The 60,948-nt window shown below is 31.1% G+C and overlaps 3 long non-coding RNA genes across 6 annotated transcripts; all 3 read left to right on the forward strand.

The window, feature by feature from the left end:
• Positions 1 to 23,976: 23,976 nt before the first annotated feature.
• On the forward strand, positions 23,977 to 40,245 carry LOC139487270 (uncharacterized). 2 transcript variants are annotated; one of them, XR_011655816.1, is made up of 19 exons: positions 25,749 to 25,887; positions 26,238 to 26,316; positions 26,881 to 26,971; positions 28,011 to 28,089; positions 28,654 to 28,744; positions 29,784 to 29,862; positions 30,427 to 30,517; positions 31,557 to 31,635; positions 32,200 to 32,290; positions 33,330 to 33,408; positions 33,973 to 34,063; positions 35,103 to 35,181; positions 35,746 to 35,836; positions 36,407 to 36,485; positions 37,050 to 37,140; positions 38,180 to 38,258; positions 38,823 to 39,341; positions 39,484 to 39,562; positions 40,127 to 40,245. It is a non-coding gene; the product is annotated as an uncharacterized lncRNA (long non-coding RNA). The 2 variants fall into 2 exon arrangements; XR_011655817.1 differs by lacking the exons at positions 25,749 to 25,887; positions 33,973 to 34,063; positions 35,103 to 35,181; ... (5 more) ...; positions 39,484 to 39,562; positions 40,127 to 40,245 and adding exons at positions 23,977 to 24,114; positions 24,465 to 24,543; positions 25,108 to 25,198.
• Positions 40,246 to 40,921: 676 nt separating this feature from the next.
• LOC139487286 (uncharacterized) lies at positions 40,922 to 52,558 on the forward strand. 3 transcript variants are annotated; one of them, XR_011655819.1, is made up of 17 exons: positions 40,922 to 41,114; positions 41,257 to 41,335; positions 41,900 to 41,990; positions 42,561 to 42,639; positions 43,204 to 43,294; positions 44,339 to 44,417; positions 44,982 to 45,072; positions 45,643 to 45,721; positions 46,286 to 46,376; positions 47,416 to 47,494; positions 48,059 to 48,149; positions 48,720 to 48,798; positions 49,363 to 49,453; positions 50,024 to 50,102; positions 50,667 to 50,757; positions 51,797 to 51,875; positions 52,440 to 52,558. It is a non-coding gene; the product is annotated as an uncharacterized lncRNA (long non-coding RNA). The 3 variants fall into 3 exon arrangements; XR_011655820.1 differs by lacking the exons at positions 40,922 to 41,114; positions 41,257 to 41,335; positions 41,900 to 41,990; ... (6 more) ...; positions 51,797 to 51,875; positions 52,440 to 52,558 and adding an exon at positions 46,927 to 47,065 and having other exon boundaries at positions 48,059 to 48,577; positions 49,363 to 49,881; positions 50,667 to 50,785; XR_011655818.1 differs by lacking the exons at positions 40,922 to 41,114; positions 41,257 to 41,335; positions 41,900 to 41,990; ... (6 more) ...; positions 51,797 to 51,875; positions 52,440 to 52,558 and adding an exon at positions 47,081 to 47,273 and having other exon boundaries at positions 48,059 to 48,577; positions 49,363 to 49,881; positions 50,667 to 50,785.
• A 676-nt stretch (positions 52,559 to 53,234) lies between these two features.
• LOC139487307 (uncharacterized) lies at positions 53,235 to 54,331 on the forward strand. The gene is made up of 3 exons (XR_011655821.1): positions 53,235 to 53,427; positions 53,570 to 53,648; positions 54,213 to 54,331. It is a non-coding gene; the product is annotated as an uncharacterized lncRNA (long non-coding RNA).
• Positions 54,332 to 60,948: the final 6,617 nt, after the last annotated feature.

Raw genomic sequence — 60,948 nt, forward strand, 5'->3', positions numbered from 1 at the left:
TGTTAAAGGGTCAAAGTAAATACTTTAACAAAATTTTATGAAAATTAAACGAGCCAAATTAAATTTTAGTGAAAGTGTTGGGTACCACCTTAAGAGTTATTTTCCAATTTTTTTTTGTGACAAGATGTGGAAGATACCTAAGATATTGTTTTCTGTTTGGTATCAAATCAATAAGTAAGAAATCATTTTCTTACATCTGGTGATTCGTTTATTTGGCAATCGCCATGGCAGTCAGCAGGGTTAAGAAAATTCGTTATATATATATAAGTATATACTAGTATTTAAATTTATAAGATAAATAATCAAATAAGTAAACGAGTTTTAATATTTCAATCGATTTCATCCTTCCACTGGAACTTTTTAGAATAACTGAATTAGCGTCGTTCATAAAGAACAAGTAAAACACCTAAAATATAGAAACTCGCCAATTAGTGGCCATCTTGACAATTGTTGTAAAATCTTTCAAATAATGCATATTTTTGAATGTAGACGAGATGAAGCATACTGAAAGGAGATTGAACATATTTTCATAAGAACGTTCCGATCAAGATTAAATTCAGAGAACTTTTAATTACGAACAATGTCGGAACGTGTCATACCTCCGTAACGATGCTTTCCATGACAACGTTAATTCAGTTATCCTGATGGAATGGAAGAATGAAATCGATTGAACTGTTAACTTTTTTTACTTATTTTACTATTTATTTTATGAATATATAAATCTGCACATGTGACTTAGTCTAAAATGGCTGCATTTTTACCTCAAAACAAACAAATCTGTGCATTTTGACAAGTTTTAAGACAAAGCATGCTCTAGATAAATAAAATTCAAATATATTTTATGTTTTTGAACATTAAAAGCTTTACTGGATTTTACAGTGTACCGTTTGCATCGTTTCCAGATGATGCATATATAAACTAAGTTGGGTAAGAGTTTTTTTTATTTTTGTTCATACTATTTACAAGAACATTTTTCCATGAACCTCAAAAGGAGGCAAACACTGCAGTGATTACAGGTGAGGTAATAATTTGTCACTAGATTTTCCACTGATATAAGAATTTTTCCACATAATATAAGTATGCTTGCACATAATATTAGTATATTTGCACGTGCCATATGTACATTTGCAAATCATATAAGTACAGTATGTTTGCACATCAAAAAAGTATATTTGCACATCAAATAAGTATATTTGCACATAATATTATTACATTTTCACACAATAGAATATATTTTTATACCATATAAGTTTATTTGCACATCATATAAGTATAAGGATATTTGCATATTATGTCAAGGTGTCTGCACATCATATAATAACAAGTGCATATCATATAATGGTAAGTGCACATCATATAAAGGTAAATGCAAATCTAATAATGAAAATGGGCATAACTAGACAGTGTTTGCGTTAGATAAAATGACCATAAACTCATTCAAGGAATATAAACGACATAAACTTATGAAGGCAAAAAACATTACATGTATACAGTTAACTAATTAAAAGTTAAGTTATAATAGTTATAATAGTATAGCGTCACTGTGCAGCTAAGCCAGTGAAATAAACATGATTTTAATACTTAAACTATGAGCACCATCAGAGAGCCACAAAAAAAATCCCTCTTATGGTGCAGCTATTTATGTGAATGATTAATGAGTTGAAATATATTTGTCTGTTCATGGATCATGCAGTCCTGAAAAATACGACATACAGTGTTGCTTTTGTTTCAATGCAATTGACATTCTCGAATTGATTGTTTCTTTTATTCCTCCATTCATGATAATTTAATTCAGTTTCAACGCAAAATATATCTTGGGATTTGTGAAAATCAAGGATTTTGCGCCATTTCTGTGGAGCATAGGCAGCCACGATACCACGCCTTTAATAAATGTGCAGCTATAACCTCAATAACTAACACAAATTTAGTACTATGAACGGATGGATAAAATCATTACTTCCACGAATTATTTTTCCTCCATATCTTTTTTAAATGAGATAAGATAATGAACAAAAATAACCAAAACTTACCAAAACTGAACACATGATAACAATACGCCATTGTGTGTTACTTTTCTGGATTAAATTACATATTACTGTACAGACGATAATTTTTTGTTATGTGTTAGTCAACCAATCAGAAAGTTGCAAAATTCTGTAAATACAGAAATTTATGAGTGCACTTAATATTACGATTTTGTCATTTTAGGGAACATTCATTATTTATCAGCTGAGGGGGTCGGTGCATTTTATGGGGGTCATTGGCAAAAATATCATACCACTAGGGGGGTTACCATCAAAAAATATTTTTTTATGGTGGGGGTCACACAATTCAAGTTTTTATGTCTGACTAGTATATAAATTGTTTAGGATATTGAAGTGAGTGTGCATTCTGTGAAATAATGTCTGTCATTATTAAATCTTTGATAGTGTAACGCAACAGCAGGATGCCTAATCTCTCAAGGTAGCAAATCTGATCACTCCTTTACATGTATATCACAGGCATCTGTTATGGTTCATTATCCATAGGATGTGTTAATTAACAATCAAAAGAGCAAGAGCTGTATGAAACATTTTGACCTAGTTTTGACCACTGGAAACAATGAGTTGGAATAGTTTCTGAACATGCATATTCAACTTTCTATAGTGTTTAAATCATTTTGATGCAATTTTGGAGATAGAAGAAGTGTGTATATTCTTAAATCATTTGGTATTTTCTTAAATCATTTGGTAATTAATAATAGATATATTGTTATGCCTTTTTTGTGTGTATGGCTCTGATATGGCTGTGGTATAACATCTAAGAATTGAAATAGTTAAATTCATATTTATGATTTATGTCAACATCATTGTATCAATTATAAAAAATCATTGTAATAAATTACTTTGCTCTTCATGGGCCCTTTAATTGGAATAAAACAAATATCTTATAATTATTTGATGAAATTATTATCATTGCCTTTTTCTCTTTTCTTTATAATTCTCTATTCTTTATTTTTTTCCTATTTTTTCTATTCTTTATTTTTTCCATTTTCTGTTAATTTAACCCTTCTTCTTTAATCCTTAAACCCCTTCAAGACCCTCATAAGAATACTTAATGGGCACCATGGCATTCACACATACAAAACAATACACTTTATGATTTTGAAAAACAATTCCAAATGAAATAAAAATTAATGATATTTGCAATGTGTTATTCCAGTTTTCCTTTATACCTAAGTAAATTAAGGTATAAACTTAAGGTAAAAAAGAATTCAGAGACAAATGCCTGTGATTGGGATTGCAATACAAATAACTATACAATGAGAAAATTTTAAATCCAAGAAATGTTTCCTCATTTTTTTTTTTAAATATTTCTATCTTGTTCATTTACAAATAATTTTGTGACAGCAAATGTACATTTATTCATTGTAGAGAATAAAAAATCACTATTGAAAGTTTATCTATACAAAATTTGTAGAATTATTAGTTGTAGGAAAATAAATTGGATTAATGAATTTTCTGTGTTTTTTTTTTTCTTTTTTCGTCATCCCATTAATTTTAATTAGCACATGCTCATCATATATAAACATATTATGCCTTTGATAGCTTTACTATTTAAGGGTTAGCATTTTCAAAGTTAGGATAACAATATATATAGACTATGACTTCATTTTGTACATGAATGTTCAAGTTAAATAACAATACATTTTTTCTCATTTAAATGCTTATTTTGTCAATTTTCAAGTCCTACATACACATGTCAGATATTCTTTATTTTAGAAAAAAATCAAGAAGAAAAACTCTTTGTTATACTCTGGGTTTCTCAAAGCCTGTTACGAGGAAGCTGGTAGTCATCACCTTCTCACAACTGTTAACTGATTGGATTTTTTTTCGAGGAGGTCAAACTTTTCAAACTCTGTTCTTGGGGGGGGGGGGTCATTATGTGGTTTTTAAGAATGATGGGGGTTGCCAACTCTAGGGAAGCTAGCTCACATTTTCTGGGTAGGCTGAGGCACATATAAAAACAAACGTTTCTCATCAACATTCTATTCTAATCTCTAAATTCTAATTACAAAACAATATACGGACCATAATATTGAAGAAACTATACAAAGAACGATAACTCTATGAAAACTAACTGACCATGGCAATCTACATTCTAACATCCCCGCCCAACAAAAAACAAATCCATTTTGTTTCAGATGGTCAGTGAGATTTCATAACATTAAAAAACATTATTCAAACAGATCAATCATCATCAAATACTACTACTTTCGAAGACTCAAACTCAATGCTATAATATCATTTGCGTGGTATATTTAGACTCACAGTAAATATTTATCAACAATGTGAATAACCTAACACTGTAACATATGCATGTATGTATACCCTTAGAAAATGAACAACACTGCAAACTTAGCATGTTTTCAACGGTATTAATGAAAATTCATAAAAATACGGATGATTTTACGAGAGAACTGTTTATTAATAGGTATTCCATTTTTGGTTTACACTTGAAACCGGAATTAACCACATAGTTCATTGACCTCTCAAAATATTTTATGACATCCGATAACAATGTGTACCATTTGTTTTCATCTCATTGAACCCTAAATTCGTTATCTCAAGGGAAATTTGTCATAATTCTACATGTGTAAAACAGTCATCAATAATCAAAAATACAATATCAGTTGTACACAATAAATTGAAAAAAAAACTTCATAACAAATACACAGCAAAAAAAAAAAAAAAAAAAAAAAAAAACTTCAGACTTTATATTTTTCTATTGTTATCTTTTTTTTTCTTTTTCTTATAATTATAACTAGCTACTTTACGAAAAAGCAAATTAACGACTAAGAAAAATTTAACTAATGCTAAAACACAAAACTAACTACAAAAACTTGTCAAATTAATAACTATAGTCTATGATATGGAAATGCAATCATGTCTATTAAATTGTCAACATATCAATTAACGAAGTAATTTCAAATGGTATTTAAAGTCCATGAAAAGAATGTAACATCACTCTTTACGTCTTATTCTATAACTGGAGGTGGTCTTTTTATTACAGATTGTTTTGCGGCTTCATTTAACTGGTTCTCCACAGTCCATATCGCATTTTGTGCAGGTTCACCTTTATATTGCACTAAATATTCATAACACTCGTTCCGTTTTCGTTGAGCCAAAATGCGTTTGACTTTGTAAAAAGTATTGTCAGTCTGTTCAGATGATGAAGTATCGGCTACTGTACTTTCACTTATATTGTCTAGTTCTGATCGATACCGCACTGGCTTACGAATTTGTCTCACGGGTCTTGTTCGTAAATTATTGTTAACTGAGGGTTCACTATTTGGTTCGTCAGAGACGACATTACTATTAGGTTCGGAATTAGTGATAGCTCCTTTTTCTATTTCATTCAAAGTTTGCTCATTTTTCACTGATATTGGAATAAAATAATTGGTCGGATTCGGAGCGCGAACAAACGCTATTTTAAGACGGTCCAAATGCACTGGATTCTTAAACAATTTACCACTGTCCTTTTCTCGGAGTTTAACTAAATGTGGCGATAAAATTTCATGAACAACATATGGTCCCGCGTATTTTGGTTGAAGCTTTTTTCCTGGTCCAACTACTTCTTTCAACATATATACAAAATCACCAATGTTAAGTTTAAGCGGATTTGTCTTTTTATTTTCGCGTTCCTTCATAATTTCACTTGCTTTTTGTGCATTAACAACTGCTTCTTCTCGGATTAGTTTCAGTTTGTCTATTTGTTGGTTCATATAACTATGATAATCACTATGAAGCGAATTAAGGTCTATTCCAAGTTTCGAAACGGAAAGAGGAAATTTCGGACGAAATCCGTAAACCACTTCGTACGGCGAATATTTAGTTGAGTCACTTGGCGAGATATTAAAAGAAAATGTTATCGCAGGTAACATATTGTCCCACTGTATTCCCTTTTTAGTATAAGGTGTTAAACGTTCTGCAACAGTCCTATGTGTACGTTCGCACAATCCCAAGCAATGGTGTATAAAACTTGGGGTAAAGTTTTGATTTACTTCTAAAATTTTGCAAAGCTGATCAGTGCATTGGGAAATAAATTCACTACCTTTGTCACTTATAACGCAATCACACACGCCAAAAGTACATACTAATTGAAAAAGTGCATGTGACACTGTAACTGAGTCTGAACTGAGTAACGGAACACAAAATAATAGTTTGGAAAACATATCAACTGCTGTGAAAACATATGCGTTCCCTTTTTGTGTTATTGGCAATGGTCCAAACAAGTCTACCTGCCAAGTTTGAAAAGGTTCTGTAGGCGTTCGAAAAGAAATTATTTCGGACTTCGTATGAGCTTTTGTCATCTTTCGTTCCTGACAGTCGTGACAAGAACGAACATAACTTGACACTGTTGATGGCAAGTTTTGAAAATAAAATTGTTCTGAAATATTGTCCACTGTTTGTTGTATACCCATATGGCCTGCTAAAGGTGTTTGGTGGTAAGTTTCTAAAACTTTAGGTATCAATTGTTTAGGAATAACTAACTGAAATTCTCCCATTCTTTGGGTGCGTTTCGACTTTGCAACCCGCGAGTGAAATAATAAGTCATCGATCATGCTGTAATCAGGTGCTTTTAATAACAAACGACGAGCTTCCTTCTGAAGTTTCGGTAATGTTCCATTTTCTAAGTAAAGAATAACTGGAAGTAATGTTTCGTCTAGTCTTTGTAAATGTTTAATATTTTCTCTGTTAAAATCAGTTGGCTGATCACGTGTCTTATCAGCTGTGCCAACAAATTTTATATCCTGTACTGTTGTGAATTCAGTACCAAATCCAGAGTTATGTACATGTAAATATAAACTATCACCAGTTTGATCACATTCAGGTCCACAAGAATCAATAAAATCAATAGGATGCCGTTGTAAAATAGGAGTTAAATCATCAATGTGTAAGTTATCAGTCTCATTTTCATATTTATTTACAAACAAAGTGTCACAAGCACAGTCAGAAACGCATTCATTTCCACATACATCGAATAAATCCGTCGGGTGCCTCTGTAAAAAAGAATTGTTTTCGGAACTATCTACGTCACATGAGTGACTATCGATAAAAAGTGAATCGTTTTCATTAGTAGTTCGGTTATCATCAGGGTAATTCGAAGTAATCCCACTATCGGCTAAAGTCACTGAATTGCACGGTAAAGACGAATGTCCATCAATACTTTCTTGTTTGAATGTCAATTTACTCGACTCCTCCTCGGTATCTGCTGTATAACCCGTTTCGATTTCGTCAGTACTGAGTTTTGCAAAATTAACAAATGAAATTTTTCCAACTTCTTCGACTTCATACGGAAAATGGGGGTCATTTTCATTAAGTGATTCTTCCGCATTAACGTCCAGTAGTGGCGCATTTTCGACTCTTGAAAGTGCATCGGGAACTTGCATATCGGCGGCAGGCTTGTATTTGATATCAAAATTAAATTGTTGTAACACAGCTAACCATCGGTCGTAAATGGCTCCTTTAAACTGATTTTGAAATAACGATCGCAACGCCTGATGGTCACATTCTACGGTGAATCTGTCTCCGCGTAAATAACTAGCACAGTCAACTATACTTGTAACAACTCCTAGTAATTCCAATTTGGTTGGTCCGTATGATTTCTGCCATGAGTTCAATGATTTAGACCCAAACCGTACCACTCGGATTTGTTCACCTGTATCACTTGGGTGTTTTTGATAAAGCATGTAGCCTATACCTGTCGCTGAACTATCTACTGCTAGGAAAAATTGTAAATCAAATCTAGGAAATGCCAAAACTGCGGATGTTAGCAATAAATGTTTGATTCTTGTAAATGATGTTTCCTGTTCCTGTGACCACACAAATTTAGCAGATTTCTTTAATAATCGAGTAAGCGGTTCGGCCGCTGAGCTGTAGTTTGGAATAAATTTCCGAAACCAATTAAACATACCTAACGCACGACGTAGCTGTTTAACATTCTGTGGAGGAGGAAATTCATTCAAAGCCCTGACACGGTCGGGAGGTGGTCGGATGCCTTCTTTTGAAATATGGTGTCCTAAAAATATTGCTGACGAATTTGCAAAAGTACATTTCTGTGGATTAAGTTTAAGCCCTGCATTACGGAAACGATCAAAAACTTCTTGAAGATCAGACATATGTTGTTCGAAAGTTTCGGAGCAAATGAGAACGTCGTCTAGATAACATAAGCAAGATTTAAATGTCAAACCTCGTAAAATCTTGTCCATTAACAACTGAAATGAGTTGGGAGCTGTGTGTAAACCCATTGGTACTCGCAAAAACTTGTAAGTCCCGAAACATGTATTAAATGCGGTATATTTCGAACTATTTGGTGACAACTTCATTTGAAAAAATCCACTACTCATGTCTATTGACGCTATATAATTTGGAATTCGTTCCGTAAAGGATTCTGTTAGCTCTTGTATATCCGGAATAAATGATTTAAGAGGCTCCGTTTGGGTATTTAAATAACGAAAGTCGACACAAAATCTAAATTGTCTTAAACTAGTAGTTTTTTCACTTATTTGTTCAGAAGACGGTTTCGAACGTTTTGCCACTAAAACAACTGGGCTCGTAATCGGTACCTCTTCAGTTGCGTTGAGTTCACAAATAACACCTTGTTGTAGAAGCTCATCAAGATGGTGTCTTAATACCTCCTTTTTGTGAGGAGTTAATCTATACGGTTTTTGATGTAAAGGTCTCATATCTGGTTTAAGTATGATATGGTGTTGAGCAATATCAGTGCAGCCAAGATTCGGACTATCCGTTGTTACAAATACCTCCTTATTGTCACATAATAAATGATTTAATGCAATCTTTTGATCGTCCTTTAGATTCGGATTAATTTCAAAATTTTCTAGAAATTCGCAATTTATGCTGTCACCTTGTTCAGCTGGACATTGTTTCACTAAATTAATATTTTGTACAACAGGAACATTGTTCTTGCAATTAACATGTCGGACCTGGTACTCCTCAGTCAATTGACTAAATTTGGCAATGATTTTACCTTTCGGAATAACAACAGAATTACTGCCGGGATTCAAAATTTTAACGGGTACGGTTCTGTCTTGTGATACAGTAACTACGGCTTTACTAGAAATTAAACCATGTGACAATATCTGAGTACTACTTTCACACATTCCTTGATAACCGAAGTGAATATTTCTCGGTAGTCTACCCCATATTATAATTTCGCTGTGTGGATCTAGAGTAATGCGTTTTCGACACCTTATGTTTGCATGTTTTTGAACAACTTCGGACTCTCCAAAATCAATAGTAATTTTATTGTCTTTTAAATACGATGTACCCAAAATAAATGAATGGGACGTTTGCTCCAGTATATACACTTGTAAACAATGTTTATCACCCTTATAGTACATTTTCACTGTAGCAGTACCTTTTACCTGCACATTTTGGTCATTAGCTAACTTTATATTGTCACCATTATTTACATCAATCATCGATTTACACGCTTGTGGAATAGAATTGTATAAACTTGTGGACATAATATTGATTGAACTTCCCGAATCAAGGAGTGCTGCAACTTGTACAGAATGAAATTTAACATGTAAATAGATAAACTTAGAGTCTGTTCGTGCAATCGAAAAATTTTCGTTGTCAGAGTAAAACTCGGATGTATCATTGTCACTATAACCACTAAAGCTAGGTACATTATTAGTATTAGTCAAAGTATTTACAATCCCTGAATGACGAAAAGGAGCAGGCTCTCGATATTCGGCACCATTTACCTTCCTGAGGGGCCGTGCCTGGTGTCCCCCAGGAAATTCTGGTTTCCCTGTTGAGCGAATTGATTGTGATAGCATTCAGATGCTGTATGGTTTGGTTTAGAACATATCTGACAAACAACACGATTCCTATTATAGTTATCAGTTTTTGCTTTGAATTTTAGGCATTGACCTGCACCATGTCCTGACTGATTACATAGCTGACAAGAAATGTCAGCCGATATCGTTCCACTTCCATTCCAATTGCAATACCTTTTAGCGTGTCCGGTACAACTACAATTAAAACAACCTGATGACTGTCGTTGGTCATTTTGTTGAAATGTCTTATCAGGGGTCAGTCTCTTCATCATGTTAGTCAACTCAGAAATTTGCGATTTCATCTCCGATATATCATCGGAATGTGGAGCATTTCGGAATGAGGGACCTTTTCCAACAGCGGCGCATTGTTCGTGAATTCGATATTTATATGCCTCGCCTGCTTTGGCAAATGATAACGCTTCTGATTGAGTTTTTGGATGACTAGTCCTAACATAAAACGCTAGTTTCTCAGGTAGACCATTGATGAAACGAAACATAATTTCATGTTCAGGTTTAGCTAATATTTGCCCCTTTTCTTGAACTTGACAAGAAAAATCTTCAATTTCCTGTGTTGGACCCAATTGCATATTGTGAAAAGTTTCACTTTCTATAACTACCGAAGGATGCTGCCAACCAATCTGAACATATTTGTCAGTAAATAGTCTCTTTACAGTGGTCCATGAAAGATCCGGGCTAAGACCGTTAAACCAAGTGAGGGCGGGTCCCTCTAAATGAAGATGAAAAGCAGCAACTGTCTTTTCATTTAAAATGTCTAGTTCGTGAAGCTTACAGAATGACTCAAATTCTCGTAGAAATTTTGTTCCATTGTCTTTAGGATAACCCGCAAATTTTCGGCATGTACCCAATTTTTCCATTATTGCAATGCTCCTGTATTTTGAACTTGAATTTATGATTGAGGGGGTACTTGTACTAAATGTTACTTTCTTCAAATTTTCGGAATTGCATTTTATATTTTGTCTAGCGGAAACTAATTGTTCATCAATATCAGCAGGTGTTAATACAGTTTTTGTGAAGTATGGCTGAATTGGGTCTATTTCAGGTGTTTCGGGAGTTTGTACCATTAAATATTTTTCAGCAAAACTAGAGTCAGAATCAGACCTTGAAATTGGTGTATATGTTTCGCCCAAACAATTTTTGCTAAGGAAAGTGTCACTTAAAACGGATTTGTCTGAAATGTTATTAAATGACAGAAATGTTGGGTTGAGGTAAAAATTTTCATCGTCACTGCCACCTTGATTCATGAGTGTTCGAGGGAAATGCAATCCAACATAGTAAGTTCAGAATAAAACGCTCGACAGTAAGTTCATAATAAAACGCAAAGACATAAACAAATTGTTTTTCTTGTTTATCGTGGTCAAGTGCGAAAACGAGGTGCCATGTGGCGATGATGTGCTGATGCTGAGTGTCAAATTTTCAATGTTTATGTAGGAAAATCTTACTTTGTGTTCATACACTATTATAACGATGATGTATTAAAATTATTACGAAATTCGGGTACCTCCACCATCTAGGGAAGCTAGCTCACATTTTCTGGGTAGGCTGAGGCACATATAAAAACAAACGTTTCTCATCAACATTCTATTCTAATCTCTAAATTCTAATTACAAAACAATATACGGACCATAATATTGAAGAAACTATACAAAGAACGATAACTCTATGAAAACTAACTGACCATGGCAATCTACATTCTAACACAACAAAAAAAAGTATGTGAAAAATTTGAACCGACCCCCTCAGCTGATGAATAATGACCATTTTCCTTAGACTTAAAGGCGACATTATTTTTTTTAAGATTTTGAGACAAATCCTGTATGATTCATAAAAAATATTTCAAAATGCGAGTTTAAAGAATGGCGTTTACAACTCTTTTTGCATTTTTCGCAATAATAAAAACCTTGCAGTAACTGACACACAGTACAGTATATCAAAATTATGTATTCAATTGGAATAAAAGTGAGTTAATTAATTAGGATAAAAACTATTATCATTCACTTATACTGTTGTTATCTTAAAAGAGATAAACGTAGTATATTAGTAAACACTAATATGAACAATAAAACGTTGAGTATCTACTTGAATCTATTTGTAGGAAAAATTTAAGATTAAGATTCATCAATAATGTGGACTGACAAACCGAGTTTTAATACATGATATGACTGGAACAAGACATTTTTTAGAACGATCAATGCATTTGAATGGGGATATAAAGTTGGAACTTGCCCTATCTTCCTGGGTTGGGATCCCCCCTCTCCCCCCAAAAAAATCAAAACAAAACACACACACACTTTAAAAATTGCTGGATCCGCCACTGCAAGACATAAAAAAGATGTATGCATTTTATATTTCACAAAATTATAAACTTACCTGGATTTTGGTTTGCCTTTTTCTAGTCTGCAGAAAGTAGTAAAATGAACAAAGTCAAAGTAACACCCGAGTTCATTTGATCAACCTCGATCTCAGTTAAAGAGTTTAATAACCAAGTGTGTCTTTTTCTGGTCTACAGAAGATAGTAAAATTAACACACGAGTTCATTCATTTAAAATATCAAATCACCTATTGTAGTGCAGATATATTTACTTCCACTATTATTGTAGATGTAAATAACTATTTATATGTTCTATTCTTATCATAGGTCCTTTTACAGGTTGGTACACAATGTCATTTTTATTCATGGAACATGCAGTTGTAAGTGTTTAAATGAAAGTTTGTAGAATTGATGAGACATCTACATCAATAATAAACGAGTTAGGTCTTTTTTTTACAAAAAAAACTACTTGATATATTTAGGTAGTTAATGTGCGATCCATTATCAGGGTAACTCATTCCCAATGTTGTTGTTTTTCTATTTTCTGAATGCTTTGAAATCTGTAAAATGTGGACTATATAAGACTTTTTGTAATAATTTTAACTCTAATACTAAAGGCAAATCACAGTTTCTTTATTCTAAGCAACATTTTCTGTCGTTTATGTACATGAAGTGAATACATACTCAGTTATCCGATACCATATCAAAGAGGTGCAAAGGATACCAAAAAGACATTGACACTTATAAGTCGAAAACACTGACAATTGATTTCCAAAAGGAAAGCTGAACCTTGATTCAGATTCACTAAGAACAACCACTTTCAGAAATACACAAAGATATACTCTCACATACATACATAATTAGAGACAATAAATATTATTTAGATCTAAAAGAAATTTAAATTTGAATATTTCCAAATCTTTTTGTAAAATGTATGCTACCTTTACGCAATGAACAGTTTGTAAGTCGTATCCGCTCAAGACTGACCCTAATCGGGACATATATACATGATTTAGTGAAGGTCGTTAAACATACCCGTAGTAGATTTACCTGTTTGTACCTGGGTGATTAGATATTTATAAGGGGCGTAACTGATTAAATGTACCTGTTAAACGGACGTCCATTACAGGTAGAATTATCAAGTTAAATATAGCCCAAACAATTACAATGACTTGGTTTAAATCATATTCATGAATAAAACGAAAATAAATGAACACAATTAGTAACGGTTTTAAATATTTGTTTATTTGTGACAATGACAAACACGGTAGTCTGAATCCAGAATACTGAATTTTATCTGAGGCTGCCATAAAAAGCATACTTATAATCATAATAACGAATAGATAGATCAAATCAATATTAGGATTTTTCCATGGCACTTGTCATGTATAACTACAAGAATAAATGTTCGGAAGCCGAATTAGGCTAGTCAACACGAGTTAGCAAAGTCGGTATAGAGAGTTACCTAAAAGACGGGCGAAAGATACCAGAGGGACAGTCAAACTCATAGATTGCAAATAAACTGACAACGCCATGGCTAAAAAATAAAAAAGACAAACAGGCAAATACACTTGCAGTAATAGTACAGAAGACACAACATAGAAAACTAAAGACTAAGCAACACGAACTCAGGTTCTCCAGAAGGATAAGCAGATCCTGCTCCACATGTGGCACTCGTCGTGTTGCTTATGTTATTACAAATCCGGTTAATAGTCTAATTCGGTAGGTAACGTTCGTGAAAAGAAAGAGTATAGTAGTTACGACATAAGGAACATATCCGATATCATCTGTGAAACGGTTAGGTAGCACTCCACAGTTATAGAATAAAATTAAAAATGAGCATCAAAATGTCTTATCATCCCCTATTTCTGGATTTCTAATACATTAACCGAACTGTTTGTGTTGTACATGTGCATATGTATGTAATCAGTATCTTCTATAGATTTGATTTTCAAAAGTTAAAAGGGTGAAAAATAATTCCTTTTCTGTGTATCCATGGCAACATTCTGCATTTATTTACCATTAAATATTGCAAAAAGGGGGGTAAACATGTCACATATCCCCCAAAATTTGGATCAAACTAGAATTTCAATGCCTTTGAGTGATACCTTTTTAGAAACTGTTTTCATAAATATTCCTAATGATCAAATAAAAAATGGGTGTCTTTCTCCTCATTTTTTCGTAAAATCTAGTCACAAAGTTCGTGCGACAAAAAGTTGGAAAAAACATTTCAATAATTGCCGGACCAATGTATGATATGGACATACAAATACGGACTTTTATACAGGAAACAACCTATATTACATACATTATATGATCTTGATGTTCATATAAATCCAATACGAAGGCTATTTTAATACTCAGCTATCCAAAAATGAATTTTATTGCACACTAGCTCTTATATTTGAAAAAGGGGCCAAAATGCGAAACTACACACCAAACTGTGGAGTGCTACCTTATTCCATTACATTCAAAAAACTCATGATTGCGTCCGTACCATTTACAAAGGGATGATTTCAACTTCATCATTTGGAACTCTTGGTTAAATCGCTTCCTTCTGAGCAGCAATCCTTTATCAAGTAAATCATGTTATAACAAGTTACGCCGTCGTTATAACGACTCAAAATAAAATTAAGCCCTGACACTTCTGGCATCGATATAAATGCATATAAACTATGCTATGAAGTGATTATAAAGTGCGATTAGTTAAAAAAAAAAAGCAGAGGTCTTATAAAATCGTTTTTTCTACGTTCACTGAGAATGAAATTACAATTTAAACTATTTTAACATGCTGTAAGGCAGACGATTATGTATGAAAAACACAATACAATGAATACAAAAAAGCTAGATAAAGATTATTATACATGTTATATGTGTGAGTGCATGAATTCATTGTAAGATCACTTTCGTTTTTCTGTTTTTAAATTTCGCTTTGTAAAACGAAACACTAATGAACCAATATACACGAAAACTTGTATTTCTCAAGACCCGATCAAGGGTTTGCGAAAATAAACAGTTATAACATCAATAAAATATATACAACAACAATGAAATAAATGGAATGCCATTGTTACATATATAGTCGTATAAAGTACATGTTTAATGAAATTTGTAGTCGAAGGCAATTCTAATTTACAGACAAAATGTATGTAATCTATAACGACAGAACAATTTTGCAAAATTTAGCAAGTGTAACGATTAAACTGTATTCATCAATAAAAAAAGTTCACAATATGTTATAGCATCTTTCTGATTGGTTGCTTAACAAACATTATCGTTCATTTATACTTTTTAATCCAGAAAAAGTAACAAACAATGGCGTATTGTTATCATGTGTTAAGTTTTGGTAATTTTAGGGGGTTTTTGTTCATTATTTCATCACATTTTAAAAATAAATCTGTTATGCGCTTGTAATTATCCGGACTTTTATGATATAATTTACTTTTATATATCGGTACAATAATACTTTCAGGCCAAGAGTCTGGTAAACAACCAAAATCAACAAATACCAACAAAACCAGCCAACATTTTATCAGCAGAATTTTTCAAAGCATGTTATAAAACAATCATTCAGTATGCTTTATTCTTTTTCAACCCTATAAGACCCTGTTTCGTCTCATTTACTGATACAACCCGATTTGATTCAGTATTTAAACTACTAATATTTTGATTTTTTTCTACATCAATATTTCTTAATGTATTATCATTTTAATTCGGACAGAGTTTGATTTCTAAAATGTTTATAAATACAATCCAGAGACACTTTATTAGTTCTATTCTGTTTGGTCTTAGAGCTACATGCTCTGTTCAATAAAGAGGTAGGGCCAATTTGTCGTGATTTTTTTTTCACAGAAGGGCCAATTTCAAAAAGTGCCGACAGAATAGAATTTACTATAAAAACAATGCTTTATGATCAATATCTCGATTTACATATATTATGATATGTGGGATAAATAGTTTATTTAACCCTAAAAAAGGATGAAAGTCCAATATGCGGAATTTATGGTAATTTTAGGTGGGGGAAACAGGGAATCCCCAAGAAAAACAATTCAAACCAAAAAAAAAGTTATGTTTTTTGTGACTGTTGTAATTTATACTACTTTTTCCCTCAAAATTGAAATTGGTTTGGTGTGTCCTTATTACATAAAAACAACTTTTTAATTAAAAAAATTGTAACATCGCTAAATTGTACTGATATAGCTCCTAAATAAGACAGTATAAACAAGCGTCGCCGTGGCTCCATTAGTAGAGCATAGAACTTCTAATCAAAGACTGTTTGAAGATAAGCTTCGAGTCTCGCTTAGACTTTTTTGCATTTTTTGTGTTGTTACATTAAATTTAAATGTTTCTATCATATTTTATCGGATGTTGGTTTAATTCATAGAGGTTCATTTTGACTTTATAGTATACTAGTATATCATTTTATTAAAGAAAAAATAAAGTATCGCTTATTGTGTGCATTCCCATGACTGTCCATACTATTGACTTACTTTCTATTCAATGTTAACATCTATTACATATAATTTATATGCAAGGAACAACTGCCGTCAAATTGGCGTCGGTGCCTGTACATAACCAATAACACGAGAATTTATTATATAGCAATGAAGCCCAAATGCTGCGTGTGTAATATACACATAACTTAAAATGAGGCCATTGTATACAAGTTTTAAAACAACACAAACAATTTTTCGAAACCTTTTTTGAACATGGTATTATGTGTAACAAATGCAGTCAACAGCAATTTTGTCACAAATTCACTAACTGTGTAGATACTAGTAATGACATTTATATCACCGTCCCTGCACCGGTACCTAAGTCATCAGAAAATAAAACACCACAGAACAATTCAATTACAGTACAAATCGTGATTGTAGGTAAAGTCTCAAGAAGCTATTGCATCTGTTTCACAACGAAGGGCCGATTTGTTAAAATGCCAGAAAAGCCATATAGCATGTGTTAGTAACACAAGGTGTTCTATGACCAACTGATGTAAGATGTTCTCCGGTTAAAATATATCTTATCTTATCTTATAGACGATAAAACCTTAAAGGGAAACTTCGCAAAAAAATCAAAAATTGATATTATGTTCATTCTGTATAAAAATGCTCAAATTCATAGATATTAAAGTTTTATTCCGCTAGATAAGCGATCACCATCGATTTTAAATTTAGAGTATCAATTCTCTGCGATCCGCCATTTTGTCTTCTTTCCCGATTAATAAAAACGATACGTCTATAAACCACAAAGAAACAAAACTACAATAACCGATGTAGTCGTAATTGCGTGTCGATATCTTGTCAATCGTACGGTTGTTTTATCCGACTAACTAACTTGATACGAAAAAATATTCTTGCTTTTTTTAAATTACCATGGTCTGTTGTTTTTAAACTGTTGATATTGGAATTAGGTGAAAAGTCAAAGTTGAAATCATAAATAAGTGTTCCGTGAAAATTGTTTTCGAAAATCTAATTTGTTCATAATTCTTAAAAGTAATAAACAAATATATTTTGATCTTCCCTCATCTGATCACCAGCATGGCTAAAGGTATTACTTCCAAAGGTATTGTGAGGGGTGTGAGGTGACACGTCCAGATATTCAAGCGATTTCCTGTCGGGCTTGCAAGTTCATGCATCGTTTCACTTCTGCAGGTATTGATCAGTGTACACGGCTGATAACTTATAACTTATAACTTTCCATTTTGAACTATCAGATGAATAATATACAACTCTGTCTTACTTGTCATTACTAAACTCATACGCTTGTTTCTAAATAACATTTCTGGTGTAAAGAATATAATTCATAAACATATAAATAATACCCAAAAAATAAGATTTGATGAAATTAAAATCTATTTAAATATTTTTTCCATGGGTGAATTTGGGAAAATGTAATATATAGTCATTGTCAATAGTGAAGGACAGATTGGAACAGACCAGAAATATTGATTTAAAAAAATGTACGCACTTGCCGACGATTCGTTTATACGACTGGATAGAAAGTTACGGAACTATAGCGCAATTTAAAATATATACATGTATACATTGAACATAAGAAAAAAACATATATTTTGAATAAATAGGGGTAAAAGTGTTGTAAATAGACTAGTCCACGTATGCCAACAGTATGTAATCATCGAATGTCGATAGACTATTGTATACCAGAAGAAGAAGAGAACCAATTTGATTTAAATACAGGTCGATGTATAACTTTTGCTTTGGTTCATTGAAGCTGTGGACCTAGTAAAATCACAAATTTATATTTCAATAAGATTGTTCTCGAACAAAGGAAGTAATTCGTCATCACAATTGTTATATATGCCACTGGACGAACACTAATTATCCCCAGGGAATGTGAATATTTTGCTGGGAAACTTTTGAGTATCAAAGTTTCAAATTAATTTCGGGATTTATTTTCTTTCTTGGTATTCAATAACAGAAAAAAGAATAAATTACTTGTTCGCTAAATAGGGGTATTCTTGTCAGATAAAAGACTTTTAGTTTTTTGTGTTGTTATATTAAATTTAAATGTTTCTATCATATTTTATCGGATGTTGGTTTAATTCATAGAGGTTCATTTTGACTTTATAGTATACTAGTATATCATTTTATTAAAGAAAAAATAAAGTATCGCTTATTGTGTGCATTCCCATGACTGTCCATACTATTGACTTACTTTCTCAATGCTCAAATTCATAGATATTAAAGTTTTATTCCGCTAGATAAGCGATCACCATCGATTTTAAATTTAGAGTATCAATTCTCTGCGATCCGCCATTTTGTCTTCTTTCCCGATTAATAAAAACGATACGTCTATAAACCACAAAGAAACAAAACTACAATAACCGATGTAGTCGTAATTGCGTGTCGATATCTTGTCAATCGTACGGTTGTTTTATCCGACTAACTAACTTGATACGAAAAAATATTCTTGCTTTTTTTAAATTACCATGGTCTGTTGTTTTTAAACTGTTGATATTGGAATTAGGTGAAAAGTCAAAGTTGAAATCATAAATAAGTGTTCCGTGAAAATTGTTTTCGAAAATCTAATTTGTTCATAATTCTTAAAAGTAATAAACAAATATATTTTGATCTTCCCTCATCTGATCACCAGCATGGCTAAAGGTATTACTTCCAAAGGTATTGTGAGGGGTGTGAGGTGACACGTCCAGATATTCAAGCGATTTCCTGTCGGGCTTGCAAGTTCATGCATCGTTTCACTTCTGCAGGTATTGATCAGTGTACACGGCTGATAACTTATAACTTATAACTTTCCATTTTGAACTATCAGATGAATAATATACAACTCTGTCTTACTTGTCATTACTAAACTCATACGCTTGTTTCTAAATAACATTTCTGGTGTAAAGAATATAATTCATAAACATATAAATAATACCCAAAAAATAAGATTTGATGAAATTAAAATCTATTTAAATATTTTTTCCATGGGTGAATTTGGGAAAATGTAATATATAGTCATTGTCAATAGTGAAGGACAGATTGGAACAGACCAGAAATATTGATTTAAAAAAATGTACGCACTTGCCGACGATTCGTTTATACGACTGGATAGAAAGTTACGGAACTATAGCGCAATTTAAAATATATACATGTATACATTGAACATAAGAAAAAAACATATATTTTGAATAAATAGGGGTAAAAGTGTTGTAAATAGACTAGTCCACGTATGCCAACAGTATGTAATCATCGAATGTCGATAGACTATTGTATACCAGAAGAAGAAGAGAACCAATTTGATTTAAATACAGGTCGATGTATAACTTTTGCTTTGGTTCATTGAAGCTGTGGACCTAGTAAAATCACAAATTTATATTTCAATAAGATTGTTCTCGAACAAAGGAAGTAATTCGTCATCACAATTGTTATATATGCCACTGGACGAACACTAATTATCCCCAGGGAATGTGAATATTTTGCTGGGAAACTTTTGAGTATCAAAGTTTCAAATTAATTTCGGGATTTATTTTCTTTCTTGGTATTCAATAACAGAAAAAAGAATAAATTACTTGTTCGCTAAATAGGGGTATTCTTGTCAGATAAAAGACTTTTAGTTTTTTGTGTTGTTATATTAAATTTAAATGTTTCTATCATATTTTATCGGATGTTGGTTTAATTCATAGAGGTTCATTTTGACTTTATAGTATACTAGTATATCATTTTATTAAAGAAAAAATAAAGTATCGCTTATTGTGTGCATTCCCATGACTGTCCATACTATTGACTTACTTTCTCAATGCTCAAATTCATAGATATTAAAGTTTTATTCCGCTAGATAAGCGATCACCATCGATTTTAAATTTAGAGTATCAATTCTCTGCGATCCGCCATTTTGTCTTCTTTCCCGATTAATAAAAACGATACGTCTATAAACCACAAAGAAACAAAACTACAATAACCGATGTAGTCGTAATTGCGTGTCGATATCTTGTCAATCGTACGGTTGTTTTATCCGACTAACTAACTTGATACGAAAAAATATTCTTGCTTTTTTTAAATTACCATGGTCTGTTGTTTTTAAACTGTTGATATTGGAATTAGGTGAAAAGTCAAAGTTGAAATCATAAATAAGTGTTCCGTGAAAATTGTTTTCGAAAATCTAATTTGTTCATAATTCTTAAAAGTAATAAACAAATATATTTTGATCTTCCCTCATCTGATCACCAGCATGGCTAAAGGTATTACTTCCAAAGGTATTGTGAGGGGTGTGAGGTGACACGTCCAGATATTCAAGCGATTTCCTGTCGGGCTTGCAAGTTCATGCATCGTTTCACTTCTGCAGGTATTGATCAGTGTACACGGCTGATAACTTATAACTTATAACTTTCCATTTTGAACTATCAGATGAATAATATACAACTCTGTCTTACTTGTCATTACTAAACTCATACGCTTGTTTCTAAATAACATTTCTGGTGTAAAGAATATAATTCATAAACATATAAATAATACCCAAAAAATAAGATTTGATGAAATTAAAATCTATTTAAATATTTTTTCCATGGGTGAATTTGGGAAAATGTAATATATAGTCATTGTCAATAGTGAAGGACAGATTGGAACAGACCAGAAATATTGATTTAAAAAAATGTACGCACTTGCCGACGATTCGTTTATACGACTGGATAGAAAGTTACGGAACTATAGCGCAATTTAAAATATATACATGTATACATTGAACATAAGAAAAAAACATATATTTTGAATAAATAGGGGTAAAAGTGTTGTAAATAGACTAGTCCACGTATGCCAACAGTATGTAATCATCGAATGTCGATAGACTATTGTATACCAGAAGAAGAAGAGAACCAATTTGATTTAAATACAGGTCGATGTATAACTTTTGCTTTGGTTCATTGAAGCTGTGGACCTAGTAAAATCACAAATTTATATTTCAATAAGATTGTTCTCGAACAAAGGAAGTAATTCGTCATCACAATTGTTATATATGCCACTGGACGAACACTAATTATCCCCAGGGAATGTGAATATTTTGCTGGGAAACTTTTGAGTATCAAAGTTTCAAATTAATTTCGGGATTTATTTTCTTTCTTGGTATTCAATAACAGAAAAAAGAATAAATTACTTGTTCGCTAAATAGGGGTATTCTTGTCAGATAAAAGACTTTTAGTTTTTTGTGTTGTTATATTAAATTTAAATGTTTCTATCATATTTTATCGGATGTTGGTTTAATTCATAGAGGTTCATTTTGACTTTATAGTATACTAGTATATCATTTTATTAAAGAAAAAATAAAGTATCGCTTATTGTGTGCATTCCCATGACTGTCCATACTATTGACTTACTTTCTCAATGCTCAAATTCATAGATATTAAAGTTTTATTCCGCTAGATAAGCGATCACCATCGATTTTAAATTTAGAGTATCAATTCTCTGCGATCCGCCATTTTGTCTTCTTTCCCGATTAATAAAAACGATACGTCTATAAACCACAAAGAAACAAAACTACAATAACCGATGTAGTCGTAATTGCGTGTCGATATCTTGTCAATCGTACGGTTGTTTTATCCGACTAACTAACTTGATACGAAAAAATATTCTTGCTTTTTTTAAATTACCATGGTCTGTTGTTTTTAAACTGTTGATATTGGAATTAGGTGAAAAGTCAAAGTTGAAATCATAAATAAGTGTTCCGTGAAAATTGTTTTCGAAAATCTAATTTGTTCATAATTCTTAAAAGTAATAAACAAATATATTTTGATCTTCCCTCATCTGATCACCAGCATGGCTAAAGGTATTACTTCCAAAGGTATTGTGAGGGGTGTGAGGTGACACGTCCAGATATTCAAGCGATTTCCTGTCGGGCTTGCAAGTTCATGCATCGTTTCACTTCTGCAGGTATTGATCAGTGTACACGGCTGATAACTTATAACTTATAACTTTCCATTTTGAACTATCAGATGAATAATATACAACTCTGTCTTACTTGTCATTACTAAACTCATACGCTTGTTTCTAAATAACATTTCTGGTGTAAAGAATATAATTCATAAACATATAAATAATACCCAAAAAATAAGATTTGATGAAATTAAAATCTATTTAAATATTTTTTCCATGGGTGAATTTGGGAAAATGTAATATATAGTCATTGTCAATAGTGAAGGACAGATTGGAACAGACCAGAAATATTGATTTAAAAAAATGTACGCACTTGCCGACGATTCGTTTATACGACTGGATAGAAAGTTACGGAACTATAGCGCAATTTAAAATATATACATGTATACATTGAACATAAGAAAAAAACATATATTTTGAATAAATAGGGGTAAAAGTGTTGTAAATAGACTAGTCCACGTATGCCAACAGTATGTAATCATCGAATGTCGATAGACTATTGTATACCAGAAGAAGAAGAGAACCAATTTGATTTAAATACAGGTCGATGTATAACTTTTGCTTTGGTTCATTGAAGCTGTGGACCTAGTAAAATCACAAATTTATATTTCAATAAGATTGTTCTCGAACAAAGGAAGTAATTCGTCATCACAATTGTTATATATGCCACTGGACGAACACTAATTATCCCCAGGGAATGTGAATATTTTGCTGGGAAACTTTTGAGTATCAAAGTTTCAAATTAATTTCGGGATTTATTTTCTTTCTTGGTATTCAATAACAGAAAAAAGAATAAATTACTTGTTCGCTAAATAGGGGTATTCTTGTCAGATAAAAGACTTTTAGTTATATTTAAAAAATAGGGAAATATGACATTAAATTGGTTCTGTCTTTTTTTTAAACATCGTTAAAAAGATGTGTGTCTAAGGTGAACGCCACAAGAACCCTGTAATACTAGTACGAGAGTATAGCATGTAAACATTCCTTCTCAATAATATGGTTGTATTGGAAATCTTTTCATACAGATTGACAACTCATTGTCCGATATGCATGTAATATTTGCCACATGACGCCCATAGTTCTTTCTACCATCATCATCTTATTCTGTGATATTGCTGTAAACATCGATGGTTCACACCCAAACAAAATGGGAGTAATGGACCTTCAGGTGTAATACCACCAAATCATGGTACGCCACATCCGGTTGCATACGAAAGTAGGCCTAAAAAAATATTCCCTTGAATTTGACAGTTGTAGAAAATGAACCCTGAATTTCAATGCACTTAAATTTTTCTGAGTCGTAAATATGTATGTTGGATGTCTGAATGCATCATTCTTTTTTTATTTGATCGTCTTATAAAATATTCTGGAGCGTTAAGGTTACATAGCATACCAAGCAAGTAACCAGTAAATACAAGTGTAAAAATTGGGTTGTTTACTTCCCGTGATGATTATTTTCTTATATGCAATGAAATGTAGTGTGAAATTTTCACTGTATCACTGGAAAGGATTAAACTTTACACATGCAAAGTATTTCTTTGGTTGAAATAAAGGTAAATAATGTACAATTTTTTTAAAAGTGTCAATTTAACAAAGACTAATAGGGAAAAATCAATGGTGGTATTACACCTATTTAGGGAAACCATATGTGCACTCGTGACCTTTTTGTACTTTCATTTTTAAAAGTTATAAATAAACCAGTTCATACATTGTAAACATGGACAATTCGGAATGGATTTAGACACAGAAAGCACGTTTGAGGTAAAATTGCCTTGAATTGGGGGTTTATGGGTGTTTTCTAAGTCAAATGGGTGGACAGACAAAGCTGTATTTAGTTTACTGTGTTAAATTTTAAATTACCCTTACAGTTTTGTTTATACAACATGTGAATTTTTTATTTCAGTGTTAACCATGTTCTGAAGAGCATTCTGTTGAAAAATCTTATATGTGAATTGGTCTGCAGATGACACTTCAGCATTAAAGTAAGTATCAACTATCATCATGTTTTTTGTTGTTTTTTTTGGCCGCAAAAGTTTACAATTTGCCATTGTGCCGTCTACATTTTGTACAGACAATAAATCATCTAAACACTTATTTGCCCTGGATTTATACACATCATATACCAGTCTCACATACTTAAACTTTATAATTCTTACCAATTATTTTTTGTACCAGCATTCCAAGGGACATAACCCTTTTTAAAACATTTTGAGGTATTTTTTATAACTCTTTTTCCCCATTTTTTAATGTAAAATACAAGAAAGTTGACTCTTTGTATAAATCTATTAGAAATATACTGTTATGAGTAAATAAAAAGACCTTGATACCAGTAACAAAAAATGATTGACTGAAAGGGAACCGTTATTTGTCACACTAGTCGAACAGACCAAAAACTCGAGTTACACATAAGGGCTTATAGAAACTTTCGTGTAGACTGTTAACATTTATAGAGACAGTTCTTTCAGCTAAAACACTTTAATTATTGATTTAACATTATATTTATTTATTTTTTGTGGGTAAATAATCACATTTGTTTTATTTTTTAGACAAAAGATATCAAGTTTTGATGAAAAAGGAAGGAAGGAGGAAAAATGGACCAAAACAGACCAAAACAGACCTTCAAATGAACTCTAAAAGGTGCAATAAAATTGTTTATCATCTTAAAGTTGTCTTTTGTATTCTATTTAATTGTTTGAATGCATAGATCATGAGTTTATGATCAGATAGTAGTCAACACTGCATTTTATAATGATACACTGAAATGAGGATTTTTCGAAGAAATTAGACTGAAATTGCCGTAGGATATGGCCTTACATTATAGTGATTTTCTCTGAAACTATAGCTCTGACTGAGACAAAACTTGACAGTTATGCTTGAAATAACTTGCAATTGGAGGGAAAAAAATTACATTAAGTTTATTTGATATTTAGGTGTTCTTTAGGTGTAATACCACCAAATCATGGTACGCCACATCCGGTTGCATACGAAAGTAGGCCTAAAAAAATATTCCCTTGAATTTGACAGTTGTAGAAAATGAACCCTGAATTTCAATGCACTTAAATTTTTCTGAGTCGTAAATATGTATGTTGGATGTCTGAATGCATCATTCTTTTTTTATTTGATCGTCTTATAAAATATTCTGGAGCGTTAAGGTTACATAGCATACCAAGCAAGTAACCAGTAAATACAAGTGTAAAAATTGGGTTGTTTACTTCCCGTGATGATTATTTTCTTATATGCAATGAAATGTAGTGTGAAATTTTCACTGTATCACTGGAAAGGATTAAACTTTACACATGCAAAGTATTTCTTTGGTTGAAATAAAGGTAAATAATGTACAATTTTTTTAAAAGTGTCAATTTAACAAAGACTAATAGGGAAAAATCAATGGTGGTATTACACCTATTTAGGGAAACCATATGTGCACTCGTGACCTTTTTGTACTTTCATTTTTAAAAGTTATAAATAAACCAGTTCATACATTGTAAACATGGACAATTCGGAATGGATTTAGACACAGAAAGCACGTTTGAGGTAAAATTGCCTTGAATTGGGGGTTTATGGGTGTTTTCTAAGTCAAATGGGTGGACAGACAAAGCTGTATTTAGTTTACTGTGTTAAATTTTAAATTACCCTTACAGTTTTGTTTATACAACATGTGAATTTTTTATTTCAGTGTTAACCATGTTCTGAAGAGCATTCTGTTGAAAAATCTTATATGTGAATTGGTCTGCAGATGACACTTCAGCATTAAAGTAAGTATCAACTATCATCATGTTTTTTGTTGTTTTTTTTGGCCGCAAAAGTTTACAATTTGCCATTGTGCCGTCTACATTTTGTACAGACAATAAATCATCTAAACACTTATTTGCCCTGGATTTATACACATCATATACCAGTCTCACATACTTAAACTTTATAATTCTTACCAATTATTTTTTGTACCAGCATTCCAAGGGACATAACCCTTTTTAAAACATTTTGAGGTATTTTTTATAACTCTTTTTCCCCATTTTTTAATGTAAAATACAAGAAAGTTGACTCTTTGTATAAATCTATTAGAAATATACTGTTATGAGTAAATAAAAAGACCTTGATACCAGTAACAAAAAATGATTGACTGAAAGGGAACCGTTATTTGTCACACTAGTCGAACAGACCAAAAACTCGAGTTACACATAAGGGCTTATAGAAACTTTCGTGTAGACTGTTAACATTTATAGAGACAGTTCTTTCAGCTAAAACACTTTAATTATTGATTTAACATTATATTTATTTATTTTTTGTGGGTAAATAATCACATTTGTTTTATTTTTTAGACAAAAGATATCAAGTTTTGATGAAAAAGGAAGGAAGGAGGAAAAATGGACCAAAACAGACCAAAACAGACCTTCAAATGAACTCTAAAAGGTGCAATAAAATTGTTTATCATCTTAAAGTTGTCTTTTGTATTCTATTTAATTGTTTGAATGCATAGATCATGAGTTTATGATCAGATAGTAGTCAACACTGCATTTTATAATGATACACTGAAATGAGGATTTTTCGAAGAAATTAGACTGAAATTGCCGTAGGATATGGCCTTACATTATAGTGATTTTCTCTGAAACTATAGCTCTGACTGAGACAAAACTTGACAGTTATGCTTGAAATAACTTGCAATTGGAGGGAAAAAAATTACATTAAGTTTATTTGATATTTAGGTGTTCTTTAGGTGTAATACCACCAAATCATGGTACGCCACATCCGGTTGCATACGAAAGTAGGCCTAAAAAAATATTCCCTTGAATTTGACAGTTGTAGAAAATGAACCCTGAATTTCAATGCACTTAAATTTTTCTGAGTCGTAAATATGTATGTTGGATGTCTGAATGCATCATTCTTTTTTTATTTGATCGTCTTATAAAATATTCTGGAGCGTTAAGGTTACATAGCATACCAAGCAAGTAACCAGTAAATACAAGTGTAAAAATTGGGTTGTTTACTTCCCGTGATGATTATTTTCTTATATGCAATGAAATGTAGTGTGAAATTTTCACTGTATCACTGGAAAGGATTAAACTTTACACATGCAAAGTATTTCTTTGGTTGAAATAAAGGTAAATAATGTACAATTTTTTTAAAAGTGTCAATTTAACAAAGACTAATAGGGAAAAATCAATGGTGGTATTACACCTATTTAGGGAAACCATATGTGCACTCGTGACCTTTTTGTACTTTCATTTTTAAAAGTTATAAATAAACCAGTTCATACATTGTAAACATGGACAATTCGGAATGGATTTAGACACAGAAAGCACGTTTGAGGTAAAATTGCCTTGAATTGGGGGTTTATGGGTGTTTTCTAAGTCAAATGGGTGGACAGACAAAGCTGTATTTAGTTTACTGTGTTAAATTTTAAATTACCCTTACAGTTTTGTTTATACAACATGTGAATTTTTTATTTCAGTGTTAACCATGTTCTGAAGAGCATTCTGTTGAAAAATCTTATATGTGAATTGGTCTGCAGATGACACTTCAGCATTAAAGTAAGTATCAACTATCATCATGTTTTTTGTTGTTTTTTTTGGCCGCAAAAGTTTACAATTTGCCATTGTGCCGTCTACATTTTGTACAGACAATAAATCATCTAAACACTTATTTGCCCTGGATTTATACACATCATATACCAGTCTCACATACTTAAACTTTATAATTCTTACCAATTATTTTTTGTACCAGCATTCCAAGGGACATAACCCTTTTTAAAACATTTTGAGGTATTTTTTATAACTCTTTTTCCCCATTTTTTAATGTAAAATACAAGAAAGTTGACTCTTTGTATAAATCTATTAGAAATATACTGTTATGAGTAAATAAAAAGACCTTGATACCAGTAACAAAAAATGATTGACTGAAAGGGAACCGTTATTTGTCACACTAGTCGAACAGACCAAAAACTCGAGTTACACATAAGGGCTTATAGAAACTTTCGTGTAGACTGTTAACATTTATAGAGACAGTTCTTTCAGCTAAAACACTTTAATTATTGATTTAACATTATATTTATTTATTTTTTGTGGGTAAATAATCACATTTGTTTTATTTTTTAGACAAAAGATATCAAGTTTTGATGAAAAAGGAAGGAAGGAGGAAAAATGGACCAAAACAGACCAAAACAGACCTTCAAATGAACTCTAAAAGGTGCAATAAAATTGTTTATCATCTTAAAGTTGTCTTTTGTATTCTATTTAATTGTTTGAATGCATAGATCATGAGTTTATGATCAGATAGTAGTCAACACTGCATTTTATAATGATACACTGAAATGAGGATTTTTCGAAGAAATTAGACTGAAATTGCCGTAGGATATGGCCTTACATTATAGTGATTTTCTCTGAAACTATAGCTCTGACTGAGACAAAACTTGACAGTTATGCTTGAAATAACTTGCAATTGGAGGGAAAAAAATTACATTAAGTTTATTTGATATTTAGGTGTTCTTTAGGTGTAATACCACCAAATCATGGTACGCCACATCCGGTTGCATACGAAAGTAGGCCTAAAAAAATATTCCCTTGAATTTGACAGTTGTAGAAAATGAACCCTGAATTTCAATGCACTTAAATTTTTCTGAGTCGTAAATATGTATGTTGGATGTCTGAATGCATCATTCTTTTTTTATTTGATCGTCTTATAAAATATTCTGGAGCGTTAAGGTTACATAGCATACCAAGCAAGTAACCAGTAAATACAAGTGTAAAAATTGGGTTGTTTACTTCCCGTGATGATTATTTTCTTATATGCAATGAAATGTAGTGTGAAATTTTCACTGTATCACTGGAAAGGATTAAACTTTACACATGCAAAGTATTTCTTTGGTTGAAATAAAGGTAAATAATGTACAATTTTTTTAAAAGTGTCAATTTAACAAAGACTAATAGGGAAAAATCAATGGTGGTATTACACCTATTTAGGGAAACCATATGTGCACTCGTGACCTTTTTGTACTTTCATTTTTAAAAGTTATAAATAAACCAGTTCATACATTGTAAACATGGACAATTCGGAATGGATTTAGACACAGAAAGCACGTTTGAGGTAAAATTGCCTTGAATTGGGGGTTTATGGGTGTTTTCTAAGTCAAATGGGTGGACAGACAAAGCTGTATTTAGTTTACTGTGTTAAATTTTAAATTACCCTTACAGTTTTGTTTATACAACATGTGAATTTTTTATTTCAGTGTTAACCATGTTCTGAAGAGCATTCTGTTGAAAAATCTTATATGTGAATTGGTCTGCAGATGACACTTCAGCATTAAAGTAAGTATCAACTATCATCATGTTTTTTGTTGTTTTTTTTGGCCGCAAAAGTTTACAATTTGCCATTGTGCCGTCTACATTTTGTACAGACAATAAATCATCTAAACACTTATTTGCCCTGGATTTATACACATCATATACCAGTCTCACATACTTAAACTTTATAATTCTTACCAATTATTTTTTGTACCAGCATTCCAAGGGACATAACCCTTTTTAAAACATTTTGAGGTATTTTTTATAACTCTTTTTCCCCATTTTTTAATGTAAAATACAAGAAAGTTGACTCTTTGTATAAATCTATTAGAAATATACTGTTATGAGTAAATAAAAAGACCTTGATACCAGTAACAAAAAATGATTGACTGAAAGGGAACCGTTATTTGTCACACTAGTCGAACAGACCAAAAACTCGAGTTACACATAAGGGCTTATAGAAACTTTCGTGTAGACTGTTAACATTTATAGAGACAGTTCTTTCAGCTAAAACACTTTAATTATTGATTTAACATTATATTTATTTATTTTTTGTGGGTAAATAATCACATTTGTTTTATTTTTTAGACAAAAGATATCAAGTTTTGATGAAAAAGGAAGGAAGGAGGAAAAATGGACCAAAACAGACCAAAACAGACCTTCAAATGAACTCTAAAAGGTGCAATAAAATTGTTTATCATCTTAAAGTTGTCTTTTGTATTCTATTTAATTGTTTGAATGCATAGATCATGAGTTTATGATCAGATAGTAGTCAACACTGCATTTTATAATGATACACTGAAATGAGGATTTTTCGAAGAAATTAGACTGAAATTGCCGTAGGATATGGCCTTACATTATAGTGATTTTCTCTGAAACTATAGCTCTGACTGAGACAAAACTTGACAGTTATGCTTGAAATAACTTGCAATTGGAGGGAAAAAAATTACATTAAGTTTATTTGATATTTAGGTGTTCTTTAGGTGTAATACCACCAAATCATGGTACGCCACATCCGGTTGCATACGAAAGTAGGCCTAAAAAAATATTCCCTTGAATTTGACAGTTGTAGAAAATGAACCCTGAATTTCAATGCACTTAAATTTTTCTGAGTCGTAAATATGTATGTTGGATGTCTGAATGCATCATTCTTTTTTTATTTGATCGTCTTATAAAATATTCTGGAGCGTTAAGGTTACATAGCATACCAAGCAAGTAACCAGTAAATACAAGTGTAAAAATTGGGTTGTTTACTTCCCGTGATGATTATTTTCTTATATGCAATGAAATGTAGTGTGAAATTTTCACTGTATCACTGGAAAGGATTAAACTTTACACATGCAAAGTATTTCTTTGGTTGAAATAAAGGTAAATAATGTACAATTTTTTTAAAAGTGTCAATTTAACAAAGACTAATAGGGAAAAATCAATGGTGGTATTACACCTATTTAGGGAAACCATATGTGCACTCGTGACCTTTTTGTACTTTCATTTTTAAAAGTTATAAATAAACCAGTTCATACATTGTAAACATGGACAATTCGGAATGGATTTAGACACAGAAAGCACGTTTGAGGTAAAATTGCCTTGAATTGGGGGTTTATGGGTGTTTTCTAAGTCAAATGGGTGGACAGACAAAGCTGTATTTAGTTTACTGTGTTAAATTTTAAATTACCCTTACAGTTTTGTTTATACAACATGTGAATTTTTTATTTCAGTGTTAACCATGTTCTGAAGAGCATTCTGTTGAAAAATCTTATATGTGAATTGGTCTGCAGATGACACTTCAGCATTAAAGTAAGTATCAACTATCATCATGTTTTTTGTTGTTTTTTTTGGCCGCAAAAGTTTACAATTTGCCATTGTGCCGTCTACATTTTGTACAGACAATAAATCATCTAAACACTTATTTGCCCTGGATTTATACACATCATATACCAGTCTCACATACTTAAACTTTATAATTCTTACCAATTATTTTTTGTACCAGCATTCCAAGGGACATAACCCTTTTTAAAACATTTTGAGGTATTTTTTATAACTCTTTTTCCCCATTTTTTAATGTAAAATACAAGAAAGTTGACTCTTTGTATAAATCTATTAGAAATATACTGTTATGAGTAAATAAAAAGACCTTGATACCAGTAACAAAAAATGATTGACTGAAAGGGAACCGTTATTTGTCACACTAGTCGAACAGACCAAAAACTCGAGTTACACATAAGGGCTTATAGAAACTTTCGTGTAGACTGTTAACATTTATAGAGACAGTTCTTTCAGCTAAAACACTTTAATTATTGATTTAACATTATATTTATTTATTTTTTGTGGGTAAATAATCACATTTGTTTTATTTTTTAGACAAAAGATATCAAGTTTTGATGAAAAAGGAAGGAAGGAGGAAAAATGGACCAAAACAGACCAAAACAGACCTTCAAATGAACTCTAAAAGGTGCAATAAAATTGTTTATCATCTTAAAGTTGTCTTTTGTATTCTATTTAATTGTTTGAATGCATAGATCATGAGTTTATGATCAGATAGTAGTCAACACTGCATTTTATAATGATACACTGAAATGAGGATTTTTCGAAGAAATTAGACTGAAATTGCCGTAGGATATGGCCTTACATTATAGTGATTTTCTCTGAAACTATAGCTCTGACTGAGACAAAACTTGACAGTTATGCTTGAAATAACTTGCAATTGGAGGGAAAAAAATTACATTAAGTTTATTTGATATTTAGGTGTTCTTTAGGTGTAATACCACCAAATCATGGTACGCCACATCCGGTTGCATACGAAAGTAGGCCTAAAAAAATATTCCCTTGAATTTGACAGTTGTAGAAAATGAACCCTGAATTTCAATGCACTTAAATTTTTCTGAGTCGTAAATATGTATGTTGGATGTCTGAATGCATCATTCTTTTTTTATTTGATCGTCTTATAAAATATTCTGGAGCGTTAAGGTTACATAGCATACCAAGCAAGTAACCAGTAAATACAAGTGTAAAAATTGGGTTGTTTACTTCCCGTGATGATTATTTTCTTATATGCAATGAAATGTAGTGTGAAATTTTCACTGTATCACTGGAAAGGATTAAACTTTACACATGCAAAGTATTTCTTTGGTTGAAATAAAGGTAAATAATGTACAATTTTTTTAAAAGTGTCAATTTAACAAAGACTAATAGGGAAAAATCAATGGTGGTATTACACCTATTTAGGGAAACCATATGTGCACTCGTGACCTTTTTGTACTTTCATTTTTAAAAGTTATAAATAAACCAGTTCATACATTGTAAACATGGACAATTCGGAATGGATTTAGACACAGAAAGCACGTTTGAGGTAAAATTGCCTTGAATTGGGGGTTTATGGGTGTTTTCTAAGTCAAATGGGTGGACAGACAAAGCTGTATTTAGTTTACTGTGTTAAATTTTAAATTACCCTTACAGTTTTGTTTATACAACATGTGAATTTTTTATTTCAGTGTTAACCATGTTCTGAAGAGCATTCTGTTGAAAAATCTTATATGTGAATTGGTCTGCAGATGACACTTCAGCATTAAAGTAAGTATCAACTATCATCATGTTTTTTGTTGTTTTTTTTGGCCGCAAAAGTTTACAATTTGCCATTGTGCCGTCTACATTTTGTACAGACAATAAATCATCTAAACACTTATTTGCCCTGGATTTATACACATCATATACCAGTCTCACATACTTAAACTTTATAATTCTTACCAATTATTTTTTGTACCAGCATTCCAAGGGACATAACCCTTTTTAAAACATTTTGAGGTATTTTTTATAACTCTTTTTCCCCATTTTTTAATGTAAAATACAAGAAAGTTGACTCTTTGTATAAATCTATTAGAAATATACTGTTATGAGTAAATAAAAAGACCTTGATACCAGTAACAAAAAATGATTGACTGAAAGGGAACCGTTATTTGTCACACTAGTCGAACAGACCAAAAACTCGAGTTACACATAAGGGCTTATAGAAACTTTCGTGTAGACTGTTAACATTTATAGAGACAGTTCTTTCAGCTAAAACACTTTAATTATTGATTTAACATTATATTTATTTATTTTTTGTGGGTAAATAATCACATTTGTTTTATTTTTTAGACAAAAGATATCAAGTTTTGATGAAAAAGGAAGGAAGGAGGAAAAATGGACCAAAACAGACCAAAACAGACCTTCAAATGAACTCTAAAAGGTGCAATAAAATTGTTTATCATCTTAAAGTTGTCTTTTGTATTCTATTTAATTGTTTGAATGCATAGATCATGAGTTTATGATCAGATAGTAGTCAACACTGCATTTTATAATGATACACTGAAATGAGGATTTTTCGAAGAAATTAGACTGAAATTGCCGTAGGATATGGCCTTACATTATAGTGATTTTCTCTGAAACTATAGCTCTGACTGAGACAAAACTTGACAGTTATGCTTGAAATAACTTGCAATTGGAGGGAAAAAAATTACATTAAGTTTATTTGATATTTAGGTGTTCTTTAGGTGTAATACCACCAAATCATGGTACGCCACATCCGGTTGCATACGAAAGTAGGCCTAAAAAAATATTCCCTTGAATTTGACAGTTGTAGAAAATGAACCCTGAATTTCAATGCACTTAAATTTTTCTGAGTCGTAAATATGTATGTTGGATGTCTGAATGCATCATTCTTTTTTTATTTGATCGTCTTATAAAATATTCTGGAGCGTTAAGGTTACATAGCATACCAAGCAAGTAACCAGTAAATACAAGTGTAAAAATTGGGTTGTTTACTTCCCGTGATGATTATTTTCTTATATGCAATGAAATGTAGTGTGAAATTTTCACTGTATCACTGGAAAGGATTAAACTTTACACATGCAAAGTATTTCTTTGGTTGAAATAAAGGTAAATAATGTACAATTTTTTTAAAAGTGTCAATTTAACAAAGACTAATAGGGAAAAATCAATGGTGGTATTACACCTATTTAGGGAAACCATATGTGCACTCGTGACCTTTTTGTACTTTCATTTTTAAAAGTTATAAATAAACCAGTTCATACATTGTAAACATGGACAATTCGGAATGGATTTAGACACAGAAAGCACGTTTGAGGTAAAATTGCCTTGAATTGGGGGTTTATGGGTGTTTTCTAAGTCAAATGGGTGGACAGACAAAGCTGTATTTAGTTTACTGTGTTAAATTTTAAATTACCCTTACAGTTTTGTTTATACAACATGTGAATTTTTTATTTCAGTGTTAACCATGTTCTGAAGAGCATTCTGTTGAAAAATCTTATATGTGAATTGGTCTGCAGATGACACTTCAGCATTAAAGTAAGTATCAACTATCATCATGTTTTTTGTTGTTTTTTTTGGCCGCAAAAGTTTACAATTTGCCATTGTGCCGTCTACATTTTGTACAGACAATAAATCATCTAAACACTTATTTGCCCTGGATTTATACACATCATATACCAGTCTCACATACTTAAACTTTATAATTCTTACCAATTATTTTTTGTACCAGCATTCCAAGGGACATAACCCTTTTTAAAACATTTTGAGGTATTTTTTATAACTCTTTTTCCCCATTTTTTAATGTAAAATACAAGAAAGTTGACTCTTTGTATAAATCTATTAGAAATATACTGTTATGAGTAAATAAAAAGACCTTGATACCAGTAACAAAAAATGATTGACTGAAAGGGAACCGTTATTTGTCACACTAGTCGAACAGACCAAAAACTCGAGTTACACATAAGGGCTTATAGAAACTTTCGTGTAGACTGTTAACATTTATAGAGACAGTTCTTTCAGCTAAAACACTTTAATTATTGATTTAACATTATATTTATTTATTTTTTGTGGGTAAATAATCACATTTGTTTTATTTTTTAGACAAAAGATATCAAGTTTTGATGAAAAAGGAAGGAAGGAGGAAAAATGGACCAAAACAGACCAAAACAGACCTTCAAATGAACTCTAAAAGGTGCAATAAAATTGTTTATCATCTTAAAGTTGTCTTTTGTATTCTATTTAATTGTTTGAATGCATAGATCATGAGTTTATGATCAGATAGTAGTCAACACTGCATTTTATAATGATACACTGAAATGAGGATTTTTCGAAGAAATTAGACTGAAATTGCCGTAGGATATGGCCTTACATTATAGTGATTTTCTCTGAAACTATAGCTCTGACTGAGACAAAACTTGACAGTTATGCTTGAAATAACTTGCAATTGGAGGGAAAAAAATTACATTAAGTTTATTTGATATTTAGGTGTTCTTTAGGGAAACCATATGTGCACTCGTGACCTTTTTGTACTTTCATTTTTAAAAGTTATAAATAAACCAGTTCATACATTGTAAACATGGACAATTCGGAATGGATTTAGACACAGAAAGCACGTTTGAGGTAAAATTGCCTTGAATTGGGGGTTTATGGGTGTTTTCTAAGTCAAATGGGTGGACAGACAAAGCTGTATTTAGTTTACTGTGTTAAATTTTAAATTACCCTTACAGTTTTGTTTATACAACATGTGAATTTTTTATTTCAGTGTTAACCATGTTCTGAAGAGCATTCTGTTGAAAAATCTTATATGTGAATTGGTCTGCAGATGACACTTCAGCATTAAAGTAAGTATCAACTATCATCATGTTTTTTGTTGTTTTTTTTGGCCGCAAAAGTTTACAATTTGCCATTGTGCCGTCTACATTTTGTACAGACAATAAATCATCTAAACACTTATTTGCCCTGGATTTATACACATCATATACCAGTCTCACATACTTAAACTTTATAATTCTTACCAATTATTTTTTGTACCAGCATTCCAAGGGACATAACCCTTTTTAAAACATTTTGAGGTATTTTTTATAACTCTTTTTCCCCATTTTTTAATGTAAAATACAAGAAAGTTGACTCTTTGTATAAATCTATTAGAAATATACTGTTATGAGTAAATAAAAAGACCTTGATACCAGTAACAAAAAATGATTGACTGAAAGGGAACCGTTATTTGTCACACTAGTCGAACAGACCAAAAACTCGAGTTACACATAAGGGCTTATAGAAACTTTCGTGTAGACTGTTAACATTTATAGAGACAGTTCTTTCAGCTAAAACACTTTAATTATTGATTTAACATTATATTTATTTATTTTTTGTGGGTAAATAATCACATTTGTTTTATTTTTTAGACAAAAGATATCAAGTTTTGATGAAAAAGGAAGGAAGGAGGAAAAATGGACCAAAACAGACCAAAACAGACCTTCAAATGAACTCTAAAAGGTGCAATAAAATTGTTTATCATCTTAAAGTTGTCTTTTGTATTCTATTTAATTGTTTGAATGCATAGATCATGAGTTTATGATCAGATAGTAGTCAACACTGCATTTTATAATGATACACTGAAATGAGGATTTTTCGAAGAAATTAGACTGAAATTGCTGTAGGATATGGCCTTACATTATAGTGATTTTCTCTGAAACTATAGCTCTGACTGAGACAAAACTTGACAGTTATGCTTGAAATAACTTGCAATTGGAGGGAAAAAAATTACATTAAGTTTATTTGATATTTAGGTGTTCTTTAGGTGTAATACCACCAAATCATGGTACGCCACATCCGGTTGCATACGAAAGTAGGCCTAAAAAAATATTCCCTTGAATTTGACAGTTGTAGAAAATGAACCCTGAATTTCAATGCACTTAAATTTTTCTGAGTCGTAAATATGTATGTTGGATGTCTGAATGCATCATTCTTTTTTTATTTGATCGTCTTATAAAATATTCTGGAGCGTTAAGGTTACATAGCATACCAAGCAAGTAACCAGTAAATACAAGTGTAAAAATTGGGTTGTTTACTTCCCGTGATGATTATTTTCTTATATGCAATGAAATGTAGTGTGAAATTTTCACTGTATCACTGGAAAGGATTAAACTTTACACATGCAAAGTATTTCTTTGGTTGAAATAAAGGTAAATAATGTACAATTTTTTTAAAAGTGTCAATTTAACAAAGACTAATAGGGAAAAATCAATGGTGGTATTACACCTATTTAGGGAAACCATATGTGCACTCGTGACCTTTTTGTACTTTCATTTTTAAAAGTTATAAATAAACCAGTTCATACATTGTAAACATGGACAATTCGGAATGGATTTAGACACAGAAAGCACGTTTGAGGTAAAATTGCCTTGAATTGGGGGTTTATGGGTGTTTTCTAAGTCAAATGGGTGGACAGACAAAGCTGTATTTAGTTTACTGTGTTAAATTTTAAATTACCCTTACAGTTTTGTTTATACAACATGTGAATTTTTTATTTCAGTGTTAACCATGTTCTGAAGAGCATTCTGTTGAAAAATCTTATATGTGAATTGGTCTGCAGATGACACTTCAGCATTAAAGTAAGTATCAACTATCATCATGTTTTTTGTTGTTTTTTTTGGCCGCAAAAGTTTACAATTTGCCATTGTGCCGTCTACATTTTGTACAGACAATAAATCATCTAAACACTTATTTGCCCTGGATTTATACACATCATATACCAGTCTCACATACTTAAACTTTATAATTCTTACCAATTATTTTTTGTACCAGCATTCCAAGGGACATAACCCTTTTTAAAACATTTTGAGGTATTTTTTATAACTCTTTTTCCCCATTTTTTAATGTAAAATACAAGAAAGTTGACTCTTTGTATAAATCTATTAGAAATATACTGTTATGAGTAAATAAAAAGACCTTGATACCAGTAACAAAAAATGATTGACTGAAAGGGAACCGTTATTTGTCACACTAGTCGAACAGACCAAAAACTCGAGTTACACATAAGGGCTTATAGAAACTTTCGTGTAGACTGTTAACATTTATAGAGACAGTTCTTTCAGCTAAAACACTTTAATTATTGATTTAACATTATATTTATTTATTTTTTGTGGGTAAATAATCACATTTGTTTTATTTTTTAGACAAAAGATATCAAGTTTTGATGAAAAAGGAAGGAAGGAGGAAAAATGGACCAAAACAGACCAAAACAGACCTTCAAATGAACTCTAAAAGGTGCAATAAAATTGTTTATCATCTTAAAGTTGTCTTTTGTATTCTATTTAATTGTTTGAATGCATAGATCATGAGTTTATGATCAGATAGTAGTCAACACTGCATTTTATAATGATACACTGAAATGAGGATTTTTCGAAGAAATTAGACTGAAATTGCCGTAGGATATGGCCTTACATTATAGTGATTTTCTCTGAAACTATAGCTCTGACTGAGACAAAACTTGACAGTTATGCTTGAAATAACTTGCAATTGGAGGGAAAAAAATTACATTAAGTTTATTTGATATTTAGGTGTTCTTTAGGGAAACCATATGTGCACTCGTGACCTTTTTGTACTTTCATTTTTAAAAGTTATAAATAAACCAGTTCATACATTGTAAACATGGACAATTCGGAATGGATTTAGACACAGAAAGCACGTTTGAGGTAAAATTGCCTTGAATTGGGGGTTTATGGGTGTTTTCTAAGTCAAATGGGTGGACAGACAAAGCTGTATTTAGTTTACTGTGTTAAATTTTAAATTACCCTTACAGTTTTGTTTATACAACATGTGAATTTTTTATTTCAGTGTTAACCATGTTCTGAAGAGCATTCTGTTGAAAAATCTTATATGTGAATTGGTCTGCAGATGACACTTCAGCATTAAAGTAAGTATCAACTATCATCATGTTTTTTGTTGTTTTTTTTGGCCGCAAAAGTTTACAATTTGCCATTGTGCCGTCTACATTTTGTACAGACAATAAATCATCTAAACACTTATTTGCCCTGGATTTATACACATCATATACCAGTCTCACATACTTAAACTTTATAATTCTTACCAATTATTTTTTGTACCAGCATTCCAAGGGACATAACCCTTTTTAAAACATTTTGAGGTATTTTTTATAACTCTTTTTCCCCATTTTTTAATGTAAAATACAAGAAAGTTGACTCTTTGTATAAATCTATTAGAAATATACTGTTATGAGTAAATAAAAAGACCTTGATACCAGTAACAAAAAATGATTGACTGAAAGGGAACCGTTATTTGTCACACTAGTCGAACAGACCAAAAACTCGAGTTACACATAAGGGCTTATAGAAACTTTCGTGTAGACTGTTAACATTTATAGAGACAGTTCTTTCAGCTAAAACACTTTAATTATTGATTTAACATTATATTTATTTATTTTTTGTGGGTAAATAATCACATTTGTTTTATTTTTTAGACAAAAGATATCAAGTTTTGATGAAAAAGGAAGGAAGGAGGAAAAATGGACCAAAACAGACCAAAACAGACCTTCAAATGAACTCTAAAAGGTGCAATAAAATTGTTTATCATCTTAAAGTTGTCTTTTGTATTCTATTTAATTGTTTGAATGCATAGATCATGAGTTTATGATCAGATAGTAGTCAACACTGCATTTTATAATGATACACTGAAATGAGGATTTTTCGAAGAAATTAGACTGAAATTGCCGTAGGATATGGCCTTACATTATAGTGATTTTCTCTGAAACTATAGCTCTGACTGAGACAAAACTTGACAGTTATGCTTGAAATAACTTGCAATTGGAGGGAAAAAAATTACATTAAGTTTATTTGATATTTAGGTGTTCTTTAGGTGTAATACCACCAAATCATGGTACGCCACATCCGGTTGCATACGAAAGTAGGCCTAAAAAAATATTCCCTTGAATTTGACAGTTGTAGAAAATGAACCCTGAATTTCAATGCACTTAAATTTTTCTGAGTCGTAAATATGTATGTTGGATGTCTGAATGCATCATTCTTTTTTTATTTGATCGTCTTATAAAATATTCTGGAGCGTTAAGGTTACATAGCATACCAAGCAAGTAACCAGTAAATACAAGTGTAAAAATTGGGTTGTTTACTTCCCGTGATGATTATTTTCTTATATGCAATGAAATGTAGTGTGAAATTTTCACTGTATCACTGGAAAGGATTAAACTTTACACATGCAAAGTATTTCTTTGGTTGAAATAAAGGTAAATAATGTACAATTTTTTTAAAAGTGTCAATTTAACAAAGACTAATAGGGAAAAATCAATGGTGGTATTACACCTATTTAGGGAAACCATATGTGCACTCGTGACCTTTTTGTACTTTCATTTTTAAAAGTTATAAATAAACCAGTTCATACATTGTAAACATGGACAATTCGGAATGGATTTAGACACAGAAAGCACGTTTGAGGTAAAATTGCCTTGAATTGGGGGTTTATGGGTGTTTTCTAAGTCAAATGGGTGGACAGACAAAGCTGTATTTAGTTTACTGTGTTAAATTTTAAATTACCCTTACAGTTTTGTTTATACAACATGTGAATTTTTTATTTCAGTGTTAACCATGTTCTGAAGAGCATTCTGTTGAAAAATCTTATATGTGAATTGGTCTGCAGATGACACTTCAGCATTAAAGTAAGTATCAACTATCATCATGTTTTTTGTTGTTTTTTTTGGCCGCAAAAGTTTACAATTTGCCATTGTGCCGTCTACATTTTGTACAGACAATAAATCATCTAAACACTTATTTGCCCTGGATTTATACACATCATATACCAGTCTCACATACTTAAACTTTATAATTCTTACCAATTATTTTTTGTACCAGCATTCCAAGGGACATAACCCTTTTTAAAACATTTTGAGGTATTTTTTATAACTCTTTTTCCCCATTTTTTAATGTAAAATACAAGAAAGTTGACTCTTTGTATAAATCTATTAGAAATATACTGTTATGAGTAAATAAAAAGACCTTGATACCAGTAACAAAAAATGATTGACTGAAAGGGAACCGTTATTTGTCACACTAGTCGAACAGACCAAAAACTCGAGTTACACATAAGGGCTTATAGAAACTTTCGTGTAGACTGTTAACATTTATAGAGACAGTTCTTTCAGCTAAAACACTTTAATTATTGATTTAACATTATATTTATTTATTTTTTGTGGGTAAATAATCACATTTGTTTTATTTTTTAGACAAAAGATATCAAGTTTTGATGAAAAAGGAAGGAAGGAGGAAAAATGGACCAAAACAGACCAAAACAGACCTTCAAATGAACTCTAAAAGGTGCAATAAAATTGTTTATCATCTTAAAGTTGTCTTTTGTATTCTATTTAATTGTTTGAATGCATAGATCATGAGTTTATGATCAGATAGTAGTCAACACTGCATTTTATAATGATACACTGAAATGAGGATTTTTCGAAGAAATTAGACTGAAATTGCCGTAGGATATGGCCTTACATTATAGTGATTTTCTCTGAAACTATAGCTCTGACTGAGACAAAACTTGACAGTTATGCTTGAAATAACTTGCAATTGGAGGGAAAAAAATTACATTAAGTTTATTTGATATTTAGGTGTTCTTTAGGGAAACCATATGTGCACTCGTGACCTTTTTGTACTTTCATTTTTAAAAGTTATAAATAAACCAGTTCATACATTGTAAACATGGACAATTCGGAATGGATTTAGACACAGAAAGCACGTTTGAGGTAAAATTGCCTTGAATTGGGGGTTTATGGGTGTTTTCTAAGTCAAATGGGTGGACAGACAAAGCTGTATTTAGTTTACTGTGTTAAATTTTAAATTACCCTTACAGTTTTGTTTATACAACATGTGAATTTTTTATTTCAGTGTTAACCATGTTCTGAAGAGCATTCTGTTGAAAAATCTTATATGTGAATTGGTCTGCAGATGACACTTCAGCATTAAAGTAAGTATCAACTATCATCATGTTTTTTGTTGTTTTTTTTGGCCGCAAAAGTTTACAATTTGCCATTGTGCCGTCTACATTTTGTACAGACAATAAATCATCTAAACACTTATTTGCCCTGGATTTATACACATCATATACCAGTCTCACATACTTAAACTTTATAATTCTTACCAATTATTTTTTGTACCAGCATTCCAAGGGACATAACCCTTTTTAAAACATTTTGAGGTATTTTTTATAACTCTTTTTCCCCATTTTTTAATGTAAAATACAAGAAAGTTGACTCTTTGTATAAATCTATTAGAAATATACTGTTATGAGTAAATAAAAAGACCTTGATACCAGTAACAAAAAATGATTGACTGAAAGGGAACCGTTATTTGTCACACTAGTCGAACAGACCAAAAACTCGAGTTACACATAAGGGCTTATAGAAACTTTCGTGTAGACTGTTAACATTTATAGAGACAGTTCTTTCAGCTAAAACACTTTAATTATTGATTTAACATTATATTTATTTATTTTTTGTGGGTAAATAATCACATTTGTTTTATTTTTTAGACAAAAGATATCAAGTTTTGATGAAAAAGGAAGGAAGGAGGAAAAATGGACCAAAACAGACCAAAACAGACCTTCAAATGAACTCTAAAAGGTGCAATAAAATTGTTTATCATCTTAAAGTTGTCTTTTGTATTCTATTTAATTGTTTGAATGCATAGATCATGAGTTTATGATCAGATAGTAGTCAACACTGCATTTTATAATGATACACTGAAATGAGGATTTTTCGAAGAAATTAGACTGAAATTGCCGTAGGATATGGCCTTACATTATAGTGATTTTCTCTGAAACTATAGCTCTGACTGAGACAAAACTTGACCGTTATGCTTGAAATAACTTGCAATTGGAGGGAAAAAAATTACATTAAGTTTATTTGATATTTAGGTGTTCTTTAGGTGTAATACCACCAAATCATGGTACGCCACATCCGGTTGCATACGAAAGTAGGCCTAAAAAAATATTCCCTTGAATTTGACAGTTGTAGAAAATGAACCCTGAATTTCAATGCACTTAAATTTTTCTGAGTCGTAAATATGTATGTTGGATGTCTGAATGCATCATTCTTTTTTTATTTGATCGTCTTATAAAATATTTTGGAGCGTTAAGGTTACATAGCATACCAAGCAAGTAACCAGTAAATACAAGTGTAAAAATTGGGTTGTTTACTTCCCGTGATGATTATTTTCTTATATGCAATGAAATGTAGTGTGAAATTTTCACTGTATCACTGGAAAGGATTAAACTTTACACATGCAAAGTATTTCTTTGGTTGAAATAAAGGTAAATAATGTACAATTTTTTTAAAAGTGTCAATTTAACAAAGACTAATAGGGAAAAATCAATGGTGGTATTACACCTAAATTATTTAGGGAAACCATATGTGCACTCGTGACCTTTTTGTACTTTCATTTTTAAAAGTTATAAATAAACCAGTTCATACATTGTAAACATGGACAATTCGGAATGGATTTAGACACAGAAAGCACGTTTGAGGTAAAATTGCCTTGAATTGGGGGTTTATGGGTGTTTTCTAAGTCAAATGGGTGGACAGACAAAGCTGTATTTAGTTTACTGTGTTAAATTTTAAATTACCCTTACAGTTTTGTTTATACAACATGTGAATTTTTTATTTCAGTGTTAACCATGTTCTGAAGAGCATTCTGTTGAAAAATCTTATATGTGAATTGGTCTGCAGATGACACTTCAGCATTAAAGTAAGTATCAACTATCATCATGTTTTTTGTTGTTTTTTTTGGCCGCAAAAGTTTACAATTTGCCATTGTGCCGTCTACATTTTGTACAGACAATAAATCATCTAAACACTTATTTGCCCTGGATTTATACACATCATATACCAGTCTCACATACTTAAACTTTATAATTCTTACCAATTATTTTTTGTACCAGCATTCCAAGGGACATAACCCTTTTTAAAACATTTTGAGGTATTTTTTATAACTCTTTTTCCCCATTTTTTAATGTAAAATACAAGAAAGTTGACTCTTTGTATAAATCTATTAGAAATATACTGTTATGAGTAAATAAAAAGACCTTGATACCAGTAACAAAAAATGATTGACTGAAAGGGAACCGTTATTTGTCACACTAGTCGAACAGACCAAAAACTCGAGTTACACATAAGGGCTTATAGAAACTTTCGTGTAGACTGTTAACATTTATAGAGACAGTTCTTTCAGCTAAAACACTTTAATTATTGATTTAACATTATATTTATTTATTTTTTGTGGGTAAATAATCACATTTGTTTTATTTTTTAGACAAAAGATATCAAGTTTTGATGAAAAAGGAAGGAAGGAGGAAAAATGGACCAAAACAGACCAAAACAGACCTTCAAATGAACTCTAAAAGGTGCAATAAAATTGTTTATCATCTTAAAGTTGTCTTTTGTATTCTATTTAATTGTTTGAATGCATAGATCATGAGTTTATGATCAGATAGTAGTCAACACTGCATTTTATAATGATACACTGAAATGAGGATTTTTCGAAGAAATTAGACTGAAATTGCCGTAGGATATGGCCTTACATTATAGTGATTTTCTCTGAAACTATAGCTCTGACTGAGACAAAACTTGACAGTTATGCTTGAAATAACTTGCAATTGGAGGGAAAAAAATTACATTAAGTTTATTTGATATTTAGGTGTTCTTTAGGGAAACCATATGTGCACTCGTGACCTTTTTGTACTTTCATTTTTAAAAGTTATAAATAAACCAGTTCATACATTGTAAACATGGACAATTCGGAATGGATTTAGACACAGAAAGCACGTTTGAGGTAAAATTGCCTTGAATTGGGGGTTTATGGGTGTTTTCTAAGTCAAATGGGTGGACAGACAAAGCTGTATTTAGTTTACTGTGTTAAATTTTAAATTACCCTTACAGTTTTGTTTATACAACATGTGAATTTTTTATTTCAGTGTTAACCATGTTCTGAAGAGCATTCTGTTGAAAAATCTTATATGTGAATTGGTCTGCAGATGACACTTCAGCATTAAAGTAAGTATCAACTATCATCATGTTTTTTGTTGTTTTTTTTGGCCGCAAAAGTTTACAATTTGCCATTGTGCCGTCTACATTTTGTACAGACAATAAATCATCTAAACACTTATTTGCCCTGGATTTATACACATCATATACCAGTCTCACATACTTAAACTTTATAATTCTTACCAATTATTTTTTGTACCAGCATTCCAAGGGACATAACCCTTTTTAAAACATTTTGAGGTATTTTTTATAACTCTTTTTCCCCATTTTTTAATGTAAAATACAAGAAAGTTGACTCTTTGTATAAATCTATTAGAAATATACTGTTATGAGTAAATAAAAAGACCTTGATACCAGTAACAAAAAATGATTGACTGAAAGGGAACCGTTATTTGTCACACTAGTCGAACAGACCAAAAACTCGAGTTACACATAAGGGCTTATAGAAACTTTCGTGTAGACTGTTAACATTTATAGAGACAGTTCTTTCAGCTAAAACACTTTAATTATTGATTTAACATTATATTTATTTATTTTTTGTGGGTAAATAATCACATTTGTTTTATTTTTTAGACAAAAGATATCAAGTTTTGATGAAAAAGGAAGGAAGGAGGAAAAATGGACCAAAACAGACCAAAACAGACCTTCAAATGAACTCTAAAAGGTGCAATAAAATTGTTTATCATCTTAAAGTTGTCTTTTGTATTCTATTTAATTGTTTGAATGCATAGATCATGAGTTTATGATCAGATAGTAGTCAACACTGCATTTTATAATGATACACTGAAATGAGGATTTTTCGAAGAAATTAGACTGAAATTGCCGTAGGATATGGCCTTACATTATAGTGATTTTCTCTGAAACTATAGCTCTGACTGAGACAAAACTTGACAGTTATGCTTGAAATAACTTGCAATTGGAGGGAAAAAAATTACATTAAGTTTATTTGATATTTAGGTGTTCTTTAGGTGTAATACCACCAAATCATGGTACGCCACATCCGGTTGCATACGAAAGTAGGCCTAAAAAAATATTCCCTTGAATTTGACAGTTGTAGAAAATGAACCCTGAATTTCAATGCACTTAAATTTTTCTGAGTCGTAAATATGTATGTTGGATGTCTGAATGCATCATTCTTTTTTTATTTGATCGTCTTATAAAATATTCTGGAGCGTTAAGGTTACATAGCATACCAAGCAAGTAACCAGTAAATACAAGTGTAAAAATTGGGTTGTTTACTTCCCGTGATGATTATTTTCTTATATGCAATGAAATGTAGTGTGAAATTTTCACTGTATCACTGGAAAGGATTAAACTTTACACATGCAAAGTATTTCTTTGGTTGAAATAAAGGTAAATAATGTACAATTTTTTTAAAAGTGTCAATTTAACAAAGACTAATAGGGAAAAATCAATGGTGGTATTACACCTATTTAGGGAAACCATATGTGCACTCGTGACCTTTTTGTACTTTCATTTTTAAAAGTTATAAATAAACCAGTTCATACATTGTAAACATGGACAATTCGGAATGGATTTAGACACAGAAAGCACGTTTGAGGTAAAATTGCCTTGAATTGGGGGTTTATGGGTGTTTTCTAAGTCAAATGGGTGGACAGACAAAGCTGTATTTAGTTTACTGTGTTAAATTTTAAATTACCCTTACAGTTTTGTTTATACAACATGTGAATTTTTTATTTCAGTGTTAACCATGTTCTGAAGAGCATTCTGTTGAAAAATCTTATATGTGAATTGGTCTGCAGATGACACTTCAGCATTAAAGTAAGTATCAACTATCATCATGTTTTTTGTTGTTTTTTTTTGCCGCAAAAGTTTACAATTTGCCATTGTGCCGTCTACATTTTGTACAGACAATAAATCATCTAAACACTTATTTGCCCTGGATTTATACACATCATATACCAGTCTCACATACTTAAACTTTATAATTCTTACCAATTATTTTTTGTACCAGCATTCCAAGGGACATAACCCTTTTTAAAACATTTTGAGGTATTTTTTATAACTCTTTTTCCCCATTTTTTAATGTAAAATACAAGAAAGTTGACTCTTTGTATAAATCTATTAGAAATATACTGTTATGAGTAAATAAAAAGACCTTGATACCAGTAACAAAAAATGATTGACTGAAAGGGAACCGTTATTTGTCACACTAGTCGAACAGACCAAAAACTCGAGTTACACATAAGGGCTTATAGAAACTTTCGTGTAGACTGTTAACATTTATAGAGACAGTTCTTTCAGCTAAAACACTTTAATTATTGATTTAACATTATATTTATTTATTTTTTGTGGGTAAATAATCACATTTGTTTTATTTTTTAGACAAAAGATATCAAGTTTTGATGAAAAAGGAAGGAAGGAGGAAAAATGGACCAAAACAGACCAAAACAGACCTTCAAATGAACTCTAAAAGGTGCAATAAAATTGTTTATCATCTTAAAGTTGTCTTTTGTATTCTATTTAATTGTTTGAATGCATAGATCATGAGTTTATGATCAGATAGTAGTCAACACTGCATTTTATAATGATACACTGAAATGAGGATTTTTCGAAGAAATTAGACTGAAATTGCCGTAGGATATGGCCTTGCATTATAGTGATTTTCTCTGAAACTATAGCTCTGACTGAGACAAAACTTGACAGTTATGCTTGAAATAACTTGCAATTGGAGGGAAAAAAATTACATTAAGTTTATTTGATATTTAGGTGTTCTTTAGGGAAACCATATGTGCACTCGTGACCTTTTTGTACTTTCATTTTTAAAAGTTATAAATAAACCAGTTCATACATTGTAAACATGGACAATTCGGAATGGATTTAGACACAGAAAGCACGTTTGAGGTAAAATTGCCTTGAATTGGGGGTTTATGGGTGTTTTCTAAGTCAAATGGGTGGACAGACAAAGCTGTATTTAGTTTACTGTGTTAAATTTTAAATTACCCTTACAGTTTTGTTTATACAACATGTGAATTTTTTATTTCAGTGTTAACCATGTTCTGAAGAGCATTCTGTTGAAAAATCTTATATGTGAATTGGTCTGCAGATGACACTTCAGCATTAAAGTAAGTATCAACTATCATCATGTTTTTTGTTGTTTTTTTTGGCCGCAAAAGTTTACAATTTGCCATTGTGCCGTCTACATTTTGTACAGACAATAAATCATCTAAACACTTATTTGCCCTGGATTTATACACATCATATACCAGTCTCACATACTTAAACTTTATAATTCTTACCAATTATTTTTTGTACCAGCATTCCAAGGGACATAACCCTTTTTAAAACATTTTGAGGTATTTTTTATAACTCTTTTTCCCCATTTTTTAATGTAAAATACAAGAAAGTTGACTCTTTGTATAAATCTATTAGAAATATACTGTTATGAGTAAATAAAAAGACCTTGATACCAGTAACAAAAAATGATTGACTGAAAGGGAACCGTTATTTGTCACACTAGTCGAACAGACCAAAAACTCGAGTTACACATAAGGGCTTATAGAAACTTTCGTGTAGACTGTTAACATTTATAGAGACAGTTCTTTCAGCTAAAACACTTTAATTATTGATTTAACATTATATTTATTTATTTTTTGTGGGTAAATAATCACATTTGTTTTATTTTTTAGACAAAAGATATCAAGTTTTGATGAAAAAGGAAGGAAGGAGGAAAAATGGACCAAAACAGACCAAAACAGACCTTCAAATGAACTCTAAAAGGTGCAATAAAATTGTTTATCATCTTAAAGTTGTCTTTTGTATTCTATTTAATTGTTTGAATGCATAGATCATGAGTTTATGATCAGATAGTAGTCAACACTGCATTTTATAATGATACACTGAAATGAGGATTTTTCGAAGAAATTAGACTGAAATTGCCGTAGGATATGGCCTTACATTATAGTGATTTTCTCTGAAACTATAGCTCTGACTGAGACAAAACTTGACAGTTATGCTTGAAATAACTTGCAATTGGAGGGAAAAAAATTACATTAAGTTTATTTGATATTTAGGTGTTCTTTAGGGAAACCATATGTGCACTCGTGACCTTTTTGTACTTTCATTTTTAAAAGTTATAAATAAACCAGTTCATACATTGTAAACATGGACAATTCGGAATGGATTTAGACACAGAAAGCACGTTTGAGGTAAAATTGCCTTGAATTGGGGGTTTATGGGTGTTTTCTAAGTCAAATGGGTGGACAGACAAAGCTGTATTTAGTTTACTGTGTTAAATTTTAAATTACCCTTACAGTTTTGTTTATACAACATGTGAATTTTTTATTTCAGTGTTAACCATGTTCTGAAGAGCATTCTGTTGAAAAATCTTATATGTGAATTGGTCTGCAGATGACACTTCAGCATTAAAGTAAGTATCAACTATCATCATGTTTTTTGTTGTTTTTTTTGGCCGCAAAAGTTTACAATTTGCCATTGTGCCGTCTACATTTTGTACAGACAATAAATCATCTAAACACTTATTTGCCCTGGATTTATACACATCATATACCAGTCTCACATACTTAAACTTTATAATTCTTACCAATTATTTTTTGTACCAGCATTCCAAGGGACATAACCCTTTTTAAAACATTTTGAGGTATTTTTTATAACTCTTTTTCCCCATTTTTTAATGTAAAATACAAGAAAGTTGACTCTTTGTATAAATCTATTAGAAATATACTGTTATGAGTAAATAAAAAGACCTTGATACCAGTAACAAAAAATGATTGACTGAAAGGGAACCGTTATTTGTCACACTAGTCGAACAGACCAAAAACTCGAGTTACACATAAGGGCTTATAGAAACTTTCGTGTAGACTGTTAACATTTATAGAGACAGTTCTTTCAGCTAAAACACTTTAATTATTGATTTAACATTATATTTATTTATTTTTTGTGGGTAAATAATCACATTTGTTTTATTTTTTAGACAAAAGATATCAAGTTTTGATGAAAAAGGAAGGAAGGAGGAAAAATGGACCAAAACAGACCAAAACAGACCTTCAAATGAACTCTAAAAGGTGCAATAAAATTGTTTATCATCTTAAAGTTGTCTTTTGTATTCTATTTAATTGTTTGAATGCATAGATCATGAGTTTATGATCAGATAGTAGTCAACACTGCATTTTATAATGATACACTGAAATGAGGATTTTTCGAAGAAATTAGACTGAAATTGCCGTAGGATATGGCCTTACATTATAGTGATTTTCTCTGAAACTATAGCTCTGACTGAGACAAAACTTGACAGTTATGCTTGAAATAACTTGCAATTGGAGGGAAAAAAATTACATTAAGTTTATTTGATATTTAGGTGTTCTTTAGGTGTAATACCACCAAATCATGGTACGCCACATCCGGTTGCATACGAAAGTAGGCCTAAAAAAATATTCCCTTGAATTTGACAGTTGTAGAAAATGAACCCTGAATTTCAATGCACTTAAATTTTTCTGAGTCGTAAATATGTATGTTGGATGTCTGAATGCATCATTCTTTTTTTATTTGATCGTCTTATAAAATATTCTGGAGCGTTAAGGTTACATAGCATACCAAGCAAGTAACCAGTAAATACAAGTGTAAAAATTGGGTTGTTTACTTCCCGTGATGATTATTTTCTTATATGCAATGAAATGTAGTGTGAAATTTTCACTGTATCACTGGAAAGGATTAAACTTTACACATGCAAAGTATTTCTTTGGTTGAAATAAAGGTAAATAATGTACAATTTTTTTAAAAGTGTCAATTTAACAAAGACTAATAGGGAAAAATCAATGGTGGTATTACACCTATTTAGGGAAACCATATGTGCACTCGTGACCTTTTTGTACTTTCATTTTTAAAAGTTATAAATAAACCAGTTCATACATTGTAAACATGGACAATTCGGAATGGATTTAGACACAGAAAGCACGTTTGAGGTAAAATTGCCTTGAATTGGGGGTTTATGGGTGTTTTCTAAGTCAAATGGGTGGACAGACAAAGCTGTATTTAGTTTACTGTGTTAAATTTTAAATTACCCTTACAGTTTTGTTTATACAACATGTGAATTTTTTATTTCAGTGTTAACCATGTTCTGAAGAGCATTCTGTTGAAAAATCTTATATGTGAATTGGTCTGCAGATGACACTTCAGCATTAAAGTAAGTATCAACTATCATCATGTTTTTTGTTGTTTTTTTTGGCCGCAAAAGTTTACAATTTGCCATTGTGCCGTCTACATTTTGTACAGACAATAAATCATCTAAACACTTATTTGCCCTGGATTTATACACATCATATACCAGTCTCACATACTTAAACTTTATAATTCTTACCAATTATTTTTTGTACCAGCATTCCAAGGGACATAACCCTTTTTAAAACATTTTGAGGTATTTTTTATAACTCTTTTTCCCCATTTTTTAATGTAAAATACAAGAAAGTTGACTCTTTGTATAAATCTATTAGAAATATACTGTTATGAGTAAATAAAAAGACCTTGATACCAGTAACAAAAAATGATTGACTGAAAGGGAACCGTTATTTGTCACACTAGTCGAACAGACCAAAAACTCGAGTTACACATAAGGGCTTATAGAAACTTTCGTGTAGACTGTTAACATTTATAGAGACAGTTCTTTCAGCTAAAACACTTTAATTATTGATTTAACATTATATTTATTTATTTTTTGTGGGTAAATAATCACATTTGTTTTATTTTTTAGACAAAAGATATCAAGTTTTGATGAAAAAGGAAGGAAGGAGGAAAAATGGACCAAAACAGACCAAAACAGACCTTCAAATGAACTCTAAAAGGTGCAATAAAATTGTTTATCATCTTAAAGTTGTCTTTTGTATTCTATTTAATTGTCTGAATGCATAGATCATGAGTTTATGATCAGATAGTAGTCAACACTGCATTTTATAATGATACACTGAAATGAGGATTTTTCGAAGAAATTAGACTGAAATTGCCGTAGGATATGGCCTTACATTATAGTGATTTTCTCTGAAACTATAGCTCTGACTGAGACAAAACTTGACAGTTATGCTTGAAATAACTTGCAATTGGAGGGAAAAAAATTACATTAAGTTTATTTGATATTTAGGTGTTCTTTAGGTGTAATACCACCAAATCATGGTACGCCACATCCGGTTGCATACGAAAGTAGGCCTAAAAAAATATTCCCTTGAATTTGACAGTTGTAGAAAATGAACCCTGAATTTCAATGCACTTAAATTTTTCTGAGTCGTAAATATGTATGTTGGATGTCTGAATGCATCATTCTTTTTTTATTTGATCGTCTTATAAAATATTCTGGAGCGTTAAGGTTACATAGCATACCAAGCAAGTAACCAGTAAATACAAGTGTAAAAATTGGGTTGTTTACTTCCCGTGATGATTATTTTCTTATATGCAATGAAATGTAGTGTGAAATTTTCACTGTATCACTGGAAAGGATTAAACTTTACACATGCAAAGTATTTCTTTGGTTGAAATAAAGGTAAATAATGTACAATTTTTTTAAAAGTGTCAATTTAACAAAGACTAATAGGGAAAAATCAATGGTGGTATTACACCTATTTAGGGAAACCATATGTGCACTCGTGACCTTTTTGTACTTTCATTTTTAAAAGTTATAAATAAACCAGTTCATACATTGTAAACATGGACAATTCGGAATGGATTTAGACACAGAAAGCACGTTTGAGGTAAAATTGCCTTGAATTGGGGGTTTATGGGTGTTTTCTAAGTCAAATGGGTGGACAGACAAAGCTGTATTTAGTTTACTGTGTTAAATTTTAAATTACCCTTACAGTTTTGTTTATACAACATGTGAATTTTTTATTTCAGTGTTAACCATGTTCTGAAGAGCATTCTGTTGAAAAATCTTATATGTGAATTGGTCTGCAGATGACACTTCAGCATTAAAGTAAGTATCAACTATCATCATGTTTTTTGTTGTTTTTTTTGGCCGCAAAAGTTTACAATTTGCCATTGTGCCGTCTACATTTTGTACAGACAATAAATCATCTAAACACTTATTTGCCCTGGATTTATACACATCATATACCAGTCTCACATACTTAAACTTTATAATTCTTACCAATTATTTTTTGTACCAGCATTCCAAGGGACATAACCCTTTTTAAAACATTTTGAGGTATTTTTTATAACTCTTTTTCCCCATTTTTTAATGTAAAATACAAGAAAGTTGACTCTTTGTATAAATCTATTAGAAATATACTGTTATGAGTAAATAAAAAGACCTTGATACCAGTAACAAAAAATGATTGAGTGAAAGGGAACCGTTATTTGTCACACTAGTCGAACAGACCAAAAACTCGAGTTACACATAAGGGCTTATAGAAACTTTCGTGTAGACTGTTAACATTTATAGAGACAGTTCTTTCAGCTAAAACACTTTAATTATTGATTTAACATTATATTTATTTATTTTTTGTGGGTAAATAATCACATTTGTTTTATTTTTTAGACAAAAGATATCAAGTTTTGATGAAAAAGGAAGGAAGGAGGAAAAATGGACCAAAACAGACCAAAACAGACCTTCAAATGAACTCTAAAAGGTGCAATAAAATTGTTTATCATCTTAAAGTTGTCTTTTGTATTCTATTTAATTGTTTGAATGCATAGATCATGAGTTTATGATCAGATAGTAGTCAACACTGCATTTTATAATGATACACTGAAATGAGGATTTTTCGAAGAAATTAGACTGAAATTGCCGTAGGATATGGCCTTACATTATAGTGATTTTCTCTGAAACTATTGCTCTGACTGAGACAAAACTTGACAGTTATGCTTGAAATAACTTGCAATTGGAGGGAAAAAAATTACATTAAGTTTATTTGATATTTAGGTGTTCTTTAGTCAGAGCTTCTCCGTGTTATACACTTGTGAAATATATAGACGAAATTTCTGTATTGAAATGAATCTACATCTCACAAACAGGATTTTCAAATAACGATTGTGAGTAATCACCTTACAAACCAATATAAACGTATGGCAAGATATAACCATGAAGGAATTTAGTTTTTGTCAGACGCAAGAACTCATCACTATATATATCATAAACGTATACGTATATATATGCATACAGTTTCAAATATTAAGAACAAGCGGTCGATGTCGATAGTCTGTTTTCCAACTGTTCAGAGTTAGACATGTCACTTGTTCATTCTTGGAAGCCTTCATATTCCCCGTCTAACGATGGGAACTCTTTCTGATTGTGTTGACTATAAATGCTTGTATGGTAATTCTGTCGTTTATCTGTACAAGCGGTTGCATTTCCTCTCCTTTCCCAACAAACAAACGAACGAAACGCCACTAGTCTGATTTCTCTGGAGCTCATCCTCAATGGCTCTTATACGTCAGGAAACTTACAGGTATACTAATAATGATTGTTTCAAGAACAACGATGTATGGACGAACTATTATAAATTCGTCAATATCAGTTATGCATGACTAAAATATAACTTTTATTACAACTACTGTATTACTTATTTGGATTAATGACGGCTATCATGTTCAACATTGCACAAATATTATCATAGAATTTAAAAAAAAATCCTCAAAAATCCTCAAAAGAAATAATGCCTTAGCTTAGATAATTGATATTCTTTTCACAAAAAGTTCGTGTAAATGATTGTCAAATGAATTTAATTATGTAAGAATAAAATGTTAAAAAGAAACTAAAAAAAAGTCATGCATGTTGTATGTTGTATTTTTTTTGTCAATTAAAAACTTTAAAATTGCAATAGTTTTATTAGCATTTAAACACAGCCAGATTTGAATACAAGTTAAGAAATTCCGGTAAAGTCAATGATATCAAACAGATGTACAATGGTATATCAAATTGGGTAATATTGCATTTAGTTTTTATAAAAGATTAAAACTACTATTTTTTGCTTCATATTTGAATCTTTACGCCAATTGCCGCTAAGAAAGTAATCAAAAATTGTTTCCTTTTATTTTTATACACTTTCGGAATTACGAATCTGAATTTTATTTTCAATTAATTTACACAATTTAATTATTGTATCTTTATTCTCATCGTGTATTAAATCTTAGTGTATTAACATCGTGACAGCATACTCTTTCTAATCCTTTCTGTTTATCCTTTCCAAATACTAGTAACAACATTTATACCTGTGTACGCTTGAACTCACACCTGCGGCTAAATAGCTACAAGGTAAACGAATTGACCTCAAGCAGAGAAATATACAGTGACCTTTACAAAATAATATATTCTGCTCACACATTAGTTGCATTGAAATGATTATCAAAACAATAACGGTAAATAGAACTGAAATATTTTCAGTTCAATATCAGTAAAAATGTTCAATAAATATTTTATGAAAAAAATCTCAACAATAATTAATTAAATTTATTCAAAAACATTTACTAGAGATAATTTTATAGGAGTTTAATTCAATCAATACAAAACGGTATATGCATATTCATTTTCGTTCATTCTTATATTGTGGTTAATAACTTCGACCATTCGTCAGCTGTGCGCTTTTAATGACGTATATTGTCGATAAGCTATAAGAGTTAAACAGATTTTATTTTTTCCCAGAATTCAATAAATCGGGCTAATACGTCACGACCCACTCGAGAATTCAACCAAAAAAGTTACAAATACTTGATTTTCTCCGTTATTAGAAGGAATATAAATTTAAAACTTTGCAAATGTGTTTTTTATGTTAAGATGAACATAATTAGATGATAAGTAAAAAATCGCGGAATTTCCCTTTAAAAGACAAATACAGATATACATAAATTATATGCAAAATGAGAAAAACAGCATCACATTTGAATTTGTTCGATATTATTAGGCTTGTTGACAAGTTATGTAATATGGTACCTTATGCGCATTTAGGGGGTTCACAATTAAACAAAATCTATATAAAAAAAATAATAGTCTTGGCCTTGTTTTTGGTAGGAATACCTGTTGAAGGTATAAAAATAAATCATGTGACGTATGTTCATGTACTATAATTAGCATCTATCTGGGTATTTAAAACATGATTTACCTATCTTATCGAATGAAAAGAATTCACGGGGAAATGGCTCTAGCTCTTTGATTTACAATAATTTGGCCTAAAAGTTCTTAACTTCTTCAAAAACTTGCTATCATGCAATCTATACTGAATACATCGAACTTTTTTGTACTCTTTACTACACCTTGTGAATTCGCGCTTTTAGCAGTTTTAATTCTGCAGTTTTGCTTTATGATATAATTACCGTTTTTCATCAGAATCTTTACTTAACTATGGTTTCTTAAACTTTCTTTTCTTAAAATAATTATTAAAATCATTAACCTTTCTAGTGACTTTTTACTCTGACAATAAATCACATTTTGATGCAGCTTTTCATTCATCAACTATGGTATTAATAACAGTATTATCTATTTGATCACTTTCTATTTTTTTCATTTTAACAACAATTAAGTACTAAGACAGCGTGCACAAAGTTGACGGCAACTGTAAAATGCGCCTTTTAGATAGTTTTATACAACCATGTTTAAAATATTTTTGAATAAGAATAGGAATAAGAATTTTTTTATGATAAAATGATGAATGCATGCCATTAAAATCCACATTATTAGTAAGGTAAATTAAAATTTAATCTATAAAGCACGAAACGGAATATAGAAAACAGCAAAAAACTTGTAACATTAAATAAGCATAAATTAGAGTTTTTGACCTAAAACTTATACAAATTCAACAAATTTCCCTGCATTTTCGTATTACAGAATTGTTCGGATTCTGACTCGGACATCACACGAAATTCATCGCAAAAAAAATCAAAAACGATCATGGTAGATAAGTTTGGAATGGTCTTCGTTATGTGTAAGAAGTAGTAATTTGGAAGGATTAATAATCGAAATGAAAGAATCGACAAGAACAATATGTAATTACAATCTTTTTATTTTCAAAAAAACTTGGTATTCCTAATGTGCATAACCAGAGGTTTAAAATAATCCTCAAAATATGAATGATTCCATAGTCCAGACTGAACACCTGATTTTTTTTAATGTCCAGCTAGTATGTTACAATCTTAAGAAATGACGTTTTAACGCTATTATCTGAAAAGGGTCCACGACATAATCGCTAATCATTTCCATTTCACTGCTCTTAGCATATATCTATTTAAATTTCCAGAATGTGCATTTGCTGCACATTTTTGTTCGAAAGAAAAAAGAAATATGTTGAACGTAAATGTTTAAAGTTATGTGATAAACTAAGTGTCCAGTGTTTTTGTTACGCGCTTGTTTTCTGGAGGAAAATGCCGACGTCGTTAATGGTTTTAGTAATTTGAAGACGTTACGTTTGTGGACTCAGCTTTGTGCACACCGTCTAAATAAAAGCTGAAACAATCATTAAATTCATGGTATTTATCATTATCGCATTTACATTTATTAAGAAGAATGACCTTTAATATAAACATTTTCATTTTCAACAACAGGCATAAAAGTATCTTGACATGATATTTCAACATAAATTTCATCGTGCACATCACTAAAAATTGGATCATAAAGAAGAATTTGAAAAATCTAAAAGAAACTATAAAATAGTTCAGGAGACATAATACCATTGTCAATTACATTGAATTCTTTTCAAGTGAAAGCACCAAAATTATAACCTTTGAACTTTCTACCATTTGTAATCAATAAATTTAGATCTTTAAATTTGCATGATTTTATATAATAATAACAATTTATTTCCATGATTATCAACGGATGTATCCTGACTAGAACGTTTTTACAAATACCTAATGCGTTTAAATCTATAAAGTCAAAATTATGTTTAATCTCCTTCTCGAGTTGAATACATTCAATTAGATAGTAATTCATTTCAACAAAGTCATATAAAACCATTGTTTTTTTCCGTTTTATCTAATATATATGCGTAGACCTGGAATATTTCATGAAGCATCTTTAAGTTATCAAGCACGTTTCGGATCATTCTTTGACAGTCAATATCGTTAATACTTCGCAGTTAAACGAAAGGAGTATCGTCAGCTTAAAAGCGACGCCCTCTTCCTAGATCTGTGTTTCGGTACGTCAAGAAAATGAAATTGGTAGCCATTTGTTAATAGAAATTCATTTCTTACTGAAAAAGTTTATATTAAGCAATATGACATGACATTGGACAGGCACAATCAGAATGAGGCAGAATTTTAGAACTCAATCCTCCCCGTAACCAGGAACCCTTGCGTAACAACGCAACATAAGAACAAACTGTAAATATCAGTTGGAAAGGCATTAAATTCTCAGATTGACACAAAACACAAAATAAACCTATATTTGTTACGTTTATGACGCATATAGAATAGATTACTGGCTAGCCATATATTTGAGTTTAACATGTGTATATAATTAACTGTAGGATACGATCTACTGAACATGTAATTGAGAATACTTCGAAACCACCACTTTTTTGGATGGCATGACAATTTTTGTCCTGTGTCAATAACAGTATTCTCGACAAAAGTCGAAAATACTTAATACATGCATGCAGTATGTTTTGACAACGTACAGAATTTATAAATTGGTTGAAATTGAATGCACTATTTAAACTATAATCATATTTCCTGATGTTAAAATTATTTCCTGAACGGTTCATTAATCATTTCATTGAGAGAGAAAAGCCATGTTGATCGACCAGCATCAACCATTATTGATTGCATTTTTTTGGTTGTTAGGATATGTATTATCAAATAATAATATGTGCTTTACGACCAACAGGTAAATTTCTATCTTTTAGGGAAAATTGATCATAATAATTGAAAATTGATCAGAAATCACATATACAAAATTTGTATACATTGTATATCACTAACTACCCGATAATATTTCTGTTTTGTTAGATATGGTATAAAATAATATGAGTTGATATATTTTTATCAGCAATTATAACAAAAGCTAAATGACATATCGAACGCTTGAATGAAACATTTGGATGTGTTTCCTCACTCCATACGGAAAATTAAAAATAATGTACAGTTTTAGCTGAAATAGTATATTGATAACTCGTCCATCTACATTGTATAAGTGAAACTTGTATCTTTTGAAAATTAAACCTCTTACTCCGAAGATTATGACGAAGGGATACGGTGTTGAAATGTATGATATCAAATTCTCACTCGCACATATAAAAAATATATACATAAATCAATGAATAAAGGTTGCATTCTCTTATCTTATAGTCATGTTGTAGTCATGAAAATCGAGCAAAAATACACATTGCTTGAATGTGAACTGATGGCTATTTTATTCTCAGGTGCATGATCTTTTTTATTATTTGCTTTTTGTTTTGACTTAGCTGTCAGTAATTACAAGTACTCACATAAATGTACGTAGTGTCTTGTAGTTGTAGGGATGTATAAGTTTCCTGCCACGCTCTCTGTTTGTTTCTTTCTTGTTTGTATCTGATGAGTTAAGCACTTTTCAACTGATATGTTTTGTTAATAAGTTGTACTGATACGTCAATGTCCCATGTGAGGGGCAAGTTTTGCTAACATATTGAACCCCGCCATAATCTCAATGTGCCTGGCCAAAATCTGGAACCTGAAATAAAGAAGTTGTGATTCCGTATATTACATTTATTATTTTTTATTGTTTTGTAAAGTTTGTGCTTGTGTTGTGCTGTTTTATGACGTCACGAGTATGATACCATGTACGAGTGTGTTAGTTCTGTAAACATAATTCAAACAAATTTGGATCTGAATATTATATTAGTGCATTTCTACACTTTACATTATGTTATAACATTTGACCTTTACATAGTTTATAACAAAGTTGGCTGGACATTTAACCAAAACACTAGTGGCGAAAATCTTTCTATTTTTCAATCCATCTTTTAGAACGGTATTAAATGATGGGAAAGTACTCTATTATAAAATATCCTACTGTTGTCGGACGAACAATATAATTACTGAGAAGGATGTTTGCAGAGGTATGTTTATAAATATATTTTAATCATTTAGCTCTCTTTTTTAGTTCTTTGGATTGGTTAAAACACCTTTATTTGTATTTGCCATGTTCGTAATAAAAAAAAATCATATCTGACAAATGTCATACATAAGAACGTAACATTAACAGGATAATGAACGTTATAAAATGTTTGCTATGTTTTATATATTCACGCAATATTTCACTCAACAAATAAGTTTTATCAAGGACGTGCAGCAATCCAGGAAAAATC

The sequence above is a fragment of the Mytilus edulis genome, chromosome 1 (genome assembly GCF_963676685.1).
Source record: "Mytilus edulis chromosome 1, xbMytEdul2.2, whole genome shotgun sequence".
Taxonomy (NCBI): Eukaryota; Metazoa; Mollusca; class Bivalvia; order Mytilida; family Mytilidae; genus Mytilus; species Mytilus edulis.